Raw genomic sequence first — 71,212 nt, 5'->3', positions numbered from 1 at the left:
CGATATTTATCGTGCATCTTTAGATTTAATATTCAACAGCTCTCACTAAAAAAATTAAACTGTGAAAATTCATATCACAATTACAGTGACCAAAATTGTCATGTCATCAGTTTGTTTGTAGAATTTGTCGTATTATCACTGGGTGATACAGCCAAAATAGAATATCACAATATTTTTGATCAAATACCTCAATATCGATATTGTGACAATGTTGAAGGGATGACTACTAGTAGTTTCACAAAATAATAACACAATGAGATTTTTTTTTTTTTTTAATATATGACCTTAAGTATAATGTTTAGGTGGGTAAAAACAAATAACAGAACAGCTGGAACATTCTGGTAAGTTCAGAAAATACATAATTTTACTGTAATGCAGCCCAGAAAAAGACAATACTTGTGTCATACCTCAAGATAACGGATATCCTAAATCTATCATGTCTCATATTGCGATATGATGTCATATCAAAATATTGTTAAGATCTGCCACAATGAATTAAAATATGTTTACACAAGATATATATGTTGTGCTAATGTCCCAGTGCAATAATAAGAGGGTGGACAAATTTCATGGAAACATGAACGGTATAATAGCCCAGGTTATTAGATGGATATAGCACTGACGACTGACAGTCAGGATAATTTTCTCCTTAGAAAGCTTACTATAGAGCCACGGAAGACATTATTCAACAGGCGGCTGTGCTCCTCATAACAAATTAATTGAACCCAATGTATGAAATTGTCGTAATGCCCCTTTAAATGATCTTCATTCTATTCTATGCAGCTAAAAGTTGATTCTACACTTCTGACAATTTCAACAAAGCTCGAACATCATACACCAAACAAAGGCAGGATTTATTCCAGGGCTGTTAGACTGCGTTCACGCATATACAAAATATATAAAGATATTCATATGAAGAACCGTATGAGCAAGTGATTGACGTTTCTTCCACAGATATCCTTATGCTAAAAGTGCTAACGTTAGCTGCAGCAGAGAAAGTATTCCCATTAACGCAACTGAACTTTCATTATAAACATTTAAACAGTTAGCAACAATGTCTGACCACCATGTTATAGCTCACTTATTCATCAAATGTCCAGCGAACGTAGGTAACGTCAAGCAGCTAATGTCAGCTAACGTTAGCTAAGTTCTTCACTGAAGCTAACGACGGCTAGTGACAGTCCGCATCACTGTGTCAGGAACGTAACGTATGTTTACCAGTTTAAAAACTCTTAGGTTCAGCTTTAGCCGTGAATAATAGTAACTCTGCGTCGATGTACATTTCACTAAAGACGTATCAACGTCAGTCTAAATTCATTCTTACCTTTTATTTTGTGTGTTTTCATCGACATCTTTACCCGCAGCCATGTTCAGTTTGAATCCTCCGCTGTTATCCTACAGGCTCCGCCCAACTCGTCAACCATTGGCAGTTTGTCAAATGTGGGCGTGACACGAGGCTCTGATTTGCATGTCCGTCGCTGTGATTGGTCGGTTTGAATTCAGTAGCTGTGCAAAGAGGAAAACAACATCTGTATGCAAAACCAAGGATTCAAGCCTGCTGGTGTACAACAAAAAATAACTCTCAATAACATCCACTTTCATCACAGTATTTTAATTAAATTTTTATATCCAGATATCACAAATACTTCTTAATTTTGCTTCCATCCTGTTTACTGGGGAAAAAATATAGAAGACACAATGTTGCAGAGAAACAGAATAGCTAAAAACTAGGAAGCTGAAGTGCCACAAAGTATGAGAAACAAAAAATGGCATAAGTGTAAATAAATAAATACATAAATAAATAATCACACACATAAATGAATGGAAAAAAGTACATTTTGGTAATGAAAAAGGTAATTTCTGTTTTTACATTTATTTATTTATTTATTAAACATTAAACATGTATTCTCATAGCTACATAACTTTCCATGACACTTATCAACAACTTCAGAACAGTCTCTCAGCTGGTAACGAGATAAAGGCAAAGGTCTCTGTCAGTCAAATCAAGACAGACCAACCTTATTAAAGGGATAGTTCACCCAAACATGAAAAATTAGTCATTATCTACTCACCCTCCTGCCGATCGAGGGTTTAATTTGTTAGTCCGCGAAACATTGCTGGAGTTTGACAAGAAACTGTCTCCCAAACAATGAAAGTGAATGGTGACCAGTTTTCAAATGGGGGGGAAAAAAACAAAAAATGCTGTAATGCTGTAAAAATGTACTGCAAAATATATCCCTTTGAATATAAAAACTGTATGATACAGATGATTTTCTGGCATTGGTCGGGGCAGCAGCCTTTTTATGTCTCTCTGTTTCTCACACATTTACGCCTTTGCAATTACCATATTGAGGAAGGAAACCTGACCTTACATTACTGTAACAGTTAGTCCCTTGAGAAGTGGCGAGGAACACGCTCCGTCTGACGGTCACTGCTGTAAGAAAATTATATTTACATTTGTTTCACCAGTGTAGAGTTGTATTAGGTGTTGTATACATGTTTTAAATGCTGATGTATTTTAAGATATGTGAAGCCGGAGACCGAGGACCAACCATGGGTTTTATAGCACCCACTGGTGGATTCGTTATCCTCATTTTCTCTATCATCGGTACGGTAGGCCTACATTTATATTTTCTACACTTAACTGGTTTTAAAATATTTGAAACATCAACTCAGGGTTTTTCATCACAAAAGTTTATTTATAACTGCAAAACATGAACTGTTGATGAATGAATATGTGTAAAATTAAGATGTTTAAGTGTTTTATTAAGTTATTTCATAGAATATTTCACTTTATACTGGATGTGTCCTGCTCCAATTGGGAAACAGCAGATGGATATATGTCTGATGTATATTATTTATTTTGTGATGTTCATTATTTTAATCATTTTGCCAAAATACATCTGTAAGATACTGTTTTTTTGCAGAGTTCATGGAGGGTGATATGACACAGATGCAGTGTTTTTGTATTTGGTTAAAAAAGTTTAAAAGTTTTTAGAAATGGTTTGATTCTTTTTTTTTTAATGTGAAAACTTTATAATCAACAGAACTCAAGCTACTGACAGCTGACATCCTTCCTGAAAGAGCAAACTACATATTTTTATAGCCATCTTTGCAAGTTTGCAGGGTGTTTCATACTCACCATTTAGTTTTTGGGTGGAGTGTCACTTTTGACTGATGGACGTGTGAGTTATATAAACGTCACATAGCAGCAGTGAATAATTGGCCTCGCCTCAGTGTTCTGCATTCCTCTGCAGTTTGCTGAGACACGCCACTGAGCAAAAAGAGGAGAAACAAAAAAAGAACATGACACGCTCGCTTTTTCTCATTCACCCCTTCCTCATTATATTTAATATCCTGCCATTTACAGTAATCTGTAAACGTGTGCACGCGTCAAATGTATTTCTGTTTGTTCACTGCACATGTTCTGCTTCAGTTAATTTACAGATTAACTGCAGAAATCAAAGATTCCATTAGAGACCTAAGAGAGAGAGAGAGAAAAAAAAGATTTTCTTTATTTTACATTTCAACAATAAAGTCAAAGTATTTAGAATAAAGTCAGACTTCCAGCAGTAGTGTCAGCCATAAAGAAAAAATAAATCTGAGGAGGAAGATTTTTCCTTGCATTTTGAGAATAAAGAAAATAAATTAAATTTTATTCTCAACATTTTGACTTTATTCTCAAAATGCAGTAAATAAATTGTCAAAACTGATTTATTTTTCCTCATCTTGACCCTAATACTGTTCTGTAAATGGGGAAGAAATAGATTTTAAGAGTTTTTAAGAAGGTAGTTCTTCAAAACTCAAACTGCAGAGAATTTTTAAATGAAAAGTCAGTCATAATCTACTCACCCTCATGCCGATTGAAGGTCAGGTTTAGTTTTTTAGTCTTTTTCACAGGAAAACTGTGCTGCAGAATCTCCCAAACAGTGGAAGTGAATGGTGACCAGTTTTCAAATGGAAAAACATAAAATGCCTGGTGTAATCCAAGTCTCCTAACATCCAAACATGCTGTCTGCAAACTGTCATACCACACACACCCAGATCTAAAGTGAAGATTCAGGCTAAAAACATGGTGGTAATAATAATAATGATAATTTTTTTTTAGCCAACTGGGCATGTCGGGGCTTCAGGAGACTTGGATTACACCAGACGAGCAGTATGGAGGCATTTTATGTTTTATTCTGTTGTTTTTTATGCTTAAAAACTGGTCACCATTCATTTCCATTGTTTGGGAGATTCTGCAACGCTGTTTTCCTGTGTTTTCCTGTTTTGTGGACTACCGTATTTTCCGCACTATAAGGCGCATCAGATTATAAGGCGCACCTTCAATGAATGGCCTATTTTAAAACGGTTTTCATATATAGGGCGCACCACATTATAAGGCGCATAGAATAGAAACTACTGTAGTGGCTGGGGTTGCGTTATGCATCCACTAGATGAAGCTGCGCTAAAGGGAATGTCAACAAAACAGTCAGGGTCCCGTTTCCCAGAGCCTTCGTAGCGCTACGTGCGTCGTAAGTTGTATTTTAAGGTCTCCCTTAAGGTTACGGGCTTTTTCCCAGAGTTGGGACAACCTTAAGGGAGACCTTAAAATACAACTTACGACGCACGTAGCGCTACGAAGGCTCTGGGAAACGGGGCCCAGATAAGTCAGTCAGTTGTTGAATTCTCTGGCTGCTGCTCTATTCCCATGTTCTTCTGCGTGACTGACAGCCTTGAGTTTGAACTCTGCGTCGTAAGCGTGTCTCTTGAAAGGTGCCATTTTGGGGTCTTTATACACACACAAGTGGTGTTGGAACTGGAATTCCCCTTTACCGTTTTTACCGCTGTTACTTCAGCGACACCCCCTGACTACGGTAGCCATAATTAACCAATATTGATCCATATATAAGGCGCATCGGATTACAAGGCGCACTGTCGGTTTTTGAGAAAATTAAAGGCTTTTAGGTGCGCCTTATAGTGCAGAAAATACGGTAAAAAAACTACAAACATTATGACTGACTTTTCATTTTTGGGTGAACTATCTCTTTAACATGTGGACACAGACATACATAAATAAAATAAATGTAGAAATAAAAAAAAGAATGAATGAATGTATAAAGAAATGCAAACATACAGAAATAGCCCTTTTTACTACCAAAACTGATTTACTTTCCACGTATCCATGTATTTAATTATTTATTTCTGCATTAATTAATTTATTTATTTATCTAGCAAATTTCTGTCATTTTTTGTCCTTCATAGATAATGAATTAAATTTCATGTTTGGGTGAACTATCTCTTTAAAGAATGTCTGGAAGGGATGTTTATAGGCGACAACTGATTCTACCTTTAACCTTATGTTTTAAAAAGTGCCCTACTGGTAAAGTTGTCGAAGAATATGTGTATTTCTGTTATAAGATTGTAGCCAATGAAGTGACAGAGGTTGACTCAGCTGACTACATCTTCATGTGCAACAGGTGGGAGGTTCGTCACCTCAACAACAGTCTATCGGCCACCCAAAGGTAACATTTTCATTGAAGGATTTCTGTGTTTTAGATTAACTTGTTAACTTATGTATTCATTTATTTACTGCATTTACGGTTTGTGTCATATTCTCAGACCTCTATGTGAAGGTGGATTTCCGCTCAAGCTGCTGGGGTAGCTGCAAGTGGCTGGACCTTAAATGTGATGGTCAAGGTTTTCTACCTTCATTTCTGAACTACGTCTGGTTCAAGAATGGAGAGAAAATTCCAGAAATAACAACTCTAACTTATTATTCCTACTTTTACCCTGAAGACAGCTACGCCTGTGCTGTCAAAGGATTCGAGGATCAGCCCTCTCCTCCACAGTGTAAGTTTACTTAATACCTGCCACCTGGTCACATTCTTCATGAAATTAGATCTCATAAGCTTGTGTTTACATTCTCCCAGGCAAAGTTACAGTGATTCATTTGTTAGCCAAAAGAAGCAGGAGATGTTTATTCAGAAAATTGTTATTTTGATGTTATATTTTGTGGCTATGGTGGTGGAAACATTACAGCTTTTGTCCAGAGGGATCTCCAAAATTAACGCAACATGAATATTCCTTGTTGTAGCTATAACTAGGTCAGGGGTTTGCAACCTTTACAATCATAAGTGCTATCTTTGGCCAAAAAAAGAAAAAAAATTGAAGCCACAACTATTAAATTCACTCTTTTCCCTGAATTTTTATTATTAATATTTATTATTATTTGACATCCACAGCTGGTTTATGAAGATTCAAGAAGAAAATTTAGATGAAAAGGCACTAAGCAATAGACATATGGCTATGACACACATTTTAGTTGATGAAATATTAAAACTGTTTTTGTTTTTTGGTTTTTGGTTTTTTTTAAAGAAAGGTTTAGAAGAAAATAGACACAACTCAAATTTCAAGACAACATACAGCAATAGAATTGAGTTTTTGTACTTAATTCAACTTTTATGTTTTGAAATAAACTTGAAAAGGTTATTTCAGACCAATAATTTTTCATTAAGACAAGTTACTTTTCTTCTATGGATAAACTTGAATCTTTGAGTTTTAGGAACTCAAAAAAATTGCATTAGAAGATTTGGGCACAGTGAGCTGTGAACATGAGTTGTCTTTATTTTGATGCCTGAAAATTAGATGGTTTTAATTGAAAATATTAAAATTTTAACCATCAGTCACTTTCACTTGGGTCAATTGAATTTTTTAATTCCATTTTTCAGGGTGGCAAAAACTCATTGATCATCTCAACAAAAGATTAGTAGCTGGTAAAACTTTTTCAAAACTTAAGAACATTGTTTTCTCACATGACAACTTAAGTTATTCAAAAAATAAGGTGTTGTTATCAGTTCCACAAAAGACACATTTCCTCTCTTAACGTAAACAAACTGAAGCTCAAGGAGGTGAATGTATTCAATATTTCACAAAAAAGAGAAGAAGATAAGAGATAAGATCAAACCTGAATAATGTGTTGGGAGGAAGTAATCTGCTTAGTTTCATTTTCTCACCATGGAAGAACAAACTGACTGGACTTTCATTGTCCCACCAAAGAGCACTCAGACACAGTAGACCAAGAAGAATAATTTGTATATGTGTCCCATCATGCACATCCTCTCCAAAATTTAATGGGTTCTTCGTTGGCCCATGCTACATGAACCAGGCCAGTTGTTTTTCTCATAAACCAGACAACCAGACGAACAAATGGCACTGAAAACATAATCTCTTTGGCGGAGGTAATAATTGAAAACCCCTGAAAATAAGTCAACTGAGTTTCACACTGGACTCAAACACCAGTCTCCCAGGGCCAAGACCTGTGTTTAACCCATTTGTCCACCACCCTTTCATCTTTATGTAGACTTTGTTGCTCTTTACAGCTAAAGTAGGGGCCCAGGTGTAAATAGCTGAATAGCTGTTGGGTGATTATTCTCACCTGTGTGCAAACAGACACTCAATTAATGCATCAGTAATAATAACTTAATGTTTCTGGAGAACTAGTGCTTTTGCTTTTGAAACTGATAATACTTTTATTTTTTAATGGAGCCTTTTACACAGTGGTGTTGCTTTTACTTTTTTGGGTGACTCAACTTTCCCTTTCTAATTGACATCATGTTTTTCTCATTAAACACTACATGACCATGTGATAGACATTGTTATATCAGCACTGACAAAAATTGTTTTATCTTTCAGGTGTCAATGGTGATTCTTGCAACAAAGTGATTTACAGTGACAGAAGCATCTGTGCTCACAGGGGCTCAACAGTGATCATCAAATCCATGCACAACATATATCATGATGATGATGATGCTCTGTTTGTCTGGTTCACCCCTGGACTCAGCTCTCAGTGGCACCATAAGAGTTCCTCGCAGTCCTCCAGCTCTGCGGGTCGTATCAAGGCCTATGAATGGCAGAAAGGAAACTCCAGACTGAGAATCAATGACCTGAGAGAGAGCGATTCAGCTCATTATCGCTTCAAATTCAAGACACGATGGTTTGAGTGGATGAGTATTTTACCTGGTACAAGACTGACTGTAACAGGTACATATGAACACAAGCTGATGTAAATACACCAACACAGTAAATTTAAAACAACTGTTTACATGTACATGGGAGACCTGTTGAACAGGCCCACAAAATGTACAGTTCTAGACAACTGTACATTATGTATGGCTTTGTGCTTGTGACTGAGTATTTGGTGACTACTGACATGACTGTCTTGTTCTCATATCCAGATCTCATGGTGAAAGTGACCAGAAGAACAGTTGGTGACACTTATGCAGAGGCACAACTAGAATGCCAGAGCCGTTGCAATCAGGCTATGTATGTCTGGTTTAACAATGGACGTGCAATACCTGACAAACATTTTGCTTATTACACTGGCTACTTTTATCAGGGAGACACCATCTCCTGTGCTTTGCTGTCCTATGAAAGTTACCGCTCTCCTTCAGTGTGTGAGTTTATTTAATTGAGTCACCAATAAAACATTATTTGGGGGTCATACCCTTGTGAAACACTGTAACCAATATTAATATTTTAATTACTCCCTTGAAGGGACACTTCATCGCCAAATCCTCTTACCAGTACAGCGCTATTTATATAGTTTTGCCAAATTTGGGAGATATTGGCTGTATAGATGCCTTCTCTCCAGTATAATTGAACTAGATGACACTCAGCTTTTGGTGCTCAAAGCACGCGAAAAACTCAGCAGCAATGTCTCTTTCCAGAAATCATGACCTGGTTACTCAAGATAGTCCACAGGCTTTGTTGTGAGCAGTTTTGTGTTGGAACCAGACAAGAAGTAATTCCAGTAGATTCTACTGCAGGAAGAAAGTAGTTCCAGTAGATTCTGAAGTAGATAGAAAATAGTTCCAACATGAAACAGCTCACAACAAGGCCTGTGGACTATCTTGCATTAAACAGGTCATGATTTCTGGAAAGAGACATTGCTATTGAGCTTTTTTTTAAAATTTTTGGTGCTTTGGGCACCAAAAGCTGAGCACAGTTTAGTCCCATTATATTTGAGACATGGCAGACATCTCTACAGCTGATATCTACAAATCTCTGCAACTCACAACAAAACTATCTAGATGCATAGATTGCACTAAAAGCACAAACAGCCCTTTTCCCATTTTACACATCTTTATCTCAAGGTTAATATGTGCCATATTGCATCTTATCCCTTCCAGATCCTCCAAGGTATCCCTCAGTGTCAGTGAGTCCCTCTCGTGAAATCATGGAGGGCACTTCAGTGACTCTGACCTGCAGGAGTGATGCTAACCCAGCAGCTGCTTATACCTGGTACAAGAGTAATGTAAACCAGTACTCTACATTTCTCAGTAATGGACAACAGCTGGTGTTGTGGTACATCCAGCCCTCTGGCTCTGGAGACTATTACTGTATGGCTGAGAATGCGCTGGGAAGGCGAAAATCTGAGACTATAACTCTGAATGTGAAATGTAAGTGAAATAGCTTAAATTAACTAGTGTCAAAGTTGAGATGAAATGCAAATTGTCTTTTCAACCCTTTTAGATCACATCCCTTCTCATATTGTGATGCCATTTAATAATAAATGCCCAAATCGGTTTCTTTGTATTTCGTTACTTTGAGTTTAACTATCCATTTCAACTATACAGAGGTGGATTTTTATATAACTCACTGCTTATTAATATTGTGGCTTTAAGGTTTGCATAATCAAGTGCATGTCCACTTTGAGTGACAGGTGAGTACCAACACAGATGGGTAGCTGCTACGTATCTGCTTCATTTGACCACCTCAGCTCCACCCACGCTCCACCTCGTAGCCCATTTTTGATTGGTCCGGGAGCCAAGACTTTAAGCTTCACAACGCTCTTCAGAAAGACATAGGGTTGACATAGGGCCAATGACCAAGCTGCTGTATTTGACAGGTTGGGAGTGAGGTTTGAAAGTAACAGACATAAAATTCTCTGTATAGGTAATTCAGCGATTTTCTTCCAAAAACATTCTACATTTTAGAAAACAGTTGCTGAAAATGTGAAAAGACAGAACTTCATCACATCCTTCACGCAATATAAGATCCCACTCTGGAACTACAGCGCCCCCACCTCCCACCCTCTCCAACCATCAGTCTTTTAGCAACACTACCTCTTTCGAGATATGTGTTCTTAAATATATCCTGAGAATCAGGTCCGGACATTGACATTCTTTCACCATCCTGAGAAAAAAAATCACTGTCCGACAGGCGAGACACTTCATGGTGTGCAGCTTTTCTGTATTCTGATGTTTTGAGCTAAAAAAATATTGGACTCAATTCGGCTGTCTGTGGCTTCACAGGTGATCAGCTTCACACTATGACGCATCATCGACAACCACTCATGCACTCCAGACACTGTCCTGCTATATTAACACATGTGGCTCACCTGGATTTAAGACAAGGGAGCTGGCAGGGCTAAGCTGAGGCCAAGAAAATGCAGACATTTGTGTTCATACATGCAGCTCCTCCAGGTAGTTTCTAGATACTTACAGAGTTCAGCCCAGAAGTTAATGCTCACTTCAGTTCCAACAACCCAGTGCAGAAGAAAAAAAATACCATCCTGTTGCAGACTGAGGAGAACAAGTTGATTCTAGATTAATTTTATGGGTCTGATTCTGGCGGCCAATAAAGCTGCTAGACAAAGCATGCATCTTTTAGGTCATAGAGGTATTTGACACGTGAGATGGTGGAGTGAAATGCTCCCAGCTGCACATTCTCATTGTAATTTATGTTTACACTGTTCCTGCAGATGCTCCAAGGACCTCCTCTAATATTCTTGTTCATATCATCTCTAGATGCTCCAAAGCGTTCTTCTGCATCAGTGAGTCCCTCTGGTGAGATAGTGGAGGGCAGATCAGTGACTCTGACCTGCAGCAGTGATGCTAACCCAGCAGCTACTTACACCTGGTACAAAAGGGACCAACAACTGCTTCGGGGGTCTAGAAATTATGATTTCACCTCCATCAGCATTGAGAACACTGGAACCTACTACTGCAAGTCTGAAAACCAATATGGACAAGTCATGTCTTCGTCCATGTTCATAGATGTAAAACGTAAGTATGAAACTGAAAATCCAACAGTTTGACTGATTTATTTTTGTGCCACTAGCCCCTCTTATCTTAATCTGTGCAGACTTCCAAATCAAAGTGTTTGACAAAATGTTTTAATGAGCATATTACTAGTTCACAATGTCAATACTAGCATGCAACATGTTTAGCAGATTTTTACCATTGTAAGTTGATATTATACATTCTACATCCGCAAGTATGCAAGGGTCTAAGAGAATCTTGTAGGGTCTGCATGATGCATGTCATCATAACAGGATGTACGTGTACCTCCAGTGTGTGATTTGTAAAAAATTAAGCTGGATGCCATCGGCTGTAAAAGAAAAAGAAGAAGAACAGACATTGTCTTTGTAAATGGTTTGATTGGTGTAAGAAATGGGAGAATTGTCTTAACTACTTCAGTCTTGAAAAATTAAATTTATAGATGAATGATTTTCATACAATATGGGAGTTTGATCCACTCTTGACTCCACTCAGGAGGATCCATAACTGTTTTTCTTTTTAAAATAACTAGCGTGACTTATCAATTTCCTGGTGGATATGAGAAATGCATTTAATTTATTCAGTCTGACCAGAGGCACCCAGCATACCTACAATGTATTTTGACATGTAGACTTGTCCACAGCTTGCCCACATGTGCATGTGCATGTATGAAACATGACCTCTAAGTTGACTCCAGAAATAGTAAAACAGTGTCCATGGTGTCCGCAGCTGTCAGTGTACATGTCAATTTGGGAGTATTTAGGCCTTTAGTGTTGAGTGTTACCAGTTCCTATTTAGCACGAAACACAGAGTACAGGTGAAGTTGATGGGAATGTCATTAGTTTTCAGGAACTGTCCATTAGCCAAAGTATTGAATAAATTGACTTACTTGATAATATTATTAGATGAAAAGTCAGTAGTGGTCAAGGTAGTTTACACAAAACGAAAAGTGTCAAGTTTTATTGTGATACTCAGGAAAAAGTCAGGGGATCAACAAAGTTATTCATCATTTGTATGCAGTTTCATGGCAGTCCATCCAATATTTATTGATATATTTCAACTGAAAACAAAGTTGTGGAAAAAGCCATCATCTGACTTTACTATTCTTAAAGCTCTGACACAAGCATGACTAAATAGCCTGAATAGCTTAATGTGACATTTCTGAGGTTTTCTCAAACTGTGATGTTTTGGACATTTCAGGAATGACTTTGTTATGTAAGTTTAATTTACCTACATGTCCCAGAACAATCTGCAAAGAAGCACCAAGAACCATTATTTTAGCTTCACAGTGTTGAAGAGTCCATCAGTGACAGCTTCTCAATCAAATTAAAACGTACTCACACCCAGTGCACCAAATGCAACATTATTCTGAACAACAGGGACACTGTTTCTCAAAAGACACAATGCTGCAGTCACAGCATGTGGCTGTTGTAAGTCAAGTAACAGTTTTCATAGAAATTATTTTTTTGAGAAAGTAGTTCCAGTAAACCCTGTAAACCAGGTGTATTTTTCTTTATCGGGGGATGGTGATATTAATGGCATGGATTTCTGTATTTATTGTCCTCCAGACCCTCCAAAGCATCCCTCTGTATCAGTGAGTCCCTCTGGTGAGATAATGGAGGGCAGTTCAGTGACTCTGACCTGTAGCAGTGATGCTATCCCATCACCTATGTACACCTGGTACAACGAGAACCAAACACTGCTTCAAGGATCAGAAGGCATTTATAAATTCACCTCCATCAGCTCTGAGGACAGAGGGCTCTACAACTGCAAGTCTGAGAATAAATATGGACGAAGCTACTCCTTATCTGTCTTCATAGATGTCCAGTGTAAGTACAAAACATTTACATGTGTTTAGTGCATTTATTAATAACTAGTTGTGATCATGGTGCCTTAATGAAGATGCAAAAATATAAAATGCGTATAACTGTATATGAATTCCTGACATAATTGACATCCAGACACAACAGGCACATTACATTGTACATTCAAACATTGAGTCAAATTCCTCTCTATCTATGTCATCCCCAAGATGCTCCCAAACCTCCCTCTGTGTCAGTGAGTCCCTCTGGTGAAATAATGGAGGGCAGTTCAGTGAATCTGACCTGTAGCAGTGATGCTAACCCAGCAGCTAATTACACCTGGTACAAGGAGAACCAAACACTGCTTCAAGGACCAGAAGGCATTTCTAATTTCACCTCCATCAGCCTTGAGGACACAGGGACCTACTACTGCAAGTCTGAGAATCAATATGGAGAGATCAACTCTTCATCTGTCTTCATAGACGTCCAGTGTAAGTACAAAACATTTATATGTGGTCAGTATATTTATTAATAAGTGGTAGGTAAGTCTTGAAATTAAAAAAAAAATAAAAATCACTAATCAGGGCAGTTGAGGTCAGTTAGTCAGTATATTGAAGAAGTTGCAGTTCTTGGATCTTTGCAAAAATGGAAATATTAAACATCACTTAATTTCTTAAATCTTTATTGATACTGTACTTCCTTGTCAAACTGGTCTCGTAACATTTAATGACTTATTAAAGACAAGTTCAAATGGTACCACTTAACTTGAGGTAATTGGAATTATTGACAACACGCTATTGAAGTAATTTACAGTGTAATAATACTTAATAACATCATTATGACAAGTTCAAAATGTAACACTTTACTTGAAGTCAAACAAATCCTTTATAATTCACTAAACAGAAGCCCTGTGTTGTTGAAAATAACACAGTATAATATAGAAAAATGTCTCTCTATCCACACTGTCCTCCAGATTGTCCAAAGCATTCCAGTGCCTCAGAAATGGTCAATTCTTAATTCATCTCTTTCATTAGCTAATCTTTAAGTCATCATTACCAACTCTATAAAAAATGATTAGGGCTTTATCAATAATAGTTTACTAGCATTTAGTTCTTCATTTGTTCATCATTTGTTCCCTGGTAATGACTCAAATTTTGTGTAACTTATTCTGATGTGTCACTAAAATATATAATAAACAAACAAATATACTTATTATACTTAAACAGACAAACTACATTGTGTATTCTAACATTAATTAAAATGTTTCTCTATCAATCTATCCTCAAGATCCTCCAAAGCCTCCCTCTGTGTCAGTGACTCCTTCTGGTGAAATAGTGGAGGGCAGTTCAGTGAATCTGACCTGTAGCAGTGATGCTAACCCAGCAGCTAATTACACCTGGTACAAGGAGAACCAAACACTGCTTCAAGGACCAGACGGCATTTATAATTTCACCTCCATCAGCTCTGAGGACAGAGGGATCTACTATTGCAAGTCTGAGAATCAACATGGAGAGATCAACTCTTCAGCTCTCTTTATTGATGTCCAGTGTAAGTATTAAACTGGAAACAAATAGCTTAAATTGAACATGTTTATTCTTGGGATATCTGCCACCAAGTATCCCCCATGATTTAATCTATGCTGACTCATTTTTTTTTTTTTTTTACAATGATCACAATCTTAGTGTAGGTTGTAAGCATGCCAACATTTGCTTATTAGTACTAAACATTGAATTGAATGTCTCTCTACACATACTGTCCACCAGATGCTCCAAAACATCAGTCTGTGTCAGTGAGTCCCTCTGGTGAGATAGTGGAGGGCAGTTCAGTGAATCTGACCTGTAGCAGTGATGCTAACCCAGCAGCTAATTACACCTGGTACAAGGAGAACCAAACACTGCTTCAAGGACCAGAAGATGTTTATAATTTCACCTCCATCAGTTCTGAGCACACAGGGATCTACTACTGCAAGTCTGAGAATCAATATGGAGAAATCAACTCTTCATCTGTCTTCATAGACGTCCAGTGTAAGTAACATTGTGATCATTTAGCAGAGACTTTTATTCAGACTCATTGAAGGTAGGGCATGGAGTTACTGGTTTGTGTAAATTCAAAGGATATCCTAAAATGTTATAAAATATGTAATTTTTCTCTTAATAATAAATCACACACAAATTAAGGTACTTGAAAGTCTGCAGTATGAGGTTGAATATGGACCAACTTCAATTCTAAATTACTATATAATGTAACAATGTAAGAAAAGGATTCTTTAAATCTCAAGTTGTATGTATATAGTAGTGTGTTCTTTATATTATGACAGTTTTCATAAATTCAGATTAAAAATAGCAATGTATCTCATTATATAGAACTATAACTCCTATATTGTAAAATGAATCTCACACATATCAGTGGTGATCACTTGTTTTTTTTATTGCAATATTCACCATGTCATCCGTGCTAGTTATGAAACATGTCTTCCTGTACATACTGTCCACCAGATGCTCCAAAGACCTCCTCTGTGTCAGTGAGTCCCTCTGGTGAGATAGTGGAGGGCAGTTCAGTGACTCTGAGCTGCAATAGTGATGCTAACCCAGCAGCTTATTACACCTGGTACAAGGAGAACGAAACGCTGCTTCAGGGACCAGAAGGCATTTATAATTTCACCTCCATCAGCTCCAAGGACAGAGGGATCTACTACTGCAAGTCTGAGAATCAACATGGATCAATCGACTCTTCATTTCTCTTCATAGATGTCCAGTGTAAGTATTAAACTGGAAACCAACAGTCTGAACGGAACACCTATTTGTGGGATATCTGCCACCACCAGCCCCTTTTGTTTGGTAGATAAATCCATCATCACAATCTTAGTGTCGGCTGTTAGCATGCTAACATTTGCTAATTAGCACTAAACCCTGAATCAAATGTCTCCTTATACAAACTGTCCACTAGATGCTCCCTGGCTTACCTCTGTGTCAGTGAGTCCCTCTGCTAAGATAATGGAGGGCAGTTCAGTGACTTTCACCTGTAGCAGTGATGCTAACCCAGCAGCTAATTACACCTGGTACAAGGAGAACCAAACACTGATTGAAGGACCAGAGGGTGTTTATAATTTCATCTCCATCAGCCTTGAGGACAGAGGGATCTACTACTGCAAGTCTGAGAATCAATATGGAGTGATCAACTCTTCATCTGTCTCCATAGATGTCCAATGTAAGTAAAAACATTAGCAAAGCCCAGGTCAGCAATTCCAGACAGTTACATTGTGATCATTTGGCAGACCCCTTTTTTTCAAAATAGTTGAAAGTGGGTTATGGAGTTATTAGTTTGTATATTTCAGGTTAAAGGATATCCTAAAATTTGATAGAATATATAATTCTTGTCTTAAAAACACATGTATAAAAACAACTTGAAAGCTCTGCTGTATAAAGCTGAACATGGACCAGCTTCAGTTCTAAATTGCTACATGATGTATGGCTGTAAGAAAATATTGATACAATATTATGTTTTGTGATACCATATCGCTTTTCAAAAACACTGTATCATGATACCTGCAAAGATTTGTGTCTGTGGTTCAGTTCGTGTTGCATTTTGCTTTAAACAAACCATGTGTTCCTATAAATACTGTCCACCAGATGCTCCAAAGCTTCCCTCTGTGTCAGTGAGTCCCTCTGGTGAGATAGTGGAGGGCAGTTCAGTGACTCTGACCTGTAGCAGTGATGCTAACCCAGCAGCTAATTACACCTGGTACAAGGAGAACCAAATGCTGCTTCAGGGACCAGAAGGCAATTATCATTTCACCTCCATCAGCTCTGAGGACAGAGGGCTCTACTACTGCAAGTCTGAGAATCAGTATGGAGAGATCAGCTCTTCATCTGTCTACATAGATATCCAGTGTAAGTACAAAACATTTATATGTGGTTAGCACGTTTAAAAAGATGGTTGCAATTCATGGGTCTTTGCAGAAATAGAAGAATATTAAGATATATAAATACTTATTTCACCATACAGACACATTCAGACACATTATATATTCTAACTTTGAATCAAATGTCTCAATACATACCATCCCCAAGACGCTCCAAAGCTTCCCTCTGTGTCAGTGAGTCCCTCTGGTGAGATAGTAGAGGGCAGCTCAGTGAATCTGACCTGTAGCAGTGATGCTAACCCAGCAGCTAATTACACCTGGTACAAGGAGAACCAAATGCTGCTTCAGGGACCAGAAGGCAATTATCATTTCACCTCCATCAGCTCTGAGGACAGAGGGCTCTACTACTGCAAGTCTGAGAATCAGTATGGAGAGATCAGCTCTTCATCTGTCTACATAGATATCCAGTGTAAGTACAAAACATTTATATGTGGTTAGCACGTTTAAAAAGATGGTTGCAATTCATGGGTCTTTGCAGAAATAGAAGAATATTAAGATATATAAATACTTATTTCACCATACAGACACATTCAGACACATTATATATTCTAACTTTGAATCAAATGTCTCAATACATACCATCCCCAAGACGCTCCAAAGCTTTTCTCTGTGTCAGTGAGTCCCTCTGGTGAGATAGTAGAGGGCAGCTCAGTGAATCTGACCTGTAGCAGTGATGCTAACCCAGCAGCTAATTACACCTGGTACAAGGAGAATGAAGACTCACCAAAAGCATCAGGACAGAACTTCACCATCACTGACTTCAGAGCTGAACACAGTGGGAATTATTACTGTGAAGCCCAGAACAGAAGAGGATGTCTTAACTCCACCTTACACCTGGTTGTGACAGGTAAATTATACCCATTCATTTACATTTTTAGAGTACGTCATGAGTCCGGAGGTCGGCCATGTTGCTGGTATTGAGCATAGACAATACATCTGAACTTAGCACTGTTCCTGATTATTTGCTGCTTTCAAATAGGGTTGTGTTTTCTGTGTTCTCAAGATGTGCTCATTTGAACACCTCTCTCTTGTAGTATTCATGATCTTATAAGCAGAAATTGTCTGAGAGCTCTAAGTTCACAAGTGGTGTACATGAATTTTGACAAATTCTCGAGTGACATTAAGTCAGCATTGCTTTATGGCTCCTTACAGTCCCTCCAGGAAGTCGCAATCCCAACAATTAACACAAATTCAAACAATCCCCTCTTTGTGGGATACCACCAGAGCACTTCTTTAGTTACAAATTATTATTATTGTTATTGTCAGAATTTTTATAAACCTGAGCCTTTTTGGTAAGGTTACTTAGGACATTCAGAACAGTGCTTTTTTTGGCCTGCAACTAGTTGCCTTTAATTTTTAATGAATTATACAAAATTAATTGTTTTTGCAGTTTTTGCTTCAAAAGCACCTAAATATTGCAACATGCATCAAAATGTTTTAGAAAATCTGCAGTGAAATCAAGCATTTTATGCTGCAGCGATGCCAAAATTTTTTTTTTGAATTTTGGTCAGCCAAATATTAGCTTGTAAGAAAAATAAACTAGTTTTTACGTACCTGGGGAAAGGAAAAGTTCAAAATAAGATCTTGTTGTTGTCTAGCCTGTGTCTCTTAGACAAAAATGAACTCAATTTAAGACCAATACGAGACTTTAACTATTTTCTCATGCTTCTTAAATTCAACTCATCTCAGCCTGAGATTAATTTGACCCAACTGAAGATCTTAAAATATTCTCTCTTTTTTTTTGGTCTGCATTTATCTTAAATTTGTCTTAAATAATCAGCTCTTGAGAGAACAGTGAGATCTAAAAGAAAACTCTAGTTGTCTTACATGAGATCTTAAATTTGTTAAATTAAAGTCTTGTTGCTCCATACAGTAGTAAATGAGAAGACACCAATGAGACTCTGAGACACCAATGAGCTCAGCAAAAGATATTCTGCTTTTCTTTTGCTCCTTTTTTTCTCCTAAAGGGGTGTAACAGGATGAACCGATGAGACTTCAGTGTGTTCAAAATAAGAATTTCACTTATCTTTCATAGCACGAAGTACATACGATTGTGAGAAACAAAAGTTTCTTCTGGGTAGGCACTGTGTGGACATCCACGTATCTGCCCCTTTGTTGTGACTGCACAGACTCGTCCGTGGACCTTTCGATGCGGCCACTGCATAGACTGCAAACTTCCTCCACACATTTCCTCCACAAGAAAGAAGAATAAACAGAACTAATACATGTCTGTGGGGTTTGCAGCTGTCCCTGTGTGCATCTGTTCTGCAGTGTAATAGAGGCAGTAGTTTTAGTTTCCACACACTTTCCTCAACTTTTCCATGGTTTAGATGTCCTGAAGTCAGCATGAATTGGATATTCAACGTGTAATTCATTCTTTAATTTACACTGAGTAGCAAACCAATGTATTACACATTTTATCTCTTTCCACAGTATCTCCACTTTGGAGCTCGACTGGTATGATTAATATCATCAGATTGGCTCTGGTGGTCCTGATGTTGATTCCTCTGCTTCTACTGAATTCATGCATGAGGTAAACAATAATATTCTGTCATTTTTATTGTTTTATCTTTTTAAAAACTGCAGTCATAGTTTTGGTACCATTTAAAGGATAGTTCACCCAAAGATGAAAATTTAGTCATTATCTAGTCACCCTCATGCCAGCTGAAGGTCAAATTTAGTATTTTAGTCCACAAAACAGTCTCCTAAAGACCCGATACAGTGTTCACTTTTGCACACATACTGTCACACCACAGATAATCAGTTCAGATGGTGTGCATGTGCATGTGAATGTGGCTCCAAATAAGAATCCACAGTAAAGATTCAGGCTAAAGGCAACTTGCTCTGTTGGGGCTTTAGAAGACTTGGATTACACCAGATGAGCAGTATAAAGGCATTTTATGTGGTGTTTTTCTGGGCTGTTTTTTTTATGTTTAAAAACTAGTCACCATTCAGTCACATTGTTTGGGAGATTTTGCATTGCTGTTTTCCTGTGAAACTCCAGCAGTGTTTTGTGGACTAAAAAACTAAACCCAACCTTCAATCAGCATGAGGGTGAGTAGATAATGACTGAATTTTCATTTTTGGGTGTACTATCCCTTTAATAGAGTTTGCTCTTGTTGTATTCATTTCTTCAGAAGGAAGAAAACTGCACCAAGCTCCATCACCGAACCAAATGAAGAGAATATAGTGGTAAGACAGAGACACACTGCACTCTACTGAGGAATCATACCATAATTATGTTTATCATATGTTGGCTTCTTAAGTCACTGGTACACATCCATCCATGTATTAACCGCTTATTCCTCTGTTGTTGAGGTCATGAATGGAGTTCATGGATTTTCTTAGAAGTAACTAACAAATATTTGCTTTCACGATTTTTCCACCTCTGGAATGGAGGTGAAATACTCCATTACAACTAAAAATCCTGCTTTTAACCTTAGTTTAGTAAAAATATCTAATTTTTATCTGTGAAATGTATTTAAAGTATCAAAAATAAAAGTACTTATTGTACATAAAACTGATAACTTTGCGAGGCAGCTGAATCTGCAAGATCACGTGAGAATCCATCTTGTTAGGCTTTAAGGTATCGTTTGTGTCCGCCCCAAAGGTGGTGCAGCCAGTCAGTGTCCTCAGAAGGACCACTGGGCAGCTATGGGCATGTTTTTAGGTGTGATGACAGCAAGAGGCGTCCATGGAAGCAACTTGTCTCGAACAAACAATGGTGGCTCCTGAGGAAGGTAACACAGATACTGTGATAGCATCAGTTATATCAGAACTGGAGAGTATTTCTTCACTGAAAGAAGAGCAAAGAATGGCCCTGAAGAGATGTGACAGACAGATGGTTCGTCTAATCACCTGCCCAGTGCCTGCCTTTTTCCAAACAGTTTCTAAGGATGACTTCCCAGATGGTTCTGTGTAATAAACCATATGGCATGTCGGGTTATTAAAATTGTCCCTGTCAATGTTTTACTATCATATCTAATGTATTTGGATTAATATTACTGCTGCATTAATGTGTATGTTGCATTTTATCACTGTAGATGTTTAAGGCTGAGCTCATTGGAACTACTTTATCTAATGCTAGGTTTTTTAAACTACAGCAATACATCAAATTTTATAACATCATATTTTTGTAATGTGACTGTCCTGTGAGAACCACGTATCTCTAAAAAGTCTAAAAAAAACCTTTTTATGGTATCAGAAGAATTCAGCTTTTCCATCTTATTGAAGGCAGTTTTTAAATACGAAGTCAGAGAATTGTCTCAAGACTAGTAACTAGTAGCTAAAGCTGTCAGATAAATGTAGTGGAGTAGAAGTATAAAGTTGCATAAAATGGAAATACTCAAGTAAAATACATGAACCTTAAATTTGTACTTAAGACAGTACTTGAGTAAATGCCCACCACACATACAGTAAACTACAGATGTGCCAAAAAATAATTGCATGAGAGAATTTAGTTTTTAACCTAACTAACATTATTTCATCATTTTTCCCCATCAGTTAGAGTCTGTCCTGTATATGAGAGTGTCTCAGACATGAAGGCCTTCACTGCAGCAGAGACTGAAGACACAGAGGAGCAGGAAGACACTGTGTGAAGTCCAGTCATGTTGGAGGCTGTTGAATGGAAACAAGACCGAGAATGAATATGTCAGGCTGTAGAGGATGTGGGGGGAGTTTATAAATTTACCCTCAACTCCAAATGTTTTCATGTTCAGTATTTAGTAGCAGCAGCAGGTGGGAGTCTGCAGCAAGTAGCTTAAGATTTAGAAGCTTCAATTTCTGCAGTTACTTATGTGTTAAAGATTGCAGCTGGTATACAGAATGTTATTTTGATTTTATTAATCGCTTTTGAGACATACTGATTACACCTGTCTCAGCTGATGAAGTCAATAAAGTCTGTTCAAAATGGACATAACGAGCTGAGAGTATCACATTTTACACCATGTACAGACAGGCTCAGTAGTGTCATGATTTGCTAGATGTTACATTTTCAAAATATCGCAGGGGCTGAAATAAAATAAGCTTTTACAACAACTCTGTAGTTTTATTATCATTTCAATTCCCTCTGACTGCAGCAGAGTGTGACAGTGTGCAGAAAGATTTGGATTCCACCTTTAGACACTTTGCTTTTAGATTATTTGTGTACCATTGAGGAAGACAAATACAGTCCAATGTGTCCTGACTTATTTCTCACATTCTCACTGTCTATGACTCTAAAGATGAAACTTGTCACAGAGTAGAAACACTGGTTTCAGGTTAATGTTGGTACACATATGACCATCAGAATAAACTTGAAGTATCAAAAGTAAAGTTACTATTTTCTACTACGACTATTTTACTAAAGACTTCTCAGAATGGTTTGCTGGTTGATGATAATTACAAGTAAACCACAAAAGACTGATGCATTAAAAGAGAGTTGATACAGATTGCTCTGTCTTAATATTGTAGTTTTCTATCTGTTAATCTATTCAATACCAATTATAAGCATTTTATATATACCACTGCTTAGTTTTAGCTTGTGCTGCTGATCAGGTGGAGTAAACTTTTTCCATCAGAAACAGCTTAAAAAAGCTAGAAAAAAATAATTGTAAAAGTTGTGATTTTTTGGATTTAAGAGAAAAACATAACCTGCTAATTTTTTTTAAAGGTATGTTTTTGGGCTTTTTTGCTTTTATAGGATAGGACAGCTGAAGATCAGACAGGAAACAGGGTGAAGGGAGGGGGGATGACATGCAGCAGAGGACCACAGGCGAACCAGCGGCCGCTGCAGAGGACTAACAGCCTCCATACATGGGGCGGACGCTCCACCAACTGAGCTATACGGCTGCCCTAGTCTGCTAATTTTTAGTTTTACAATGATAACAAAATCACAATATAATGAATTAGGTATGAGACAGGAAAAGTAAGAGTTCGGCATAATAACTAAAAATGTTAATACAAATAAAAGATTCACCCAGAGAAGCTAATTGTTCATATTTTAATGTGAATTAGTATTTTATAGTAGATTTTTCCATTGTTCAACTTTGACCAGCTATAGTCTAACTGAAGACTGATTTTGCAGACAAATGTGAACCAGATGGAGTGTCACGGTGGTGCAGTGGTTAGCACTGCTGCTGCACAGCAAAAAGGTCCTGAGTTCAAATCCCTTTCTGTGCGGAGTTTACATGTTTACACGTTCAGTGTCAGCTGGGATAGGCTCAGCCCCCCCCCCATGACTCTTTGGGAATAAGTAGTTACAGAAAATGAATGAATGGCTTCCCCATGTGGTCAGAGTAGGTAGTGTAGTTCTGTAGGTCACTAGGGTCAGTGCACATCAGGGTTTACATGAACTTCTTGTTTACTCAGACAACTCTTATTGTGCTGTTTACTACAGAAGATTGTATTTCATGTAGTAAAACTATCATCTGAAATAAATATCCACTTTCTACTTAGACTTCTAACATTATAATAATATTTACAGCTCAGATATTTAAGAGATTTAAGAACCTTTTCTTCATTTCATCTTGAGGATGTACACTCCTCTTTTCATGTGTATTCATAACATAAAGAGGAAGGAAGGCAGGCTGACTTTTAACACCTCAATGTCTGTTAAACACAACTGAACCAACCAAAGAGAGACAAACTTTAAAGAACAGCTCCTCCCATTTTAAAGTCGACATGTTTGTGGCGATAAACTGACACACAGTATTTCTCATGTTCGTGATCGACCTGCTGATTTAACAGAAACGTGAGGAGCAGCTATGAGTTTAACAGCAGCAGCCAGTGGATTTGTTGTCTTCCTTCTCTCTTTACAAGGTACTGTACATCTACATTTATACTGCGAGGCAGTTAGTACACTTCAGATATTCAGAGGAAGGAGTGTTTAGTCTATAAAAAGATTTGATGTGTGATCCCTGAAACACCAGACATTCACTTGTCTTTCTTTAAACTGAAGTATTTACAGGATGACCAGCAGAGAGCTGTATCTGTTTTTTTACCCCAGCAGCCTCTCAGTACTCTTAACATTACAAACTTTATAAACTGTAGCATTGTGCACCATTACAGACAGTAGAGTTGGGTTTGTGAGCATGAAAGTAGTACAAATACAAATATTATCAAAGAAAAAATCCTCAAAATAATTTGTAGAATAAAATTCATCACTTTGTGGAACTTCCTCCATCGCTCTGACTTCCTCAAACTCACCTCTAACCAGCGTTCGTCTTCATTAGAGTAAACTGAGAGGCTGGTAGCAGATTTAACACAGGAAGTACAGCGAGAAAATAACATGAGTTTGTATCATCATAAGAAATTAATTGCAGTTAAAGTTTCAAGGTGAATAAACAAAGTGTATGTTACAGTAATACTTAACATACTTACAATACTTTTATTGATTGGATAATGTCTAAGTTTAGGGCTGCAGTGCATGTGTGAAAGGGCCTAAAGTCAGAGACTTCCTGGTGAACATGGTGGACGAGCTGCTAAAGAGACAGATATTCAAGAACCAGACCAGAAGTCAAACAAGAGTGAATATTGGACTAACACTCATCAGATGGGCAGAAACATGACTCTGAATAATGCTAATGTTACTCTGTGTGTGCTGGATATGAAAATAGACAACTGCTCACTAACATCATATCAACTCTGTAAGGAGACAATATGTGGTCAAAGACAGTTAATGCTGCTCATCACATCTGAGGAAGGAAATCTGAATACCACAGCATGATGCTGACACCGCCGTGCTTCACAGTGGGGACGGCGTGTTTGGTGTCTGCCAAACATAACATCTAGTCTGATGGACAAAAAGCTCCATTTTGGTCTCATCAGACCAAAGAACCTTCTTCCACTTGACCATGGAGTCTCCCATGAGCCTTTGGGTGAACTCTAGTCCAGATTTAATGAGCTTTCTTCAACACTGTCTTTCTCTTTGCCACTCTCCCATAAAGCTTTGACTGGTGAAGAACACGGGCAACAGTTATTGTCTGCAGAGTCTCTCCCATCTCAGCTGCTGAAGCCTTTAATTCCTTCAGAGTAGACGTCTTGGTGGCCTCCCTCACTAGTCTCCTTCTTGAACTGTAACTCAGTTTGTGAGGACGTCCTGCTCGAGACACATTTACACATGAGAAAACTGAAGAATATTACTTTATACCACACATTTACACCATGGTTTATGACAGAGGGGAGAATTATTCTCTATTCTTTCTTGACAAATATAGTGAGCAAATTAAAAGTATTTAACATAAAAACACAGTTTTATTATTTTTTGTTTGTTTGTTTTGGTAATTTCAGTCACCAAATTGGAGGGAAAAATCTCTGAAACTTTCTTTTTTTTTTTTTTTGCTATCTTCAAATGATAGCCAGCAAAAAAGGAAGCACAATCTAAGCATGAAGGTGAACTGACAGTGAGACAGAATCAGTTTTAAGATTTTGTGATTAATTTCAACTCCAACTTGTGTTTCATCACAGAAAGTTTACACACTTTTTCACCTTGTTTGGTGGAGCTGTTTTCTACCCATCCACAGTGTTTTATCTGATCAGTGCCTCCTTTTCTTTGAGCAATGCATTGTGGGACAGTTTCCATCCACAGCACACTAAAAAAAAACAGTTGTAATCTGCATTCCAACATTTTTGTGTAGGTTTTTGTCACTTGTCATTTTTCAAGCAAAACTTTCACATTTGGTCACTTCAGCTTCTTAAAGGTGAAGATTTGGGAAACTGAGCGTTTTCCACAAAGATGAACTGATTAATAGTGAAAATAACTGTCAGATCAAACGTTGGTTGCAGCCCTGATTTAAAGCTCCTGCAACTTTTTAAAGTTTTTCTTTTTCAGAAAACAAACTTTTCTGACGTCTCCCTCACAGAGTTGATGTCACATACAGGGGTGTGTCCAGACTTTTTGACGGGGTGACTGACTTATTTTTATTCTTATCATTAAATTGAAAGAGAACTAATTTCAAAGACATAATTTAATTATTAGACAACTGAGAGTTAAATCATGTCCGTCAGCAGAGATGTCAGCTCTCTAAGATCTGACAGAGTTGATAATGTCTAACAATTTTTCATTTCACAGCGTCGTCGTAGTGAGCAGCCATTTTATTTTTTAAAGTGTCTCAGAGTCTCTTAATGTTCATAAAAATACACATTTTTAAACCATAATTCTTACTGATCTTTGATTTAGAAGGACTACAGAGTCCACATGTTATGGTTGAGACACATCTGATAGAAATATTATTGAATGAATTGATCTAAAAATAAAAACAAAACAGATTTCTACAAAGTAATGTCAATTGAAATATATATTTGTATATATGTATATATATAATGTAAAATAAGTGATTGCATAAATATTCAGCCCCTTCAACTCAGAATCTGATTATCTATATGTGTGTAGAACCTGATTTTATTGTATAGACATATTTATTTATGTGAGAAAAAATACAAAGTTCAGAAAACCTAAAACTAAAATCTTAATGTTCACTTCAAAAACCTGAATGAAAACATATTCAAAGTTTTTTAAAGTTTTTAAAATTGGACAAACATTCAGCAAAGTAAAAACACACATGGAGACAAAAAGTGTGTGTGTGTGTGTGTGTGTGTGTGTGTGTGTGTGTGTGTGTGTGTGTGTGTGTGTGTGTGTGTGTGTGTGTGACTCTCCCTCCTACAGTGAACACAGAGACACTGAAGAACCAGACCACCAGACTGTAAATCCAGGATAAAGAGGTTGAGTGAATGTGGTGTTGAAGGTGTGGAGGTGGATCAGTGTGTCAGAGGAGACTCTGTAGAAGGACAGAGAGCCAGCAGGACAGTCCACATACACTGCTACTCTGTGAGAGACAGAGGAGGAGGAGGAGGAGGAGGAGGAGGAGGAGAGGACTGTTCTTCTCTTATTGTGCCAGACAGAGTAACAACCTCTAACATCAGAGCAGCTCAGACTCCAGGACTGATTATTCCGTCCAAACAAACAATCTTCACTGATTCCTTTCCTCCTGATTCCTCTGTAACTCACTGATATATAAACCATTCCTCTCCACTTGACCTCCCAGTAACAGCGACCAGTCAGACCATTTCTACACAGCAGCTGACACCAGTCAAACCTCTCTGGATGATCAGGATATGGCTGCTTCTCCTTCACATGTGTCACCTTCCTGTTGTTGTCAGACAGTTTGAGGTTTGTGTTTACTGTGTTTGTGTCGACTCTGAGTTCACAGGCATCTGATGGAGAGAACGAGACACAACACAGCAGCAGTTTATCATCTAACACACCTGATGGGTTTATTTGTTGCTTCATTAACAGACTGACTGTTAATTAGATCAAAACTTCTCATCTTTCTGGATCTTCTTTCAAACTGACAGTTGAATGCAGATACAGAAGTTTTTGCTTTAAACTACTTGAACATGAGCTGCCTTGTTTTCATGAATCACAGTGAACACACACTTACACTTCCTCACACCAGGTTTCAGCCACTGCTCTCCACCATGATCCACCCTGGAGGAAGAAACAAAGTCAGAATGAACCTTCAGAAGCTTCTTCATCAATGATCTTCATAAACCTTCACTCAGATCCACCATGAAGACAAAACAGCTGCATTTATAAAACACATTTCACACACAGACTCAGTTCAACTTTACATCAAATACTCAGAAGAAAACAGTCAAAGAATAAAAAGGTCAGACAAGAAGGAAACATCCAAAACATCAAGACAATAAAATAGTAAAAGATAAAAATATCATTTCTAGTGTCTTTAATTCAGTGGTCAACAGAAATGTTGGTGCAGTGGTGACCTAAAGGTTTGAGAAACAAGCTTGTGTCCTGGAGGTCGTCAGCAGGATAAATCTGGGTGGAGAAATTGAAAGAGCAGCTCTTGCCCCTCCCTCATTACCACCACTGAGGTGCCCTTCAGCAAGACCCTGAACCCCAACTGCTCCAGTGGAGCTGCTCTGGCCGGCAGATCAGACTGTGGTTGTACTGGGCAGCTTCCAGCTGTGAATGTGTGTAACTGTGTGAATGTGATCAGGACGTTCCTGAAAAAGAGAGCATTGCTCTCAGTCAAACTCCCCTCAATAAATAAAGTTCAAATAAAGTCAATTATCACTTTCAGTGTGATTGAGCCTCAAATTCTACAGACTGCTCCTTTAAGAGGTTCAGACAACCATGGAACAAAACAAGGTGAAATAGTGATGTCATCAATTTATTCTTTGAACAAACACAATCAAACAGACCAGACCATCATTTCACACACGTCAAATGATGCACTTGGAACATGTCACTGTTTATATGTATCTGTTTATTTGTTGACTATTATTATTATTAATAATTGATTTCTTTAATTAGCTATTGAGTAAGACTTTATTTGGATCCACCTACAGATAGTTTAGAGAGTATTTGTAACATTTCAACAATTCAACTGTTTCAGTTTATCTGCAGATGTTTCACAGATTATCTATAGAGTTTAGGTGATAATTCATCAAACATTATACTCAACATATGTTACACAAACATTCAACAACTTGGACACAAATATTCAACAAACAATCAGTAATCCATTTGATTGATCTTTGTTGAGTTGTTGAGTTTTGTGTAGCTGGTTGAGCGGTGAGCAGACAGGTTGGTAGTGCTGTGTAACTGGTCAGTTGATGGCAGACCAGCATGGACATACTGGTGTAACTGGTGAGATGCAGGGACTCTCAGGGACTCTCAGCACATCAGTTAGTGTCTTCACTGTTATCAGCAGTGTTGCTGGTACAGACTGTGAACCAACAGTCCTCAGCTTGTCAGTGTGACACACAAACAGTGTGTGAGCTCTTGTTGTGTGTTCATACCTCAGAGTGTCCAGTCTCCAGTGTGGATCCTTTAGTCCAGCAGACAGAAGCTTCACTCCTGAGTCTCCTGGATGATTGTAGCTCAGGTCCAGCTCTCTCAGATGGGAGGGGTTGGATCTCAGAGCTGAGGCCAGAGAAGTACAACCTTCCTCTGTGATCAGACAGCCTGACAGACTGGAGACACAGTAAAGTTGCTTATTGTGGGTTTGAGTTTCCAGAGGATTTAAAGCTGCTAATGTTACCTTTGCTGAACATTTTAAATAAATTCTGACATTTTCACAAAGACAGACATTTCCAGAAAGTCTGTCAGAAGAAACTGTTTGTTCTATGTGAGTTTAATCTAGAAGTGAAATCCAGTAGATGTTGGGATCTTTTTTAATAGACATTAACTTGTATGTCAAGTAACATTTAAATGCTCCTCTGTTAAACAGAAAATAAATCCTGACCTGAGAGTTTCCAGTCTACAGTGTGGACTCTGGAGTCCAGCAGAGAGACGCTTCACTCCTGAATCCTGCAGGTGGTTGTTACTCAGGTCCAGGTCTCTCAGACTCGAGGACTGGGAGCTGAGGACTGAGGACAGAGCTTCACAGCTTCTCTCTGACAGATTACAGCCACTCAGCCTGAAGGAGAGTTAGAGATAAAGACAAACACTGAGACTGTTTCTGTCATCTGCAATATAATAAAACACATTTCTATGACTGCCCTTATTTTTCCATGATTAGTGTTTTTATTGTGTATATTACTGGGATCTAACAGCAACGGATGAACATTTCTAAAATTATAGTCACATCTCTGGGATCACAATGATTTTAGCCTCAAGTGAACTACAATGTGATGGTGATTTTTTTTTTATTTCATGACTGCATTAATCTGTGGAGACACAATTGAACTCCACATGTGATGACATTATTATCTGCATTATCTGTGAACCTACAGAACTTTGTTGGAGGCTTTGACCACTGGCAGCAGCCTCAGAAGAGCCTCCTCTGAAGCAGAGTATTTCTTCAGGTCAAACATGTCCAGATCTTTTTCTGATGACAGTAAGATGAAGACCAGAGCTGACCACTGAGCAGGAGAAAGTTTATCTGTGGAGAGACGTCCTGAACTCAGGTACTGTTGGATCTCCTCCACTAGAGAACCATCATTCAGTTCATTCAGACAGTGGAACAGATTGATGTTTCTCTCTGGAGACAGATTCTCACTGATCTTCTTCTTGATGTACTTGACAGTTTTCTGATTGGTCCATGAGGTACTTCCTGTGTGTGTCACCAGACCTCGTAGGAGAGTCTGATTGGTCTGCAGAGAAAGACCCAAGAGGAAGCGGAGGAACAAGTCCAGGTGTCCATTTGGACTCTGTAAGGCTTTGTCCACAGCACTCTGGTAGAAAAGTGTTGGTTCAGGTTTGTTTCTAAATAGTTTCCACCTTGGAGAGGTTGATTGTTCTTCTGACAGCAGATCGACTCCAGAGTTGATGAATGTCAGATGGACATGAAGAGCAGCCAGAAACTCCTGAACACTCAGATGGACGAAGCAGAACACCTTGTCCTGGTACAGTCCTCTCTCCTCTTTAAAGATCTGTGTGAACACTCCTGAGTACACTGAGGCTGCTCTGATATCGATGCCACACTCTGTCAGGTCTGATTCATAGAAGATCAGGTTTCCTTTCTGCAGCTGATCAAAAGCCAGTCTTCCCAGAGACTCAATCATCTTCCTGCTCTCTGGACTCCAGTGTGGATCTGTCTCAGCTCCTCCATCATACTTGACATTCTTCAGTTTGGACTGAACCACCAGGAAGTGGATGTACATCTCAGTCAGGGTCTTGGGCAGCTCTCCTCCCTCTCTGGTCTTCAACACGTCCTCCAGAACTGTAGCAGTGATCCAGCAGAAGACTGGGATGTGACACATGATGTGGAGGCTTCGTGATGTCTTGATGTGGGAGATGATTCTGCTGCTCTGCTCCTCATCTCTGAATCTCTTCCTGAAGTACTCCTCCTTCTGTGGGTCAGTGAACCCTCTGACCTCTGTCACCATGTCAACACACTCAGGAGGGATCTGACTGGCTGCTGCAGGTCGTGTGGTTATCCAGAGGCGAGCAGAGGGAAGCAGTTTCCCCCTGATGAGGTTTGTCAGCATCACATCCACTGAGGTGGACTCTGTGACATCAGTCAGGATCTCATTGTTGTGGAAGTCCAGAGGAAGTCGACACTCATCCAGACCATCAAAGATGAACACAACCTGGAACTCTTCAAACCTGCAGATTCCTGCTTCCTTGGTTTCAGTAAAGAAGTGATGAACAAGTTCTACCAAGCTGTACTTTTTCTCTTTCAGCACATTCAGCTCTCTGAAAGTGAATGGAAACGTGAACTGTATGTCCTGATTTTCTTTGTTTTCAGCCCAGTCCAGAGTGAACTTCTGTGTTAAGACTGTTTTCCCAATGCCAGCCACTCCCTTTGTCATCACTGTTCTGATTGGTTCATCTCTTCCAGGTGAGGTTTTAAAGATGTCTTCTTGTCTGATTGTTGTTTCTGGTCTGTCTGGTTTCCTGGATGATGTTTCAATCTGTCTGACCTCATGTTCATCATTGACCTCTGAAGCCCCTCCCTCTGTGATGTAGAGCTCTGTGTAGATCTGATTCAGAAGGGTTGGGTTTCCTGCTCTAGCAATCCCCTCAAATACACACTGAAACTTCTTCTTCAGGTTAGATTTGAGTCGACGTCGACAAACTGAAGCAACAGTTCCTGAATAGAAACACAACAAATATGATGAGTGAGTGGATGTTATTGTTAATATAAGAAGAGTTGTGTGTGTGAAAATCCTCTTACTGCTCTGTAGACAGTCAGCCAGTGTCTCCTGCTTCATTGTCCTCAGGAAGTTCAGTGTGATCTTCAGAAATTTCTCTCTGCTGCTCCTCCTCTGTTCTTCCTCCTCACTGTCCACCACCTCCTCATCCTCACTCTGCCCCTCTAAACATTTTGGGTAATCTGGACTCAGAACCTTCTGGAACTTTTTCAGCTCATTCTTCATAAAAGTGACAATGTTCTCCTCAAGATTCTGGAAAGAATAAAATATAACTTCAAATTTGATGTCTAATTTATTAGGAACTGAGGTAGAAGTTGTTGTTGGACAGTTACAAACCATAAATACGGTGTCCAGGTCTTCTGGATGCTGCTGGACAGACTGACCACCAGGAACCTCTGACTTTTGCTCCTGAAGCCTGGTGAGAAAACAGGAAATATGACGTCTTCAAATATCAGAAGATATACATGGTTGCATACAGAGCTTTTGGAGACATTTCAAGAATTAGGTGATAATCTGTCATTTTAACAGCATCAGCAGTGAAATTAAAAGACCTGCTGAAGCAAAGAAACAGGAAAAGCAAACGCTGTAATGTCGTGTTAACTGAGGGTAGGACTGTCACTGAAATAAAGAGGACATGTCTCCATATGAAAATGACTTCAGAGAAATAAAAAACGACTCTCCACAGCCACAGCAAGGGGCGATCGATGACTGCAGTGAGAGGAGAGGGTTAAGGTGAAGTCTGCACCCCTGCTGTTAACTTTACACCACGAGTCATCTGACGGTTTTATTCTGCCGTTTTGTTCTTTCTGTTCACTTTATCAGCCACATATGAGACAGAAATGGATAAAACTAACATTACAGACTTCTGTAATTCATTTCAGTCGTCAGAAAAACAACAAAAAGTATTTTCTTTGGCTCACACTGATGCAAAAATACACTGCCAGTGATCATCTTACCTGCATATGACTCCAGTGATGAAATAACTCTTTGTCATGATTAGTTTTAAGTCAAAATACTTTTTTTCAGTTCAGTGAAGGTTTTACAATGATTAGTTATTAAAGTAACATGCATCATAACTCCTTTTGATTTGAGGTCCAGTATTTTTCTGATCAGGCATCTGACATGGAGTCTATTAAATAGAGTGGAAATTAGACCGACTTTAAAATATGACTCTATTATCATTATTCTAATGTTGCTTTATGTGTCTATTTTTCAGGATTTTGGTTCAATAAAATACTGAAATATTAATGAGACAAGTTTTTGAAAATTCAAAATATGAGAAAACTGGTGAATCTGACAAGTTCTCCTGAATCACTCGTACGTTCCACTTAAGAACCAATCTGTTCCTACACTGGTTCTTACATGAGGCCCACTGTTCATAATATTAGTTCATTGAACTTATTATGTCATGTTGCTCATCATTCCCTCTCTTTGAAGCTACAATCCTTTTTAAAATATGTTCTGATGAGATAAGAGGAGTTGGAGAACATTACAAGAGTGTTCCTTGAAATGATAAACATCAATAAAACGTGGTAAACTGTTCATGGATTACACAGGACACTTGGACACTAGACAGGTCCTCATCAACCCTGGCTACGTCACCTGGACGACGGTGTATGATTGTTGAAAGACCCAAAAACCCTGATGACCCCAGGTTACATCACAGATGATGTGTTCAAGTGCATTTGAAGATGTATGTAATAAGTAGATCGTCTTTTGAAGGAGAGCTGCAGATTTAAAAAAAATCAAGTGTTAAAATTCTTACTTTTCTTCAGCAGAGTGGTTTTCATTCTTGAAGTTAAAAGGATCAAACATGGACCGGTCACTCTTCATGGACACACAGCTGGGTACAGGAGAGTCTGGTCTCTGCTGGTGGACACTGATAGAAACAGACAGACAAACCAAGGCAACATTCAAATCTGCATCTTTTTTGTTGCCATGACAACCACTGGATCACACACCTTATAGTTCAGAGATAGTTGACCACACTAAATAGTGAACATAAGAATGATGATTATAGTTGCATTTTAATTGCCTTCAGTTGGTCTTATTCTTATAGGATTCCTGACAGTGTTGATGCTTTTACACTCTCAGGGCTCGTGTCCACTTAGCTTTCTTTTCTGAGCACCAGCGTCTGTTTTCAGATGTTCCCAATGAGGAGAGAACATCTGTGGCTGCATGCAGCTGCCCAGAGAAAAGATGCTGCACCTGCTGTCTTTTCTGAGCGCTCCACCTTATTTGTGTGGACGCTCTGAGTGTTCCCAATGGAAAATCTCTCAACTTTTCAGAAAGGTGCTGGTGTTGTCACGGACGCTCTTTTTCTGGGCAACCAATCATATATTAGATGTGGACTCATCACCCAGGAAACCAAGAAAATGGAGGAGAGTTTACCTTTCTATGTGTGCTGGAGAGCAGAGACTCAACTCATGTCTGTCCAGCAGCCAGAAGGAAAGACGTTTATAAAAGTGTGTGTGTGTTCAGCTCTCAGGACTTTTGTAGCTTCCAAAGGCCTGTGTGAGAATCTCTGTGGTTTGAAGTTTAGTTTCTCTCCTGTGTCGCTGTTTTGACTCTGAGGTATCTGCTTTATTTTACTTTCATCTTAACTTTCAGCTGATAGGAGTCGTGTCAAGTTAATGATGGTGAAAACAGATTTTGATTTTGCTGCTTCATAATAAAAGCTTTGAGATAACAAAATATCATGGGAGCTTTATCGTGAAGAATTTACAGGAAGTGACATGTGTTTAAGCAGTGTTTTAAAGCTCCACAGCACCCTGCCAGAGCCCTTCTGCCAGAAGAAAACACTATGTGGACATGAGATCTTATTTCATTGCTTTGAACATTAGGTGAGTTTATGATGATTGTAAACAGAAAGTATACTTGTCTTTTGTTAGAAACTCTGTGAATTAGTTCCCAGTACATCATGAATGCATCATTTTTGTCAGAAAGACCAGACTGATGTTAGACTCTGTGAAGCAGGTAAAGAGAGGCAGACTAAGTTGAACATTTCTTCATGATTCAGGCCCCACAACACTTTGCAGTTCAAAAATAAACTTGTCAGAAAAACTTCTTGTTGTTTCATGGAAAACTTTCATTGTTCATCATTTCAGTCCTTCTCTCTTATTTTTCAATGTATTTTAATATTTCAGCTGTTGTTTAAATTGTCTGCTCTTTTATTGTTTGTACTGTAGAGAACACTGGGCTATAGACAACTAGATTTTTTTCTTTTGGGATAATTTATAATGTTTAAAATATTAGTTCATTAAACTTATTATGTCATGTTGCTCATCATTCCCTCTCTTTGAAGCTACAATCCTTTTTAAAATATGTTCTGATGAGATAAGAGGAGTTGGAGAACCTTAAAGGAGTGTTCTTTAAAATGATAAACATCAATATAATATTGTATGAATGAAATGAACTGAAAATGAAACATTATTCCAAAAACAACAAAAAATATTAGAACTTTTACAGAACATGATGTAATCTTATGGGAACGTTCCCAGCTAGCTGGGACTATGTTGACTCACTGAGTCTCTGAAGGAAGTTGTCCTTTAAACTCTATAGGACGATCCATGGACTGGTGACTCTTGATGGACACACAGCTGGGTTCAGGTCCAGGAGAGTCTGGTCTCTGCTGCTGCTCTGGGCTTCAACACAACACACACACAGAGCTCTGACTGTGAATAATGATGCTGGAGTGATTTGTCATGAACAGTTAGAGATGCTCATCTCACCTCTGAGCTTTGGTCTGGCTGTCATGTTCCCCACACAGAGTGGTTTTAGAGGGAGGGACTCCCTCCTCTGTCTCCTCACACTGATTCATAGCAGAGTCCACACCTTCACACAAACACAACAACATGCTGTCAGAGCTCACACATCATTTATCATCATCACAAACATACACAGCTCTGACTGGAGGAAACTAATCAAGCTTTCTGACAACAAATTCACTAAAATACTAAATACACTCATCTCAACTGATTTATTCAGATTGTCAGAAAAGTTTTGGGAACCGTTAGATCAGCTGATTAATTACAGGATGGCAGTTTTCATGACTTTCACTCACTTTTATCTAGTAAGAATAACAAACACAAGCTGCTTCAAGATCATTCAATGACATTTTAAATGTAAAAAGTCATTTTTTGTGTTTTTGGATGTCTGACTTATTGACTAGTCGAGGTGAAACAATTGATTATCAGACAAACTGATGAAACTGATCAGTTGTTACTGATCAGATAATCAGAAGGTCAGAAGAACAATGAAATAAGAGAGAAGATGCTTCTTATTGATCCATCTGAAATAATAAAATCAGTTGAAGCTGCAGTCAGAAACCCAGTGAGAGTCAGAGAATCACAGAGCAGCTGGTGTAGTTTTGCTCTCAGGCCACTAGATGTCCTCACTCATCTACAGTGAACACAGAGCAGCTCAGTGCTCAGATAAATGCCTTGAGGAGAAGAGAGTCATATCTCTGGAAAATTCACTGACAGACAAACTTGTCAAAATTATCATTCAAAAACACATAAAACTGCATTGGTGTCCATGAGGTCTTCAGTCTTCTATCACCCAAAAGGAGGAACAATGTGCTTAAATCTGCTGATGATACGACTGATGCTGTTTTAACAATAATTCTAGTGTTTGTCACCTCGTACACGCTCACATCATTAATGTTACACAGCAGTGTTTGCACTGTGATGTGTTTCATTGTACTGTTGCTAAAAATAAAGTTGGACAGGTTATGATGAGTCCTGGTAACCAGACATCTTCTTCATTAAACAAAAAACATGATGATAGTTGTAACTGACCAGTCTGATGTGTGTACAGGTGTGTGTAGTTATACTGTAGCACCTGCTGTTGTTTCCAGGTGATTTAATGAAGGTAAATACAGTGAGCAGCAGTGTGTAACAGCTCTGTGTCCTCATGCAGCACTTCTCAGAGGCTGCAGGTTTATCACAAGAAGAAGAAGACATACTTTATTAATCCCTGAGGGGAAGTGACTTTTTTCACTCTGTTGTAATTTTGTACTTTCATACACAGGCCTGAAATACACACACATGTACAAACAGGACCTATAGACATGCATCAGAGAGATGTCAGAGTGAGGCGGCTGCACACATACATATATATACATATAGACAGGCGTCCTGAGCAGTTCGGGGTTCAGTGTCTTCCTCAAGGGGACCTCAGCAGCGTCCAGGAGGTGAACTGGAACCTCTCCAGCTACCAGTCCACACTCCATGAACCAGCAAGCCTTCAGTTTCCAAGCCAAGTCCTTACAGACTGAGCTACTGCTGCTCCAACAACATATCATTTGTGTTGTTCTGACTCACAAAGCAAACTGTTACTGTAAAGAAACAACATGTTGTATTACATTAAGACTGTTTACAACTTTTTACAGTTGTGTTCCAGCATGAAACTCCGTATTTTTGAGACGATGTGAAACCATGTAAAAGTTGAGTCAGATCTCTTCAGTTATTTGTTCCTGTTGTCATGTAAAAGCAGTGGACCGTGTGGACTCTAAAATCAGGGCTTTAAAGAAAAAGGTTGTGGGGACATAAAATACGGATCAATAAAAACATGATGAAAAACATGGCCGTCACATTTAATCAGATGTCATTGACCAACAGAGAGCAGAGAACAGCAGAGGAACCACAGATCAGCTGATGTAGTTCTGCTATCAGCCCACTGATGGAGCACATGAGCCACACATGTCCACAGAGCTGAAGATCAAACTACTGTGAGGTAGAAACAGTCTGTTAACAGGAGTCACTACAACTGTGACATGAAAAACTGACATTCAAAACTCTTTGAAACATGGAGCTCAATCCCAGATCAAATGTCTGTTAAAGGGCCTTGAATGTCATCTTCTGTCTTTATATTGTTAAATGTAGTGTATTGTTTGTCTCCTGTCTGAACTTTTGTGATTCTGATGTCAAATGTCAAATATAACTAACATCCATCACAACACACTGCTGACACAGCGGATCAGACTGTGCTTCATAGACTGAACTGATCTGATTCTGTGCTTCTTATTTTAGGGTGGAATTTCCCTTTAACATATTGATCCACTGTGAACAAACAACAGAGAAATGATCACTTCATATTTCTGAACAATGTTTGTTTGTCTTCAGTCAACAGGTGAATCTACATCTTTGTTCAAAAACCTTCATCTGAATGACTGATTACATTATTACACTTATTTGTTACATGAACTATTAAATGAATCATTTCAAAGATTTTCTTCACACAGTCACATAAAAAATAATAATTTGTCTTTATTATAAATGACTCACAGTGTTTTAATCCATCAGTCAGCTGTGATTAAAAGCTTCATTATCCTGACAGAAAGTTAATATTCATGTTTTTATGAGTCTAAACATTTTTCTGCAACAAAGTGACTTAAAAAACAAGTTTTAATGTGAAACTTTTGACCAGAAACCACATGTGAAGTGTTTAATGTTCCACTTCCATCAGGTGTTTGTGTGCAGTTTGAATTGTGCTGAATGTTTGTGTCAGTGTTTGTGTGGATCTGCTGCCTCCTGCTGTTCACTCTGCAGTCTGACACTCTGCTGCTCTGCAGCTTCACTTCACTGCAGCTGCTCACATCAATCATTTCCTTTGACTGACTGATGAGCTTCATTTACACATGTTCACAAGAGTTTATTCAACAGCACAACTTCCACCAAACAGACACCAAAGAGTCTCATCAGGTCACCTACAGAAGAGGATCAGGGCAGGGTGAAAATCAAATCTATGATGTGGGAACAGAGCTCGTCTTTTCAATGTAGGGGGGTAAAGGTCACACACATGTTGAAGACAAATGTCTCAAATGTCACAATATCACTTTGTATAGAACGTATGTTTCCACACCACTATTTTATTTTCATTCATTTGATGATCATATGAGCAGCATGTTTATAATTTGTAACAAGAGACTTTTTGACATATTTGTGTCCATCAGTGAGACACAAAATCTGAAATATGAAAAACAAAATATGACTCAGAGGAGACAAAGAGATGATTTATTGGAATATAACTAAACTTTTAGTTGGTGGAAACAGAAATTGTCCCAAATGATGTCAACAGATAGTAGAGTGGACTGTTTTCCAGTAAAAGAATCCAGAGGTTCAACATGAGTTTTACAGGACAGTCTGAAGGATCGTGTGTCTGCAGAGGAAATAGCAGAAGGCTCATTTAGATCCATGTGGGACACCTTTAGAAACTGGATTTTCTTTTGTTTGAACCCTGATCATTTTGTATCTTATTTTTTGAATCATGAATATAAACAAACTCAATTTAAAACCTGAGTCTGAAGATCTGATTTGAACCAGCTGTAAACAAAATCTTCTAAATCTGGATTTTCAGTGAAGTCTGAGACTGTAACAAAGTTTGGAAAAAGGCGCCCCCCTTTGGTTTATTTGCTTAGTTTCACTCAATGTGATCATCATTATGTTATTTGATCCCACAGACTCTCAACAATTGAGCCAAGACAGTCTAATATTACTGTTTGACACAACTTCAGACTCCAGCAAATACAGAATAAAGTTCTGCCTCGTGTTTTGGGACTGTTTGTGTCTCACTGTAGTTTGACTCAGTCATCAGTGTAAAAAGTGTGTGAGTGTGTGAGAGGTGTCCAGGTTGTTCAGCTCTGCTGCTGTGTTCTGCTCAAGACGTGAAACAGTGAAAAGCTGCTTCACCGCTGATGCTAACAGCACATTAGAATGGCAAAAGTAAATAAACTAAATAAAACACGATAAAATAGAATTAATTTTAAATTTTGTCCCAATGAGAAAAAAAAACGGTTTGTTGTGAGTCTGTTGAGTAACTTTACTAAAAAGGCTTGAGATGACTAAAATTCTCATAAAAGTTGATGACTCCTGCTCTAGAGAATCATTTCAACCCTTAACATCCAGTAAAATACTTTCATCAGTACCTAGCAGTGGTGGACAAAGTACTCAACCCCAGTACTTGAGTCAAAGTATAGATACTCCTGGTCAAATATTACTCAACTACAAGTGAAAGTTGCTCAGTCAAAATTTTACTTGAGTTAAAGTACTAGAGTACTTGCTTTTAAAAATATTTAAGTATTCAAAAGTACAAATTACAAAGTACATTTTCTAATATCAATACATGCTGTATTGTTTTCACGATGCATTTACAGAACCTTGTAACTCTCTGAAACCACATAATGATGCACTGACCTGCTTGTAGAACCACTCTGCTACACAAACTCTATAGAAACACATATAAAAACTTCAACATAGAAACACAATCAAATACAAAAAGTATAGCTGTTGTCATTTTCTGATGTAACTGTATTAAAATCACCACATAAAATTAGATTGAAGCCGACTGTAAGGATTTCTCCAAGTCTGTTAAATAACTGAGATTTCTTTCTGTCTTCAGAGGCAGTATATATACATGAATTATGTGGTATTTTTCACCCCGATAAAAACAATCCAACTTTAAAAGCCTAACTGGAATAATTAATAATTATAATAACATCTTGAGATTTAATTTTGTCTTTTTCCTGCCGTCACCATTACCGCTTTTTGTTTGAATGACAGAGGGAGAGTTTGCTTGTTCTTGTTACAGAGTGAGCCTGGATGATGTATTTCCACTTTTACATCAATCCCAGTTGAGAGCGGGTACTGTGATTGGTTTCCTTCTGTGAGGAACACAGCATGTGACCAATTGCATTTTAGAAAAGAAAAAAGACCAACAGCTGACTTCAAAGCTTAGTGGAAAAGTAACAACAACCTTCCTAGAAATGTAGTGGAGTCAAAAGTACAATATTTGTCTTTGAAATGTAGTGGAGTGAAAGTACTAAGTTTCCAAAAAAACAAATACTCTAGTAAAGTACAGATGCTCAAAAAATGTACTTAAGTACAGTACTCAAGTAAATGTACTTCACTACTGTCCACCACTTGTATCTAGTAACCAGTGGTAGAAAAATCCTGAAAAATACTGTGGTGAGATCACTGCAGACTGATTTAACTGTCAGGAAACAATGAAGCAAATCCGTGTTTGTTGACACTGAAGTCATGAACATGTTGGTTTGTTGAGACGTTTTTCAGGCTGTTAGAATCAGAGCAGGAACATTAAACATGACTTTGGTAGAGAGCAGAGATGAACTGTGTTGGTATAAAAAGAAACAGAAGTGACTGATGAACAAGTTTGAATGAAATCAGTTTGACTGTAGATGACGGGGTTCAATGTATCATTTGATAAAGTCATAATAAAAGAGGAAAAGCTGAACTTTGTCCTGTGCTGCAGGTTCAGGCTGGTTTGCAGTGTTTTATTACCATTATTGAAGCAGGTCGTCACACTCAGATGAATCTAACCCTGTTTTTCTGCACAGACCTGATCAGGACACAAGTGAGCAGCTGGACTGACAGACACTCATGGAAATACACTGAGTAAGTGGAAATCTGCTGTTTGACATCAGTATTTATTTTAGGTTTGAAAAAACTATTTCCAGTTGTTTAAAGGTGTCCCTTAATGCAGACATCAGTTCAAACAGTAAAAAAATAAGTAAAATAAAAGTAAATAAATAAAATAAAATACATTTTTAATTTTGTTGGGGTGAGAAAAAGAAAACGGTTTGTTGTAAGTCTGTTGAGTAACTTTACTACAAAGGCTTGAGATTACTAAAAATTCTCACAAAATCTGCTTTACCTGTAATTGAAGAAGTGAACCTGGGGGTTATTCCATAAAGAAGCAAAATCTTTTTGGAGCTCAAACTCAATAAAACATTGAGTCAGTTCACTGGAACATACATAAATGATGTTTGTGTGGAGACTGTTATGATTGGTGAACTCAAAAATATTCAGATTTTTACTCTTTATCACCTCAGCTGCTGCCACCACTTGGAGAATACAACATGCAGTCAGTCACAACCTGCTGTACATGATCAATAATTATTGATATTTACTGCTATTAAACATCACAATCATGATCACATGTCAGTATCATGTCAGTATCAGTGTTTCTCATTGGCTGTTACCATTGTCCATCATACAGTACCTACATTCAAAAAAATAAAGATTCATCCTCACAACTAAGGGCAGATTTACAGATCTGTACTTATCAGTTTGACTGTAGATGACGGGGTTCAATGTATCATTTGATAAAGTCATAATAAAAGAGGAAAAGCTGAACTTTGTCCTGTGCTGCAGGTTCAGGCTGGTTTGCAGTGTTTTATTACCATTATTGAAGCAGGTCGTCACACTCAGATGAATCTAACCCTGTTTTTCTGCACAGACCTGATCAGGACACAAGTGAGCGGCTGGACTGACAGACACTCATGGAAATACACTGAGTAAGTGGAAATCTGCTGTTTGACATCAGTATTTATTTTAGGTTTGAAAAAAATATTTCCAGTTGTTTAAAGGTGTCCCTTAATGCAGACATCAGTTCAAACATAAATTTAAATGAGTAAACTTCCTCACAGAGAGGAGACATCAGACCGTCACATACAGGTACTTTGATAAAATGTCATAGTTGTTCCTCCTTTTGGGTGATAGAAGACTGAAGACCTCATGGACACCAATGCAGTTTTATGTGTTTTTGAATGATAATTTTGACAAGTTTGTCTGTCAGTGAATTTTCCAGAGATATGACTCTCTTCTCCTCAAGGCATTTATCTGAGCACTGAGCTGCTCTGTGTTCACTGTAGATGAGTGAGGACATCTAGTGGCCTGAGAGCAAAACTACACCAGCTGCTCTGTGATTCTCTGACTCTCACTGGGTTTCTGACTGCAGCTTCAACTGCTTTTATTCTTTCAGATGGATCAATAAGAAGCATCTTCTCTCTTATTTCATTGTTCTTCTGACCTTCTGATTATCTGATCAGCAACAACTGATCAGTTTCATCAGTTTCTCTGATAATCAATTGTTTCAACTCGACTAGTCAATAAGTCAGACATCCAAAAACACAAAGACAGACTTTATACATTTAAAATGTTATTGAATGAGCTTGAAGCAGCTTGTGTTTGTTATTCTTACTGGATAAAAGTGAGTGAAAGTCATGAAAACTGTCATCCTGTAATTAATCAGCTGATCTAACGGTTCCCAAAACTTTTCAGACAATCTGAATAAATCAGTTCAGATTAGTGTATTTAGTATTTTAGTGAATTTGTTGTCAGAAAGCTTCATTAGTTTCCTCCAGTCAGAGCTGTGTATGTTTGTGATGATGATAAATGATGTGTGAGCTCTGACAGCATGTTGCTGTGTTTGTGTGAAGGTGTGGACTCTGCTATGAATCAGTGTGAGGAGACAGAGGAGGGAGTCCCTCCCTCTAAAACCACTCTGTGTGGGGAACATGACAGCCAGACCAAAGCTCAGAGGTGAGATGAGCATCTCTAACTGTTCATGACAAATCACTCCAGCATCATTATTCACAGTCAGAGCTCTGTGTGTGTGTTGTGTTGAAGCCCAGAGCAGCAGCAGAGACCAGACTCTCCTGGACCTGAACCCAGCTGTGTCCATCAAGAGTCACCGGTCCATGGATCGACAGATAAAGTTTAAAGGACAACTTCCTTCAGAGACTCAGTGAGTCAACATAGTCCCAGCTAGCTGGGAACGTTCCCATAAGATTACATCATGTTCTGTAAAAGTTCTAATATTTTTTGTTGTTTTTGGAATAATGTTTCATTTTCAGTTCATTTCATTCATACAATATTTTATTGATGTTTATCATTTTAAAGAACACTCCTTTAAGGTTCTCCAACTCCTCTTATCTCATCAGAACATATTTTAAAAAGGATTTCATCTTAAAACAGAAGGAATGATCAGCAACATGACATAATAAGTTTAATGAACTAATATTTTCAACATTGTTTACAGTGTCAAAACAAAGAAATCTAGTTGTCTATAGCCCAGTGTTCTCTACAGCACAAACAATAAAAGAGCAGACAATTTAAACAACAGCTGAAATATTAAAATACATTGAAAAATAAGAGAGAAGGACTGAAATGATGAACAACCAAAGTTTTCCATGAAACAACAAGAAGTTTTTCTGACAAGTTTATTTTTGAACTGCAAAGTGTTGTGGGGCCTGAATCATGAAGAAATGTTTAACTTAGTCTGCCTCTCTTTACCTGCTTCACAGAGTCTAACATCAGTCTGGTCTTTGTGACAAAAAAGATGCATTCATGATGTACTGGGAACTAATTCACAGAGTTTCTAACAAAAGACAAATATACTTTCTGTTTACAATCATCATAAACTCACCTAATGTTCAAAGCAATGAAATAAGGGCTCATGTCCACATAGTGTTTTCTTCTGGCAGAAAGGCTCTGGCAGGGTGCTGTGGAGCTTTAAAACACTGCTTAACCACATGTCACTTCCTGTAAATTCTTCACAATAAAGCTCCCATGATATTTTGTTATCTCAAAGCTTTTATTATGAAGCAGCAAAATCAAAAACTGTTTTCACCATCATTAACTTGACACGACTCCTATCAGCTGAAAGTGAAGATGAAATTAAAATAAAGCAGATACCTCAGAGTCAAAACAGCGACTCAGGAGAGAAACTAAACTTCAAACCACAGAGATTCTCACACAGGCCTTTGGAAGCTACAAAAGTCCTGAGAGCTGAACACACAGACACTTTTATAAACGTCTGTCCTTCTGGCTGCTGGACAGACATGAGTTGAGTCTCTGCTCTCCAGCACACATAGAAAGGTAAACTCTCCTCCATTTTCTTGGTTTCCTGGGTGATGAGTCCACATCTAATATATGATTGGTTGCCCAGAAAAAGAGCGCCCGTGACAACACCAGCACCTTTCTGAAAAGTTGAGAGATTTTCCATTGGGAACACTCAGAGCGTCCACACAAATAAGGTGGAGCGCTCAGAAAAGACAGCAGGTGCAGCATCTTTTCTCTGGGCAGCTGCATGCAGCCACAGATGTTCTCTCCTCATTGGGAACATCTGAAAACAGACGCTGGTGCTCAGAAAAGAAAGCTAAGTGGACACGAGCCCTGAGAGTGTAAAAGCATCAACACTGTCAGGAATCCTATAAGAATAAGACCAACTGAAGGCAATTAAAATGCAACTATAATCATCATTCTTATGTTCACTATTTAGTGTGGTCAACTATCTCTGAACTATAAGGTGTGTGATCCAGTGGTTGTCATGGCAACAAAAAAATATGCAGATTTGAATGTTGCCTTGGTTTGTCTGTCTGTTTCTATCAGTGTCCACCAGCAGAGACCAGACTCTCCTGTACCCAGCTGTGTGTCCATGAAGAGTGACTCGTCCATGTTTGAACCTTTTAACTTCAAGAATGAAAACCACTCTGCTGAACAAAAGTAAGAATTTTAACACTTGATTTCTTTAAAATCTGCAGCTCTCCTTCAAAAGACGATCTGCTTATTACATACATCTTCAAATGCACTTGAACACATCATCTGTGATGTAACCTGGCGTCATCAGGGTTTTTGGGTCTTTCAACAATCATCCACCGTCGTCCAGGTGACGTAGCCAGGGTTGATGAGGACCTGTCTAGTGTCCAAGTGTCCTGTGTAATCCATGAACAGTTTACCACGTTTTATTGATGTTTATCATTTTGAGGAACACTCTTGTAATGTTCTCCAACTCCTCTTATCTCATCAGAACATATTTTAAAAAGGATTGTAGCTTCAAAGAGAGGGAATGATGAGCAACATGACATAATAAGTTTAATGAACTAATATTATGAACAGTGGGCCTCATGTAAGAACCAGTGTAGGAACAGATTGGTTCTTAAGTGGAACGTACGAGTGATTCAGGAGAACTTGTCAGATTCACCAGTTTTCTCATATTTTGAATTTTCAAAAACTTAAATATTATAGTATTTTATTGAACCAAAATCACATAAAGCAACATTAGAATAAAGATAATAGTGTCATATTTTAAAGTCTAATTTCCACTCTATTTAATAGACTCCATGTCAGATGCCTGATCAGAAAAATACTGGACCTCAAATCAAAAGGAGTTATGATGCATGTTACTTTAATAACTAATCATTGTAAAGCCTTCACTGAACTGAAAAAAAAAAGTATTTTGACTTAAAACTGATCATGACAAAGAGTTATTTCATCACTGGAGTCATATGCAGGTAAGATGATCACTGACAGTGTATTTTTGCATCAGTGTGAGCCAAAGAAAAAACTTTTTGTTGTTTTTCTGACGACTAAAATGAATTACAGAAGTCTGTAACGTTACTTTTAGCCATTTCTGTTTCATGTGTGGCTGATAAAGTGAACAGAAAGAACAAAACGGCAGAATAAAACCGTCAGATGATTCGTGGTGTAAAGTTAACAGCAGGGGTGCAGACTTCACCTTAACCCTCTCCTCTCACTGCAGTCATCGATCGCCCCTTGCTGTGGCTGTGGAGAGTCGTTTTTTATTTCTCTGAAGTCATTTTCATATGGAGACATGTCCTCTTTATTTCAGTGACAGTCCTACCCTCAGTTAACACGACATTACAGCATTTGCTTTTCCTGTTTCTTTGCTTTAGCAGGTCTTTTAATTTCACTGCTGACGCTGTTAAAATGACAGATTATCACCTAATTCTTGAAATGTCTCCAAAAGCTCTGTATGCAACCATGTATATCTTCTGATATTTGAAGACGTCATATTTCCTGTTTTCTCACCAGGCTTCAGGAGCAAAAGTCAGAGGTTCCTGGTGGTCAGTCTGTCCAGCAGCATCCAGAAGACCTGGACACCGTATTTATGGTTTGTAACTGTCCAACAACAACTTCGACGTCAGTTCCTAATAAATTAGACATAAAATTTAAGTTATATTTTATTCTTTCCAGCATCTTGAGGAGAACATTGTCACTTTTGTGAAGAATGAGCTGAAAAAGTTCCAGAAGGTTCTGAGTCCAGATTACCCAAAATGTTTAGAGAGGCAGAGTGAGGATGAGGAGGTGGTGGACAGTGAGGAGGAAGAACAGAGGAGGAGCAGCAGAGAGAAATTTCTGAAGATCACACTGAACTTCCTGAGGACAATGAAGCAGGAGACACTGGCTGACTGTCTACAGAGCAGTAAGAGGATTTTCACACACACAACTCTTCTTATATTAACAATAACATCCACTCACTCATCATATTTGTTGTGTTTCTATTCAGGAACTTTTGCTCCAGTTTGTCGACGTCAACTCAAATCTAAGCTGAAGAAGAAGTTTGAGTGTGTATTTGAGGGGATTGCTAGAGCAGGAAACCCAACCCTTCTGAATCAGATCTACACAGAGCTCTACATCACAGAGGGAGGGGCTTCAGAGGTCAATGATGAACATGAGGTCAGACAGATTGAAACATCATCCAGGAAACCAGACAGACCAGAAACAACAATCAGACAAGAAGACATCTTTAAATCCTCACCTGGAAGAGATGAACCAATCAGAACAGTGATGACAAAGGGAGTGGCTGGCATTGGGAAAACAGTCTTAACACAGAAGTTCACTCTGGACTGGGCTGAAAACAAAACCAACCAGGACATACTGTTCACATTTCCATTCACTTTCAGAGAGCTGAATGTGCTGAAAGAGAAAAAGTACAGCTTGGTAGAACTTGTTCATCACTTCTTTACTGAAACCAAGGAAGCAGGAATCTGCAGGTTTGAAGAGTTCCAGGTTGTGTTCATCTTTGATGGTCTGGATGAGTGTCGACTTCCTCTGGACTTCCACAACAATGAGATCCTGACTGATGTTACAGAGTCCACCTCAGTGGATGTGCTGCTGACAAACCTCATCAGGGGGAAACTGCTTCCCTCTGCTCGCCTCTGGATAACCACACGACCTGCAGCAGCCAATCAGATCCCTCCTGAGAGTGTTGACATGGTGACAGAGGTCAGAGGGTTCACTGACCCACAGAAGGAGGAGTACTTCAGGAAGAGATTCAGAGATGAGGAGCAGAGCAGCAGAATCATCTCCCACATCAAGACATCACGAAGCCTCCACATCATGTGTCACATCCCAGTCTTCTGCTGGATCACTGCTACAGTTCTGGAGGACGTGTTGAAGACCAGAGAGGGAGGAGAGCTGCCCAAGACCCTGACTGAGATGTACATCCACTTCCTGGTAGTTCAGTCCAAACTGAAGAATGTCAAGTATGATGGAGGAGCTGAGACAGATCCACACTGGAGTCCAGAGAGCAGGAAGATGATTGAGTCTCTGGGAAGACTGGCTTTTGATCAGCTGCAGAAAGGAAACCTGATCTTCTATGAATCAGACCTGACAGAGTGTGGCATCGATATCAGAGCAGCCTCAGTGTACTCAGGAGTGTTCACACAGATCTTTAAAGAGGAGAGAGGACTGTACCAGGACAAGGTGTTCTGCTTCATCCATCTGAGTGTTCAGGAGTTTCTGGCTGCTCTTCATGTCCATCAGACATTCATCAACTCTGGTGTCAATCTGCTGTCAGAAGAACAATCAACCTCTCCATGGTGGAAACTATTTAGAAACAAACCTGAACCAACACTTTTCTACCAGAGTGCTGTGGACAAAGCCTTACAGAGTCCAAATGGACACCTGGACTTGTTCCTCCGCTTCCTCCTGGGTCTTTCTCTGCAGACCAATCAGATTCTCCTACGAGGTCTGGTGACACAAACAGGAAGTATCTCATGGACCAATCAGAAAACTATCAAGTACATCAAGAAGAAGATCAGTGAGAATCTGTCTCCAGACAGAAACATCAATCTGTTCCACTGTCTGAATGAACTGAATGATGGTTCTCTAGTGGAGGAGATCCAACAGTACCTGAGTTCAGGACGTCTCTCCACAGATAAACTGTCTCCTGCTCAGTGGTCAGCTCTGGGCTTCATCTTACTGTCATCAGAAAAAGATCTGGACGTGTTTGACCTGAAGAAATACTCTGCTTCAGAGGAGGTTCTTCTGAGGCTGCTGCCAGTGGTCAAAGTCTCCAACAAAGTTCTGTAGGTTCACAGATAATGCAGATAATAATGTCATCACATGTGGAGTTTAATTGTGTCTCCACAGATTAATGCAGTCATGAAATTAAAAAAAATCACCATCACATTGTAGTTCACTTGAGGCTAAAATTATTGTGATCACAGAGATGTGACTATAATTTTAGAAATGTTCATCAGTTGCTGTTAGATCCCAGTAATATACACAATAAAAACACTAATCATGGAAAAATAAGGGCAGTCATAGAAATGTGTTTTATTATATTGCAGATGACAGAAACAGTCTCAGTGTTTGTCTTTATCTCTAACTCTTCTTCAGGCTGAGTGGCTGTAATCTGTCAGAGAGAAGCTGTGAAGCTCTGTCCTCAGTCCTCAGCTCCCAGTCCTCGAGTCTGAGAGACCTGGACCTGAGTAACAACGACCTGCAGGATTCAGGAGTGAAGCGTCTCTCTGCTGGACTCCAGAGTCCACACTGTAGACTGGAAACTCTCAGGTCAGGATTTATTTTCTGTTTAACAGAGGAGCATTTAAATGTTACTTGACATACAAGTTAATGTTTATTAAAAAAGATCCCCAACATCTACTGGATTTCACTTCTAGATTAAACTCACATAGAACAAACAGTTTCTTCTGACAGACTTTCTGGAAATGTCTGTCTTTGTGAAAATGTCAGAATTTCTTTAAAATGTTCAGCAAAGGTAACATTAGCAGCTTTAAATCCTCTGGAAACTCAAACCCACAATATCATATTAGTCATGTAATTTAGTGTTTCATGTACATACTGTAAATATCAGCATCTAAAATGTATGAGAAAATGGTTTCAATCCAAAATTGAAATATTGTCAGTTGTCAGTTTTTCTTCACTTCAGTTGGAAATTTATTCCAAGAATTAGATCAATTAATTCCACTAACGTAAATCCTCATTAATTTCTTGTTGTCCTCCTCAAACGGTGGAACAAAACTTCTCTGCTCCTGTCGACTTAATCTGCCTCTCTAGTCTGAGCCGACTCAGCGACGGGGAGCTGAGGCTGTTATATCACTCCATTGACACAAACAGTCATTTTACTTTGCAGAAACCAATATCAGTTTAAGTGTAAACAACATTTATAATATTTTCACTGATTTACTTTGTGTCAGAGCCTTTTCAGACAGAGAACTGATGCTGTCGTCTATGATCTCGTCACACTCACCAAGACTCCTTTGGAAAGAAAAAGTCATTTTATCTGACAGGACACAGGAGCTGCTGGTCTTCTGCTGCTCTGATCTGTTAGTTGAGGAGATCATACAATCAAACATGTATGTGAGGGTTTGTACATGTGTGTGAGCCTCTATCTGTGGAATGTAATGTTAATTTGGATCTGAACAAACACATTAAAACACTGAAGTCACACAAACAAACTAAGTGATTGAGGCAGCAGTAGACCAACAACTCCTGTGTCCTGTGAGGTAAAATGACTGTTTTTGTGAAGAGTCTTGGTGACTTTGAAGAGAACAAAGATGGAGGCTTCAGTTCTCTGTTGGAAAAGTCTGTCTGACAGCAACATGAAGCAGTGAAAACATCCTAATATAGTCTACACTTTATTTACACACTAAACTGATACTGATGTTTTTAGGGATGCACAATAAATATTGGTACAGATAAATGATCAGCTAATATTGTTCATCACAGCTATATCAGTCTATATCAGTATCAGCATATATTAGCTGATAAATATCTGATATAATAATATCTGATTTGACAGATGATGTCAAATCATTTCATTTGAATTAATTAAAGGTAAAATGCTCCATGAAGCCAAAGTATATTTGAAGTTTTGATGAAGTTTATTTAAAAAAACTGTTGTTTGTTTTTGTTGTAACAGTGATGTCAGTTAGATTTGGTTCAGTCAGAGTTGTTGAATATTAAATCATCCATCTTTGATCACTACATCTGAGCCTTTCTTACCCTCAGCTGTGCATAAACTACAGATGTATGAACTTCTTTTTAAAATATTAAGATGTGAAATGATCAGTAATCTTATTGTTATCAGCCATGAGAAGCAGGTAATTATCAGTTATCAGTATCAGCTGAAAAACTCCATGTGCTGCATCCCTACATTTTTTTCAGGTGTGTAAAATATGTTTGCTGCTGCTCCTGTCCACACCGGTCCACACAGCAGTACATTGTTTAGCTTCCATTTTGATGTCCATCAAATCATGACGTCCAACACAGTCTTAAGAAACGGTCTAAACCCTGGGTCTGTAACAGGGAGTCTGTGACCCTGAGGGGATCCTGACTTACTGCAGGGGCCCAAATTATTGTTCCATCATTTTCTGAAAGTTTTCTTTTTCAAGAAGTGAAATGTGTCTGAAAACATGAATCCAACATATTATTTGATAAATCAGTCAGTTTGTAAAAGAAAACCAACAAGAAACATGTGAAAATATTCAGTGTAATATATGGAGTATGAGGCTCCAGCTTTGTCTCTCAATCAGCTAAGAGGTCCAGGTGAAGACCCCTGGTCTTTGTAGTTTTACTATTTAAAGCAACATTTCCAGAGTCTTTAAGTAGTATTTTTACATTAACAATGGATCAAATGACTATATGTAATATAAAAGATGATCTTCCAGATGACTGATTTGTTTCTACGACACACAACTTAACTGTGTCAGTCAGTGTATCAGTCTCACTGCTCTCATCAGCTTGGGGCGACACGGTGGTTCAGTGGTTCACACTGTTGGCTCACAGCAATGTCTCAGCGTACTCTGGCTTCCTCCCACAGACCAAAGACCTGCAGGTTCATAATAGCAGCTTATAACAGGTTCATTGGTGACTGTAAATTGTCCGTAGGTGGACATGATTGGTTGTTTGTCTCTATGTGTCAGTCCTGTGATGAACTGGTGACCTGTCCAGGGTGAACCCCGCCTCTCGCCCAGTGTCAGCTGGGATAGGCTCCAGCTCTATGGATCATCTGTGTGTTTTTCAGCAGCAGCAGGCAGCGGTTTTCATCAAACAAGCTGTGATGAAGCCACTGTACACTACCTGTCCAGCAGCAAACAGCAGAGAGACACAGTTAGAGACTATCTGGTGAAGAAGGTGGAACATGTAGCAGCTAAAGAGCAGCACAGATTTCAAGATATTTTTCTGATCTCACAGATGTCTGATGTCTGCCCACAATGATTAAGAAGGTTTTGTTTTGGGCTAAAAGCAACTTTACTGTGTCTCCAGTCTGTCAGGCTGTCTGATCACAGAGGAAGGCTGTACTTCTCTGGCCTCAGCTCTGAGATCCAACCCCTCCCATCTGAGAGAGCTGGACCTGAGCTACAATCATCCAGGAGACTCAGGAGTGAAGCTTCTGTCTGCTGGACTAAAGGATCCACACTGGAGACTGGACACTCTGAGGTATGAACACACAACAAGAGCTCACACACTGTTTGTGTGTCACACTGACAAGCTGAGGACTGTTGGTTCACAGTCTGTACCAGCAACACTGCTGATAACAGTGAAGACAGTAACTGATGTGCTGAGAGTCCCTGAGAGTCCCTGCATCTCACCAGTTACACCAGTATATCCATGCTGGTCTGCCATCAACTGACCAGTTACACAGCACTACCAACCTGTCTGCTCACCGCTCAACCAGCTACACAAAACTCAACAACTCAACAAAGATCAATCAAATGGATTACTGATTGTTTGTTGAATATTTGTGTCCAAGTTGTTGAATGTTTGTGTAACATATGTTGAGTATAATGTTTGATGAATTATCACCTAAACTCTATAGATAATCTGTGAAACATCTGCAGATAAACTGAAACAGTTGAATTGTTGAAATGTTACAAATACTCTCTAAACTATCTGTAGGTGGATCCAAATAAAGTCTGACTCAATAGGTAATTAAAGAAATCAATTATTAATAATAATAATAGTCAACAAATAAACAGATACATATAAACAGTGACATGTTCCAAGTGCATCATTTGACGTGTGTGAAATGATGGTCTGGTTTGTTTGATTGTGTTTGTTCAAAGAATAAATTGATGACATCACTATTTCACCTTGTTTTTTTCCATGGTTGTCTGAACCTCTTAAAGGAGCAGTCTGTAGAATTTGAGGCTCAATCACACTGAAAGTGATAATTGACTTTATTTGAACTTTATTTATTGAGGGGAGTTTGACTGAGAGCAATGCTCTCTTTTTCAGGAACGTCCTGATCACATTCACACAGTTACACACATTCACAGCTGGAAGCTGCCCAGTACAACCACAGTCTGATCTGCCGGCCAGAGCAGCTCCACTGGAGCAGTTGGGGTTCAGGGTCTTGCTGAAGGGCACCTCAGTGGTGGTAATGAGGGAGGGGCAAGAGCTGCTCTTTCAATTTCTCCACCCAGATTTATCCTGCTGACGACCTCCAGGACACAAGCTTGTTTCTCAAACCTTTAGGTCACCACTGCCCCAACATTTCTGTTGACCACTGAATTAAAGACACTAGAAATGATATTTTTATCTTATTGTCTTGATGTTTTGGATGTTTCCTTCTTGTCTGACCTTTTTATTCTTTGACTGTTTTCTTCTGAGTATTTGATGTAAAGTTGAACTGAGTCTGTGTGTGAAATGTGTTTTATAAATGCAGCTGTTTTGTCTTCATGGTGGATCTGAGTGAAGGTTTATGAAGATCATTGATGAAGAAGTTTCTGAAGGTTCATTCTGACTTTGTTTCTTCCTCCAGGGTGGATCATGGTGGAGAGCAGTGGCTGAAACCTGGTGTGAGGAAGTGTAAGTGTGTGTTGACTGTGATTCATGAAAACAAGGCAGCTCATGTTCAAGTAGTTTAAAGCAAAAACTTCTGTATCTGCATTCAACTGTCAGTTTGAAAGAAGATCCAGAAAGATGAGAAGTTTTGATCTAATTAACAGTCAGTCTGTTAATGAAGCAACAAATAAACCCATCAGGTGTGTTAGATGATAAACTGCTGCTGTGTTGTGTCTCGTTCTCTCCATCAGATGCCTGTGAACTCACAGTCGACACAAACACAGTAAACACAAAACTCAAACTGTCTGACAACAACAGGAAGGTGATGTGGGTGGAGGAGAAGCAGCCATATCCTGATCATCCAGAGAGGTTTGAGTACTGTCGTCAGCTGCTGTGTAGAAATGGTCTGACTGGTCGCTGTTACTGGGAGGTCGAGTGGAGAGGAGAGGTTTATATATCAGTGAGTTACAGAGGAATCAGGAGGAAAGGAAACAGTGTTGACTGTGTGTTTGGACAGAATAATCAGTCCTGGAGTCTGATCTGCTCTGATGATAGAGGTTGTTACTCTGTCTGGCATAAAAAGAGAGAAAAAGTCCTCTCCTCCTCCTCCTCCTCCTCCTCCTCCTCCTCCTCCTCCTCCTCCTCCTCTGTCTCTCACAGAGTAGCAGTGTATGTGGACTGTCCTGCTGGCTCTCTGTCCTTCTACAGAGTCTCCTCTGACACACTGATCCACCTCCACACCTTCAACACCACATTCACTCAACCTCTTTATCCTGGATTTGGAGTCTGGAGATCTGGTTCTTCAGTGTCTCTGTGTTCACTGTAGGAGGGAGAGTCACACACACACACACACACACACACACACACACACACACACACACACACACACACACACACACACACACACACACACACACACTTTTTGTCTCCATGTGTGTTTTTACTTTCTTGAATGTTTGTCCAATTTTAAAAACCATAAAAAAAAACTTTGAATATGTTTTCATTCAGGTTTTTGAAGCGAACATTAAGATTTTAGTTTTAGATTTTCTGAACTTTGTATTTTTTCTCACATAAATAAACATGTCTATACAATAAAATCAGGTTCTACACACATATAAATAATCAGAAATGTAATTTTTTTTTTCTTGGACAGATCAAATCAAACCAGTCATTTTGTTTTGTACAAATCAGATTCCACAGTTTTTATAAATGTGACGTTGTTATAAAATGTTTGACATTAGTTGTGTAATGTATCTGAGCTCTGAGATCTCTGTATCATCTCTTCTCATGTAACGTGTGTGTCTGAATGATAAATGCTGTGATCTGATCATATATTTGCTGTCACATGTTTTATATTTTATTCTGTTCTCAAAAAATCAATAAAATATTGTGTTAAAAAATCAGAAATACTTTATTGAGTATTGAATCATTGATTTGTTGAACTTCATATTTAAAAAGTGTTAAAATCTTCAAAATGTAAAACTAACAATACCTACTGATAACATCAGTGCAAAAATGTGCTATTATAATTACCTTTGTTTTAAAATCAATTATTTATGAAAATGTTGGACCTTTAAAATTGTGTCCCAGATTTCCAACAACTCTACATCAACTTTACTCAGGCATAAAAAGGGTCAGATATACCCTAAGGACCCCTGTCTCACTTCCTGGTTTATAAAAGGTGGGAATACAAACACTGGAAAACTTTCTATTTTTAGATCAATTCATTCAATAATATTTCTATCAGATGTGTCTCAACCATAACATGTGGACTCTGTAGTCCTTCTAAATCAAAGATCAATAAGAATTATGGTTTAAAAATGTGTATTTTGATGAACATTAAGAGACTCTGAGACACTTTAAAAAATAAAATGGCTACTCACTACGACGACGCTGTGAAATGAAAAAATGTTAGACATTATCAACTCTGTCAGATCTTAGAGAGCTGACATCTCTGCTGACGGAGATGATTTAACTCTCAGTTGTCTAATAATTAAATGATGTCTTTGAAATTAGTACTCTTTCAATTTAATAATAAGAATAAAAATAAGTCAGTCACCCCGTCAAAAAGTCTGGACACACCCCTGTATGTGACATCAACTCTGTGAGGGAGACGTCAGAAAAGTTTGTTTTCTGAAAAAGAAAAACTGTAAAAAGTTGCAGGAGCTTTAAATCAGGGCTGCAACCAACGTTTAATCTGACAGTTATTTTCACTATTAATCAGTTCATCTTTGTGGAAAACGCTCAGTTTCCCAAATCTTCACCTTTAAGAAGCTGAAGTGACCAAATGTGAAATATTTGCTTGAAAAATGACAAGTGACAAAAACCTACACAAAAATGTTGGAGTGCAGATTACAACTGCATTTTTTAGTGTGCTGTGGATGGAAACTGTCCCACAATGCATTGCTCAAAGAAAATGAGGCACTGATCAGATAAAACACTGTGGATGGGTAGAAAACAGCTCCACCACACAAGGTTAAGATACATTTAAAGAGATGATGTTAATGTAAAGAAAGAAGATACAGCTTCCTGTTGGTCGTCCAGTAAAGACTTCAGTTTAAAGACAGACAAGTGAATGTCTGGTGTTTTCAGAGATCACGCATCAAATTTTCATTTACTAACCCTACCTTCCTCTGAATTTCTCAAGTGTGCTGACTGCTAACTAACAGTATGAATGTAGATGTACAATATGTTGTACAGAGAGAAAAAAGACAACAAATCCACTCGTTGATGTTAAACTCATAGCTGCTCCTCACGTCTCTGTCAAATCAGCAGATCGATCTTAACATATGTCAGTTAATCACAATTATCATTCTACAAAAGACAGTTGATGTCCTCTGTGGTTCATGCAGATGTGGTAAAAAGACATCAAGACGCTAAAAGGCAGCCTGGCTTCCTTCCTCTTCACACAATGAACGCAGGTGGTTCTGGGTGAGGGGTGGGTAGTGGAGTGGCATCAGTGGTTTACAATCTTTTCAATTCTTGTCCCATAAATGCAAAAAATTGCTGAATCAGCTTTATTTTGTCAAATACTTGCTTCTTGTTTTAGGGTGTACATTACCAGTGTAAAGTTTATTACATTAAGTTTTATCTCTGGACAAATCATGAGAAACTGAGGAATAAGTCAAACAATTTACAAACTGATTAACATTTTACTTGTGTTCATTACTGATGAATATAAACTTTATTCTGGATGATAAAAAAGAAAAAATTTGTTTAAAGCTGAAATCCAAAACTTTCTGCACACTGTTGCCCTCTGCAGCAGTGAGAGGGAACTGAAATGATGTTCAAACTACAGAGACGTTGTGGAGGCTGAATGTTTATTACAGTCAGTCAATGAAATGTACTTTGAAAATGTTACAGTTAATAAAGTGTGACAGATTTGAACTCATGTTTGACTTCAGTGTATTTAAAACTACAATAAGGAACTTTGATATTTTGTGGATTTCGGAGGCCCATTTAGACAAAAGCAGCAGTGTTTCCACCATAACAACTGCAAAATTGAACATAAAAATTAAAAATTGTCCACATCAAAATCCCCCTGCTTCTTTTTAACAGGCTAACATATGACTCACTGTAACTTTGTTTGTGAAAATGTAAACACAGGCTCATTTTATCTGGTTGGTGGCAGACATTAAGAACAACTAGACACAAATAACTCATCTTCTCACAGAAGCTCTCCTTACCTTATGTAGGTCATATAGAAACTCCAGTGATGAATTGAGACTGTTTCATAACCAGTTAAAAACTCTTTGTAGTAGCTTTAAATATATTCTGTACATGCTGAAATATTGTGCTTCCTTGTCTGTTTTGAACAAACTTCATTGTCTTTCTCTTTCAGCACAGCTGTGATGTTACAGAGCAATGAGTATTTCTTAAAAGTAATTTATCACGTTAAAGCTTAATATAACATTTTACAGTCCTGAACATATGTAATAATGTACCTGCACAGGTAAAAATAAAGTTTACATTCTACTCAAATCTTCTGCTTCCTGCTGCTGCTGCTGAAAACTGAACATAAAAACTTTTGCAGATGAAGATAAATGTATCTTCATCCTCCTCATCCTCCACAGCCTCGCTCTCCACTGGACTACTTCACTGTTGAACTTCTCTCTGTTTCCATCCAGGTGAGTCTCCTCTGGTTTGACTGAAGAAAATCACAGAAAGGTTTGCTGCATTAGAAATGGAACTAGGAACTTTTCAATCTGCAGGTTCGCCGCTCAATTCAGCACACTGGTACTTTAAATTGAAACACTTTGCACACCAAATTAAAGTATATTTAATGTACCTGCACAGGTAAAAAATAAGCTGACGTTCTACTCAAATCGTCTGCTGCCTGCTGCAGGGTCTTTTTTCAAGGTTGTGACGTTCACATAAACAGGCTCAGACTCCAACTGATGGGAAAAGACAACAAGATTAGAGTCAAAGGCCTCAGAAATGCAATTTGGACACAGTTAGGCTTGATATTAACATTTACTCAGACATGTTAAAACACAATTATTTCTTTAAACTGATCTGGTACATCCGCAGTAAATGTGGCTGAAAAATGTGTGTAGTTACATACAAATTGACCCTTCTGCTACGCTACCGGTGTAGAAATAGTAACTAAGAGGGGGGGGGGGCTTAGCAAAGGGTCAGTTGTTGACTTCTACTGAGAAAGATGTGCCTCTGAATTTATATAACAACAAATTTTCAGTAATTTCTGTCACTGTGGTTCAATCTTTCTCTCACCTCAATTGTCTCTATGGGTTCATTTGGTTCAGTGGTGGAGCTCAGAGTTTTCTTTTTCCTGAATCAAAACCAAAAAGAAATAAAATGAAATAGAGAAGCCCAAAACTATTAAAGTAATTAATGATTAATTTCTGTGGTTTCACCTCATCCAAAGACTAAACACCAGCAGAGGAATAGGCATGACAGCCACCAGAGTGAACCTGATGATAAGTATTATCATTGTTGAGTTCCAAAGTGGAGACACTGGAGAGAGATATGAAATACTGTCAGTGTTGTTTTTATATGTAAAAAAAATACGGTGGAGCACAAACCAATTCAGCATACCAGGAAAACTACATGCATCGACCCAATGACACATCATAGGAGTTTATTTCAACCAAACCAAACGCTGATGATTGTTGGAACAGCAAAAACACATTTTTGGTGAGTTTTATTTTGTTTCTGTTGAGCTTGAATGACACTAATGTTTTTCAAATGAATCTGGTTAGTTTGGAAGGAGCAATTTCACAGCTGTTTACCAAAACATAATTTACCAAAATGTACCTTTAAAAGGGACAGTTCACCCCAGAATAGAAAAATAGACATTTTTCCCCTGGCCTGTAGTGCTGTTTATCCATCTAGATTGTTTTGGTGTGAGTTACACAGTTTTGGAGAAATCGGCCATAGAGATGTCTGTCTTCTCTCCAATATAATCGGATTCAAGATCTGTGCCTCTTTCCAAAAATCATGACATGGTTATTTAAATTAATCTACAGACCTTGTTGTGAGCAGCTTCATGTAGGAACTATTTTCTTAAGTAGTAGTGGACCAATAGATTGTACTGCATAAAGAGAGTAGTGTAAGAGCAAAATTGTGATCAGTGAATAACTGTAAACACAGGTTTAACCACCCAAACTGTTCAGACATTAGTTTAGTATATTTTCACTGAACTATTATATTGTTTACACATACCTAGTGTTTGCAGTAATGTTAATATTCTGGTTTACTCATCTCAAACTGATATTTTAGTATAGAGTGAAGAGGTAGACAGAAGGGGGGAAGGGGAGAGTAGAGAGTACAGGAATTCAAGCAGGTGAAACGTGCAGACTGACCTTTGTGCAGTTTTCACTAAAAAACCCAGAAGTTGTTGGACTGATTTATTCCTGCGCACGCACTGCACAGCTTACAGTAGTTTCTAAAAAAAACTGCTGCAGCATCTGGGTCTCTGTTTTCTAAATCCCTGGGAAACAACAAAAAAATCTCTGAGCTGCAGCCTACATGCTGAAAATGGCAAATTAGCACCTGGAACACTAATGGTACGAACATAAACAAGCTAACAGCTGTTAGCAGTGATGTAGTTATTTTAATGGAAGAGCTCGCCCCCGACATGTTACTGTTCCACCAAAACAAGTTCCCTCTCCACACTATTTGGCAGCAGCACCACTGCGGCACACTTAGCACTGACAAGGACATTTGTGATTGGTTTAAAGAAGTGCAAACAAGGCGGGGCGTTTTTTTCCTCCTATAACAGAATGTTTATGTGTGAAACCAGACCTTTCTCCAGTGCTGAGTGCTGTGGACAGATGTCAGGCTATGCTTCAGTTCCAATTTCTCCCACAAATTTCTGGTTTTAAAGCTGTGCTTGAGTATGTCACTTCGTTCATTTTCTCAAATTAGCTAAGAAAATCTCCCTGTTCTTGCAGATTGTAAATCCAAGTCTTGCCAAGTGCCTCCAGATGTCACAGACAGATGGGCTGTCTGTTCCACTCTTCATTAAATTTGCATGATCTACACTGAATATACTAACACTCACTAGCATCCATATTCATATTTTCCCACATACAATACATATTGCACTGTGAGAGCAGGGTTAGTCCCACATTCACACCATGGCCACCGTAGAAGAATCAAGAATCAGGAGAATCATTCTGAAGCAGCAAGACAGAAACCAGTAATCATGAATTAAAATCATAACACAAATGAGATTTTGGAGGATGCACAGAACAGAGAATTGATAATAACATCATGTTTTGTTTGTGCAGTTATTTCTCTCTTATGACAGCAACAGGTGGGGCTGTGCCCCTTGAATAGAGTGTGTATGATTTGTCTTGAAAATGGAGAGGGACAATTACATATGCTGTAATGGACCTCATTTGTACAGTTTGAGTCATAAATCAGTTTGTTGGGTGTTTCTGTTTGTTAATCAGCCAATTATTTATCCTTTATTTAACCAGGAAGGTCCCACTAAGATACTAGATCTTTCAGGGAGCCCTGGCAGCAGCCTGACCTGAGCCAAAACAGCAGCACATGCAGTTTTGCATAAAAGACAAGTTCATGTGTTTAAAAACATGAAGTACATAAAAAAAAAAAAAAAAAAAAATCATAAAACATGCAAGCCATACCAGCAATATCCATATTACATTTCACCACAGGTCGAGGATTATGTAAAGTAGTGACATGTTTCCGTAAGGGAAGTTTAAAATGGACCTTAAAAGGTATTCAAAGATGAGAGTGCTGTCTAAAGAAATAGTATTTTGCAACTCAGTCCAGGCTTTATGTGCATAAAAAAGTGTCATGGAGAAACTTACCTGTCACAACAATCAGATGTGAGGTGGAGTTATGACGTCCTATTGTGTTCTTGGCTTCACAGTAATAATTCCCACTGTGTTCAACTCTGAAGTCAGTGATGGTGAAGTTCTGTCCTGATGCTTTTGGTGAGTCTTCATTCTCCTTGTACCAGGTGTAATTAGCTGCTGGGTTAGCATCACTGCTACAGGTCAGAGTCACTGAACTGCCTTCCACTATCTCACCAGAGGGACTCACCGACACAGAGGGAAGTTTGGGAGCATCTGTAGGAGATATGTTTAACAGACATTATTCTTCACATTTTCTTTACTACAGTATCACATATGGTATTTAAATTGTAAACTGTGAAAAGGTTGAGTGTTTGGTGGTTTATATATGGGCTGAAAACAGCATAAAATACCTAAAATCTCCTGCAGTTTCTCAGTGAATTACAAAAGACTGAATGTGAAGCAAGTAGAGCACAAGAACATAGACATGATCAATAAAATCCTCTCCTGCAAAGGACAGATTTAAGTTTTGTTATTTTTAAATAATCTATTTCACTCACATTTCACATCGACAGAGATGTATCCAGATGTTTCCGCCCCCAGCTTGTTCTCAGCTGTACAGTAATACTCTCCAGAGTCAGAGGACTGGATGGACTTGAAGACAAGCTGTGGCTCTTTACTGAGTGGTTGAAGGTCTAGATCTCCGTTTGCCTTGTACCAGGCATATTTAGCTGCCGGGTTAGCATCACTGCTACAGGTCAGAGTCACTGAACTGCCCTCCACTGTCTCACCAGAGGGACTCACTGATACAGAGGAGGTCTTTGGAGCATCTGAAAGAAATGCAACAGTTAACTTAAAAATGTGGACCTTTAGTATATTGTGATTATATCACAGCTAAGCATTGTTCTGTCCAGTGGGAATGTCTTGGAATGTGGAAGATATAATGGACTTAGAAGAAGAAGAAAATTTATTTGTATAGTGCTTTTTGCAGACATGACTCAAAGTGTTTTACACAACATTAAATAACATACAAAAGAGAAATCTACAAAAATTAAAATAGAAACATAATGAAGAAGACACAATATGCAACATGAATGCACACTACATAAAATGCAGACCTTGTGGATACAGGTCACTCAAACATCTGTCTGAACAGATCAGTCTTTAGCCACCTCTTAAATGAGTCCACAGAATCAGCAGACTGTAAGAGCGCAGGCAAGGCGTTCCATAGTTTTGGTGCTACAGCCCAAAAGCTCGATCACCACAAGTCTTAAGGTGAACACATGGGATAGACAGCAAATTTAGGTTATTAGTCCTAAGAGGGCAAGCTGAGGAGTAAGGGTGAAGTAGTTCAGTGACATAAGCAGGAGTCTGACTGTGCAATACTTTGTGAGTAATAGTGAGAATTTTAAACTGCATCCTAAACAAAACAGAGAGCCAATGAAGAGATTTAAGAATAGGGGTAATATGAGACCATCACAACAAGGTATGTGGGTCTGCAGCAGCAGACTGAATGTGACACAGAAAGAGACAGTGTTTGTGTCTTTTAAGGTGATTGTGTTTCACTCACAATTCACATCAACAGAGTTGTATCCTGATGTTCTCCCCCCCAGCTTGTTCTCAGCTATACAATAATACTCTCCAGAGTCAGAGGACTGGATGGACTTGAAGGCAAGCTGTGGCTCTTTACTGAGTGGTTGAAGGTCTAGATCTCCGTTTGTCTTGTACCAGGCATATTTAGCTGCTGGGTTAGCGTTACTGCTACAGGTCAGATTCACTGAACTGCCCTCCACTATCTCACCAGAGGGACTCACTGATACACAGGGAAATTTTGGAGCATCTGTAGGAGATATGTTTAACAGACATTATTCTTCACATTTTCTTTACTACAGTATCACATATGGTATTTAAATTGTAAACTGTGAAAATGTGGAGTGTTTGGTGGTTTATATATGGGCTGAAAACAGCATAAAATACCTCAGATCTCTTGCAGTTTCTCAGTGAATTACAAAAGACTGAATGTGAAGCAAGTAGAGCACAAGAAAGTAGACATGATCAATAAAATCCTCTCCTGCAAAGGACAGATTTAAGTTTTGTTATTTTTAAATAATCTATTTCACTCACATTTCACATCAATAGAGATGTATCCAGAGGTTTCTGCCCCCAGCTTGTTCTCAGCTGTACAGTAATACTCTCTAGAGTCAGAGGACTGGATGGACTTGAAGACAAGCTGTGGCTCTTTACTGAGTGGTTGAAGGTCTACATCTTTTTTTGTCTTGTGCCAGACATATTTAGCTGCCGGGTTAGCATCACTGCTACAGGTCAGAGTCACTGAATTGCCCTCCACTATCTCACCAGAGGGACTCACTGATACAGAGGGAAGTTTTGGAGCATCTGTAAGAGATATGTTTAACAGACATTATTCTTCACATTTTCTTTACTACAGTATCACATGTGGTATTGAAATTGCAAACTGTGAAAAGGTTGAGTATTTGGTGGTTTAAATATGGGCTGAAAATGGCATAAAATGCCTAAAATCTCCTGCAGCTTCTCAGTGAATTACAAAAGACTGAATGTGAACCAAGTACAGCACAAGAACATAGACATGATCAATAAAATCCTTTCCTGCAAAGTACAGATTTAAATTTTGTTATTTTTAAATAATCTATTTCACTCACATTTCACATCAATAGAGATGTATCCAGATGTTTCCGCCCCCAGCTTGTTCTCAGCTGTACAGTAATACTCTCCAGAGTCAGAGGACTGGATGGACTTGAAGACAAGCTGTGGCTCTTTACTGAGTGGTTGAAGGTCTAGATCTCCGTTTGCCTTGTACCAGGCATATTTAGCTGCCGGGTTAGCATCACTGCTACAGGTCAGAGTCACTGAACTGCCCTCCACTGTCTCACCAGAGGGACTCACTGACACAGAGGAGGTCTTTGGAGCATCTGAAAGAAATGCAACAGTTAACTTAAAAATGTGGACCTTTAGTATATTGTGATCATATCACAGCTAAGCATTGTTCTGTCCAGTGGGAATGTCTTGGAATGTGGAAGACATAATGGACTTAGAAGAAGAAGAAAATTTATTTGTATAGTGCTTTTTGCAGACATAACTCAAAGTGTGTTACACAACATTAAATAACATACAAAAGAGAAATCTACAAAAATTAAAATATAAACATAATGAAGAAGTCACAATATGCAACATGAATGCACACTACATAAAATGCAGACCTTGTGGATACAGATCACTCAAACATCTGTCTGAACAGATCAGTCTTAAGCCACCTCTTGAATGAGTCCACAGAATCAGCAGACTGTAAGAATGCAGGCAAGGCGTTCCATAGTTTTGGTGCTACAGCCTAAAAGCTCGATCACCACAGGTCTTAAGGTGAACACATGGGATAGACAGCAAATTTAGGTTATTAGACCTAAGAGGGCAAGCTGAGGAGTAAGGGTGAAGTAGTTCAGTGACATAAGCAGGAGTCTGACTGTGCAATACTTTGTGAGTAATAGTGAGAATTTTAAACTACATCCTAAACAAAACAGAGAGCCAATGAAGAGATTTAAGAATAGGGGTAATATGAGACCATCACAACAAGGTATGTGGTATGTTGAATTTTTCAAATGTATTGTTTTGGTGCTTTCAGTACCATAAGCCAAGTGCCATATAGTCCCATTATACTGGAGAGAAGGCATACATCTCTACAGCTGAAATCTCCAGAACCCTGCAACTCACACCAAAATAGTATAGATGAATAAACAGCAAAAAAAAGCAAAGAAAACACACATATATATATATATATATATATATTTCTTTATTATTATTATTTGGGGGTGAACTATCCCTTTAACTGCAGCAGCAGACTGAATGTGACACAGAAAGAGACAGTGTTTGTGTTTTTTAAGGTGATTGTGTTTCACTCACATTTCACATCAACAGAGATGTATGCAGATGTTCTCCCCCCCAGCTCATTCTCAGCTGTACAGTAATACTCTCCAGAGTCCGAGGACTGGATGGACCTGAAGACAAGTTGTGGCTCTTTACTGAGAGGTTTGAGGTTTACATTTGCATTGTACCAGGTGTATTTAGCCGCTGGGTTAGCATCACTGCTGCAGGTCAGAGTCACTGAACTGCCCTCCACTATCTCACCAGAGGGACTCACTGATACAGAGGGAACCCTTGGAGCATCTGGAGAACATATGAAAATTAATTAATTAAAGATTAGAAAACATTATCACAACATTATCACAACATCTGAATATTGCTTTTCTCAAGATAACCCTCCTACTAGCAGTGGTTTAGCTTTTTCTTTCTATAAATATTTTTGCTGAAATTCTGAGGACTCCACTGTGACAAAATCTGAGATAGTATTTGTGTTGTAATGTCAGTGTTTATGCGTTTTTGCCCTGACACAGTGGAATAAACTCACACACTGAAGGAGAGGGGGAATCCTCATGTGCTTTAACAGCACAGGAATAACTGTCTGGAGAATTAAAGTAGCCTAAATAAGAAGAAGATGATTCTGCCTGGAGTTTCTGCCCATTTTTGTGCCAGATGTAGGAAGTTTGATCAGGTATGTGACAACTGCTGTGACACTTAAGCTCTGTCCTGGAGGAATCTGAAAATCTTCTCACCCACACCTGGAGATCTGGCAAAACTGTCAACACACACACATGCAAATACACACACACATTTGTGTTACTGCTTTCTTGATATTGAACATTTGCAAATAATTCACATCAATGAAACTGTTACCTTTGACCGATAAAGTGATGCCAGGGGAACCGCTATAACGTCCACTTGGTTGGTTTGTAATGAACCTGAACTGGTACTTAGCTGAGTCTCTCTCTCTCAGGTCTGTGATTCTCAGAGTGCAGCTCTTCTCATAACAACTGTACTGCACACGACCTGCATACTGTGAGTCTGTTCTCACATCCACACGTTCATCTCCATTCAACTTAGTGAACCAGAATGTTTCCTCAACTGTAATATCAAGACCATCTATTCTGGATGGGTAACTGTATGTGCAGCTCATTTCCACTGTTGATCCTTTAACAGCACAGATCTCAGTAGAAGTGTAAGTCACTCCCCAGCCATTCTGAGCCTGTATCACTGTAACACAGAGCACATCAGAAACTACAATCAGACTCAAAACAACATCAGTAGTCAGGATTTAATTTCTGGGCCTTATAACTGACAGTGAGACCAATCACAGATCTGTGATAAATCACTCCTAAAACTGGTGCTCAGATAAGTAATTGATTTTAAATACAAAAACAACTGTCCCTGTACTCATTGAAAATGTGACAAAGTGTGGTAAAGTGCCTTATAAGGTGCCCTTACACTTGACAAAATGGCCCTCCGGTAGACATGTGATAAAGTTCTCTGTAGAGTGCCCTTCTAGTAAAGACAAAATGTGTTAGAGTACCTTATAAGGGGTTCTTTCAGTGGACAAAGCCTGATAAAATCCCCTCTAGAGTGCCCTTCCAGTGGACAAAATGTGATAAAGTTCACTATAAGGTACCCTCCTAGTGTGCAAAATGTGGTTAAGTTGCTCACAACTTAGAACTTATGTGCTCTGGTGCCCCTCCACACACAGCTGGTGGCCTTATTTTTTTTCACGCCTGCGCCTCAGAGTCCAGCACTGATCATAGCACACCCACTGCACCCTCTACGGCCTGAATATGAACTTTCATCTTTAGGTGACAAAGCATGTCCAGGATGTGGGCTAAAAGAGACATCACGTCCTTTGTCCTGTGCAGCTTTAAGCTGCTTAACAAGCTCTGATCACATGGTTAGAATTTGGCACTTTCTTGACTTGCACTTGATGGCCTTCATTAATGTCTGTCTGAATTCTCCAAATGATGCTTTTTTTGTGATTTTTCTTATGTTTTATGTCATATTATGTGCTGTCATGTGTGGTTATTGGTGTCTTTTTATGTTCCTTGTGCATAACAAATTCCCAGAGGGGCAATTAAAGTTTCATTCATTCATTCATCCCACTTTAAGTCAGCGTGTGACAGATAATTTAATAGTATCAACTTGGTCTCGTGTAGGGGAGCGTGGGCAAACTTTCAAACAAGACTCAGACTTTTTCATTGAATGCTCTGTTATTTTAACTAAGTGAGCTGAAGATTTAGTCCATATCACGTTTTTCTTCTAATGTCTTACTTTTAAATGGGTATAAACAGTAAATCAAAATCAAAATAATGTTTTCCAGTTTATACCATTGGTTAATGCAAAGGAACAGTCAAACATGTACGCATGATCTCTGCAGTTAATGTCTAAGAGCACTGAGGCAGGACATGACACTGAGGTGTGAGAGTATGAACTCTAACACCATTCTCACTAGGCAGGATGCTAAAAGATGAAGAGAATATTAAAAGTGTGAAACATGCCTGCTTTCCGTTCTGTGGTCAGGCTGTTGCACAGCATCAGTGGCAGAGAAATGCAGAACACTGAGGTGTGGGCAGCTAATGTGACATGTAGAAAACATACAAACCATAAAGACAAACTCCTGAATGGCTGAGTGGATCATTTATAGGATTATCACCTGTGCAATTGTGGTTCAACTTCCATTCCAATCAAAATTAAACTTTTGAACAAATTCTGAGCATCTTTTCACCAGTGACTTAGTTGTTTTTTTAAAACATCTTTTCAGCAGAAAAATATTCTGACATGATAATTCTCTTTGTCATTACAACAAGCAACACCTCCCACATTACAGTCATTTTAAAGCCCCTACTAGTAAAAACATTAATTAGTACAAGTTTAACTTTGGTTATTAGGTGATATACTTTGCATTTCCTGTATTAACTATGCTACCAGCCTACCTAAGTTTACTATAGCACTGAGTTTGGAGTAAGTGAGAATGATGTAGGAAGTTCCATAGAACGATGAATTTTATTCAGCAAATTATTTTAGTCTACGCACAGTCACTACTTCGATCCACATGACGTCTTTATTGATGCACAGTACCTCATTTCAAAGTTTATAATGTTAGGGTAAGTGTGCAGCTCTCTGTCGATGATTTTATTTTTAGATTTAAAGTTCTTTTTTAGCACTTACAGCCATGCCATCGTTAAACTATGAAGTCAAGTAAAGTCAAGTCAAGTAAAGACCAACAGATTATTGGTTTTCTGCCCTGACAGCAGTCATTTATATTTTAAAATCCTTCAAATTCTTTAAATTGTCATTCTAGAATATAGTCTATATGGTATCAAGTGTGATATAACAGCCTGTAAAGGATTTTTGTCTTTGAACAGTTGCTAGATCATGCAAAACTTAAATTCACCCTCACAAAAAAAACTCATCTTCTCTTAAATTTCTGAAGTGTACTAACTGCCTCACAGTATAAATGTAGATGTACAGTACCTTGTACAGAGAGAAGGAAGACAACAAATCCACTTGCTGCTGCTGTTAAACTCATAGCTGCTCCTCACATCTGTCAAATCAGCAGGTCGATCACATACATGAGACTTATTGTATGTCAGTTTATTAACATGTCAAAATGGGAGGATGTGGTCTTTGAAGGCAGCCTTTATGTTCTGCAGTAGGACAAGCTGTGGTTAACAGATATCAAGGTGTTAAAGGCCAGCCTGGCGTCCTTCCTTTTAATGTTGATAATGTGTATGAAGAGACAGAAGCTTGAGAATCTTTAAGTTGAAAAGTTTCTAATTCACTGTGCGAGAAATATTATTGTAATGTCAGAGGTCAAAGAAGAAAGAGGAGAGTGTCAACTGCAGCCTCAGGTCTGAGTCTATCACCCCCTCCACCCACATGCACTTAGAAAAAGAGACTGAGGAGGGGACAGGACAACAACTGTACCCACTGAGGCGTGGCTTTGCGGCCACACCGATCACCGCTCAGTGTCACAGCGACAGCTAACACACCACGGCAGCCGCTGTCAGACTCTCTCAAAACAATAAGAAACACTGGAGCCCCAGTGATATGTCCTGTATGGGATTACAATATGCAGAACAGTACTAATCCAAGTAATTCTTAGTTACTGAGTTACTTTTTGACCTCTGTAGGCTCTTATGATGGTGCGTATGTGTGGCAGGTCAAGGCAGGCCATGTCAGCTGCTAGTCAAAAGACTAAGCAAAGGATGGAGGGTGATGGAGAGGGAAAGAGACACACTCACAAGTGAAAGTATTGTCCACCATTGTGGCTTTTTTGTTCTTGTTTTTTTTTTTTTTTTTTTTTTTTTTTTGTTACATTTACTTAAAGGGATAGTTCACCCAACAAATGAAAATTCAGTCATTATCTACTCACCGTCATACCAACTGAGGGTCGGGTTTATTTTGTTTGTCACTCTAGCAGTAACACTGCAGGAGTTTCACAGGAAAAGAGTGAATCTCCCAAACAATGGAAGTGAATGGTGACCAGTTTTCAAATGTAAAAACACAACAGAATAAAAAACATAAAATGCCTCCATACTGCTTGTCTGGTGTAATTAAAGTCTCTTAAAGTCCTGACATGCAGTTTGCACACTGTCACACCACACACACCCAGTTCAGACAGTGTGCATGTGAACATGAACGTTTCTCCAAGCTAAGGATCTACAGTGAAGATTCAGGTTAAATCATGGTGTAAATAACATTTTTTAGTTATCTTGGCATGCTGGGGCTTTAGGAGACTTGGATTACACCAGCACCTCCAGCAGCACCTCCAACAGTATGGAGGCATTTTGTTTTTATTCTGTTTTTTTTTTTTTTTACTTTTAAAAACTGGTCACCATTCACTTCCACTGTTTGGGAGATTCTGCAACACTATTGTCCTGTGAAACTCCAGCAGTGTTTTGTGGCCTGAAAAACTGAACCCAACTTTCAATCGGCACAAGGGTGAGTAGATAATGACTGAATTTTCATTTTTGGCTGTACTATCCCTTTAAGTGAAAGATCTGAATACGTCTTCCACAACTGCTGGGATTCAAGATTTCTGGTTTTTAACATTCACTGTGGGGTTTAGGGAGTTTTCATAGAGCTGACGAGTCTCTGAGTGAAGGAGGTCCAGTGTGCTGCTGCAAGATGAAGAAATGAAACCTCAACCTGCCAAACTGAAGCTTCACCACCAGAGGTCAGTGAAACATCACAGACACTGAATCAGGACCTTGAACTACCATTTTGCCCTCCATGACTGACTGTTTAGTTTAATTAACATTTTCCTGTCACTTTTAACAAATGAATTGATTTGCATCTTATTTTTTTAAGTTAATGATTCATGTTTGTAGTTAAACATCTATTGTCAATTTTCGTACTTATTGTCTTTATTGCGTCTTCATCATAGCTAGTTATTAACTGTCTGTATTGCATTATGTATTGATCTTTGAAAGTTGTGTGTTCACATTTCTCATGTTTGCTTCATCTTGCATGTAAAATTACAGGAGCCCAGAGAGGCAAGAATAAAACATCTGATCTGAATTGTTTTCTCTCCAGAGTTTCATGACTGAAAGGGAAAAAAAGGTTTTGACACAAAAACCTCTCTAAGTTCCCCAAGACTTTCTTCCTCTGTGAAAAGTATTTTTGTTTAATTGCCAGGATCATTTTTGAAGTGTTTGTTGTTACAATCTTTATTTTGACCACAAGGGGCAGCATTACACCACAACCCCATGTTCTAAATATACATAGACATAAACAAAGGAGAGGAAACAATTTAGAAACAGACTTGTTCACTTGCCTTTCACTAAGTAAGACAAAAGGTAAAACATTATAAATCTTTTAGGTTTATCTCATAATTCTCCTCCTGCCAGTGCTGCCACTTCTCCTCTTCATACTGGACTTGGAGAGACCCCTTTCTCACATGGTTCCAGCGATAAAGATAGATGAGTCCAACCCATCCACGTACTTTTCTCCTGCATCATGATTGCAGCCCTTTTTGGATGAAAACAACCTCTCTGATATGACTGGCAGTCAGGACAAATTCAGAGGTCTATCCTCTGGTCAGTCCTCTGGTCAGTCAGGTGAATGCAGTTGCTCTCACTGACTGCAAACGCCTGGCTGTCACCTGAACAATGAGCTGATTGGCTCTGATTGGCTCTTAATTTTGATGACAAACACCGCATGTTGTATAAAATATTAATTGTCTGTGTAAATATAATATTCATTGGCACATATATTTGTCTTATGTTGTGCAACAAAGCTTTAATCTGTTAACATAGCATGTATTTTGTGACTGATGATAATAATAAAGGTTATACTGTATATATGAAAGTAATAGTGTCATGTAACTGTAGGTGATTTCTTATTTCAACTTCAATCAGCGATCAAGAACACTTTATTTCTTCATCTATGGACGTGGTTTGCAGACTACAGGTAGCCTACAGGAGCTCTAACAGGATTTTAGTGTCTGTCTATATTCTCTGAAGTCTGTCAGAAATTGTCCAACTTGACTGCAGCTTTTTGTGTCCACCTCAGCCACCTGGTCTTGTCTACTTTCCAGGTGAGGCTGTTCATCCCAAACAAGCCTAGTGTCTCACTTAGGCCTCCCCAGTCAAAAAAGTCTGGAAATGCCCCTGAATCTGTGCAAAAATGGATTCACAAGTTTTATAAGGTTTAGTAAGTTATACAAACCCAAAGTTTAGTCCTTTTTAGTTTAAAATTTCATTTTGTGTTTACAGGACTGTTTTCCTCGGCAGAGGACTTTTGCAAAGAGGGAGAAATTTCTCAATAAAAAAAGAATACTACCTTTATTTGTCTCAGACTGCATCATTATTAGTTTCAGAAAAACTTTAAAATTCACTTTTGCACAGAATGATGACTGGATTTTGTCCATCATGTCAAACTGAAACATGACCAGGTGTGAACAGACTGTACAGTATGTATGCAGGTGACTGTCAGGCCTCGGTCATGATTCTGTCTCACTAACCTGCTGCTGCTCCGGTTCTCTGTGATTGTGTGAGTGGAGACAGGTGTGCTG

The 71,212-nt window shown here is 38.6% G+C and overlaps 5 protein-coding genes across 8 annotated transcripts in view; 2 read left to right on the top strand and 3 right to left on the bottom strand.

The window, feature by feature from the left end:
* arhgap19 (Rho GTPase activating protein 19) overlaps positions 1-1,406 on the bottom strand; it is an 8,898-nt gene extending 7,492 nt beyond the window's left edge. The window contains exon 1 of the mRNA XM_084714729.1: positions 1,325-1,406. Coding sequence (XP_084570855.1) covers positions 1,325-1,368 — 44 coding nt within the window. The 5' untranslated portion in view covers positions 1,369-1,406. The remainder of the gene's footprint in view (positions 1-1,324) is intronic.
* Positions 1,407-8,234: 6,828 nt separating this feature from the next.
* LOC146329460 (B-cell receptor CD22-like) lies at positions 8,235-20,194 on the top strand. Its single transcript, XM_084712193.1, has 12 exons — positions 8,235-8,438; positions 9,174-9,443; positions 10,794-11,051; positions 12,614-12,874; positions 13,078-13,338; positions 14,135-14,395; positions 15,343-15,603; positions 16,477-16,737; positions 16,918-17,178; positions 17,359-17,616; positions 19,203-19,302; positions 19,907-20,194. Exons 1-12 carry the CDS (start codon positions 8,306-8,308, stop codon positions 19,989-19,991), a joined length of 2,670 nt encoding a protein of 889 aa, XP_084568319.1. The 5' UTR covers positions 8,235-8,305; the 3' UTR covers positions 19,992-20,194.
* Positions 20,195-26,263: 6,069 nt separating this feature from the next.
* On the bottom strand, positions 26,264-35,326 carry LOC146329459 (protein NLRC3-like). 2 transcript variants are annotated; one of them, XM_084714720.1, is made up of 10 exons: positions 35,099-35,326; positions 34,892-35,011; positions 33,133-33,246; positions 31,704-31,782; positions 31,391-31,619; positions 29,503-31,306; positions 29,015-29,188; positions 28,569-28,742; positions 27,188-27,234; positions 26,264-26,960 (listed from the first exon to the last, which is right to left on the bottom strand). In XM_084714720.1, the coding sequence occupies exons 1-10, from the start codon at positions 35,221-35,223 to the stop codon at positions 26,407-26,409; spliced, it is 3,420 nt and encodes a 1,139-aa protein (XP_084570846.1). In that variant the 5' UTR covers positions 35,224-35,326; the 3' UTR covers positions 26,264-26,406. The 2 variants fall into 2 exon arrangements, with proteins under 2 accessions (XP_084570846.1, XP_084570847.1); XM_084714721.1 differs by lacking the exon at positions 26,264-26,960 and having other exon boundaries at positions 26,967-27,770; positions 35,099-35,323.
* A 5,353-nt stretch (positions 35,327-40,679) lies between these two features.
* Positions 40,680-53,955, top strand: LOC146329458 (protein NLRC3-like). 3 transcript variants are annotated; one of them, XM_084714724.1, is made up of 10 exons: positions 40,680-40,780; positions 42,607-42,709; positions 44,561-44,674; positions 46,004-46,082; positions 46,166-46,394; positions 46,479-48,282; positions 48,596-48,769; positions 51,485-51,658; positions 52,983-53,029; positions 53,257-53,953. In XM_084714724.1, exons 2-10 carry the CDS (start codon positions 42,621-42,623, stop codon positions 53,829-53,831), a joined length of 3,285 nt encoding a protein of 1,094 aa, XP_084570850.1. In that variant the 5' UTR covers positions 40,680-40,780; positions 42,607-42,620; the 3' UTR covers positions 53,832-53,953. The 3 variants fall into 3 exon arrangements, with proteins under 3 accessions (XP_084570850.1, XP_084570849.1, XP_084570851.1); XM_084714723.1 differs by having other exon boundaries at positions 46,166-48,282; positions 53,257-53,955; XM_084714725.1 differs by lacking the exons at positions 52,983-53,029; positions 53,257-53,953 and adding an exon at positions 52,457-52,935 and having other exon boundaries at positions 46,166-48,282.
* A 2,353-nt stretch (positions 53,956-56,308) lies between these two features.
* On the bottom strand, positions 56,309-67,796 carry LOC146329457 (B-cell receptor CD22-like). Its single transcript, XM_084714726.1, has 13 exons — positions 67,669-67,796; positions 65,050-65,406; positions 64,724-64,951; positions 64,219-64,482; positions 62,967-63,236; positions 62,413-62,682; positions 61,859-62,128; positions 60,849-61,118; positions 60,304-60,564; positions 57,880-57,979; positions 57,737-57,794; positions 57,294-57,399; positions 56,309-57,152 (listed from the first exon to the last, which is right to left on the bottom strand). The coding sequence occupies exons 1-12, from the start codon at positions 67,721-67,723 to the stop codon at positions 57,322-57,324; spliced, it is 2,481 nt and encodes an 826-aa protein (XP_084570852.1). The 5' UTR covers positions 67,724-67,796; the 3' UTR covers positions 56,309-57,152; positions 57,294-57,321.
* Positions 67,797-71,212: the final 3,416 nt, after the last annotated feature.

Source organism: Lutjanus erythropterus, chromosome 3 (assembly GCF_056507025.1).
Source record: "Lutjanus erythropterus isolate fLutEry1 chromosome 3, fLutEry1.hap2, whole genome shotgun sequence".
Taxonomy (NCBI): domain Eukaryota; kingdom Metazoa; phylum Chordata; class Actinopteri; order Lutjaniformes; family Lutjanidae; genus Lutjanus; species Lutjanus erythropterus.
Note: the sequence above shows the minus strand (reverse complement) of the source record. Positions and strands in the feature narration are given on the sequence as shown.

Coding starts and splice junctions, on each gene's coding strand:
- LOC146329458 (XM_084714723.1), top strand. CDS start 42,621: ATGAATCAGTGTGAGGAGACAGAGGAGGGAGTCCCTCCCTCTAAAACC. Junction 42,710..44,560: donor AGCCAGACCAAAGCTCAGAG/GTGAGATGAGCA, acceptor TGTTTCTATCAG/TGTCCACCAGCAGAGACCAG. Junction 53,030..53,256: donor GAAACCTGGTGTGAGGAAGT/GTAAGTGTGTGT, acceptor TCTCTCCATCAG/ATGCCTGTGAACTCACAGTC.
- LOC146329460 (XM_084712193.1), top strand. CDS start 8,306: ATGTATGTCTGGTTTAACAATGGACGTGCAATACCTGACAAACATTTT. Junction 9,444..10,793: donor TATAACTCTGAATGTGAAAT/GTAAGTGAAATA, acceptor TATCATCTCTAG/ATGCTCCAAAGCGTTCTTCT. Junction 17,617..19,202: donor CTTACACCTGGTTGTGACAG/GTAAATTATACC, acceptor CTCTTTCCACAG/TATCTCCACTTTGGAGCTCG.
- LOC146329457 (XM_084714726.1), bottom strand. CDS start 67,723: ATGAGTTTAACAGCAGCAGCAAGTGGATTTGTTGTCTTCCTTCTCTCT. Junction 57,795..57,879: donor GTGTTTAGTCTTTGGATGAG/GTGAAACCACAG, acceptor GTTTTGATTCAG/GAAAAAGAAAACTCTGAGCT. Junction 57,400..57,736: donor AACCCATAGAGACAATTGAG/GTGAGAGAAAGA, acceptor TTTTCCCATCAG/TTGGAGTCTGAGCCTGTTTA.
- LOC146329459 (XM_084714720.1), bottom strand. CDS start 35,223: ATGTTGTTGTGTTTGTGTGAAGGTGTGGACTCTGCTATGAATCAGTGT. Junction 31,783..33,132: donor AACCACTCTGCTGAAGAAAA/GTAAGAATTTTA, acceptor TTTTCTCACCAG/GCTTCAGGAGCAAAAGTCAG. Junction 31,620..31,703: donor ACCTGGACACCGTATTTATG/GTTTGTAACTGT, acceptor TATTCTTTCCAG/AATCTTGAGGAGAACATTGT.